Raw genomic sequence first — 72089 nt, 5'->3', positions numbered from 1 at the left:
AAAGTCCAGATGAAAACTCAATGTACGGATAGCTGCAACCTCAACCTGTAAGCTCTAGCATCCACCTGTGCCTGCACCTAAAATCGTAGACTTGTATGGGATAAGTACACACTTGTACTAAGTATGGGTATATGCAAGCACATACCAAGGACATGCATGAGTAAGAACAACTCTATCCTAACAACAAGATTATGGAAAGTCAAGTCAGTAGATTTGCCAAATTGGAATTAGAAAAGTTAGTGAGCTTCCAAAATTTGGATTAGGAAAGCTATGCCATGGGAGTAACATGCATCATCATACTTATCATGTTGCACACCACATATAACATCTTACACATAGCACATAACATATTGCATATAGCAGATAACATCTTTCATATCATATATTCATATTCCATGAGACCTTGGAATCATGGACTTGACATTAAGACTTCCCAAAATGAGGGCTCAACATATGAGACCTCAACTAGGGAGCCTTTTTTTAGCAAAAACAGAGTCTGCTTGATTTACTCATACGTACTTCATTTCATTTCTTTAATAGGCTAGTGTAAACACCATCTATACCTAGGATGTAGTTTAAGACTTTCATCGGGTTCGCTGTGCAATGATCAAGAATGACCTAGTGTCATTACTTAAGTCTAGCTCACCTCTTGATCATCCTATCCTAACACCTTTGGTATCATTGATTTCATTATGTGCATCATTTAAGGCTGGACTCATTCATTCATTGGGAACTTTAACTTTAACCGACGTAGATCATGTGAACATCATGAAATCCATGGTCTCCCCCACACCGAAAAGAGGTGGAATCACTGGCCAAAGTAACCCAAAACATGCTAGCGTACATGGGAATTGAATCCCTCCAGATCCATATATTGGTAGTATAGGATCAAAGACTAGGAGATATAAGGAGACCCATACCGAGCATGCCGGATAGTCTCATCTCATGAGAATTAAGTGAACCTCTGCCCTTCCCGAAATAAGGCATTACCGCTCATAGCTAGTGTATCGGTGCTCAGTATAAAGTTCCATTACATTCAACTCATACGTCATGGAAGTTGGCTTCTATTATGAGGACATCATAGCTCAACGGATAATTTCTCATCTCATCATTAGTATTAAGTGTGTTAATCTCAATACTTGACTGGTCTGTTTGTTAACTTTACAATCTCATAGGTGAGTATGTTTTGGTAACATTTACTTATGCTCATTTGAGATTTCTCTCATCTTTTACATTAGCCTCATATCATGTTTTCACCACATTCATTAACATTAGAACATTTTCTCTTCATAATTATTCACCCTTTTTAGTGAATGTTCATTTCATCATATGCCAATGCACTTGGTCATTCAGGGTGTTTGCACACTCTTACTTAACCCTTCTAGGGTTTCATCTTTTCATTGTTCATTTCATCATTTCCTTGTTCATTTCATTATTTCATTGTTCATTTCATCATGTGCCAATGCACTTGGCCATTTAGTGTGTTTTACACTCTTAACCCATATAGGGTTACATATTTTCATTACTCATTTCATCATCTCATTACATACATCTTAGGTTCACTTATTTTTAAACGTATGCTAGACTTATGGGTCTATACATACAAGCCAAGAGGCTTTGTTCATAGTTCGTTTAAGTGATTCATATCTTTCTAAGATTATGTGGTACGATACTTATGCATCTTGAACAACACTTACATTTTTCATTTATTTTATTTTGGTCAAAACGGCTTGGGGACCCAAGATCAAGCCCCCAACACCTTCATTTTCTTTTAGTTTCTTTTATGTACATTTTATCTTTCTTGGCCGAGGGGTTGTGGGATAGAACCCCCACAACCCCTTTTTATTTGAATTTCTTTTTCCATGGCTTCTTCGAGTTGACCATGAGGTTGTGGGATCGAACTCCCACAGCCTCACTTTATTATTCATTTAACTCTCCTTTTCCTCCTAGGGGTCGTGGGTTCGATTCACACGCGTCACACTTATTTTTCTTTTCATTTTTCCTTAAGCTTGACCAAGAGGTTGTGGGTTCGAATCCCCCCTCCTCTCATTTCTTATTTTCATACATCATTTTCCAGCCCAAAACCATGGTTCGAATACCCTTCACCACATTCCTTTTTACTTCTTTATTTTCATAGTTTTTAACATGGTGAGGTCGGGGGTTCAATCCTCCATGACCTCACTTGTTTTAATTTAATTTTCAATACATTTTGAACCCTCTTAACTTGATAGAAACTCATAATTTGAAATTGGAAATTTTGTAGTTTTTCTTCAGCATCTTTTAATTAGGTTACACATTAGTTCTTAGGGAATTTCATAGTTCATTTAGAACGTTTTAGGTGCATTTTCATGGATTCAATTAGCCAAGAGTTTCTCACTCTATTCAGCCACATTACACTTCATATGAACATCACAATTTACATAAGTTTGTGCACGTAAGATCACAACCATAACATTTCAATTTTTGAGCCTTAAACCGAGAACACCTAGTCACGATCACATTTTTGCACATACGTGCACATAGTTTCGGAACACATAGGTTCTCATTTATACGATTTCAAACACACATACATGAACATATTCATCACGAAAACGCAACACATGCCTAATATCTAATAGTAAACATACCCAACCTACGATTCATTGGGATCTAGTGACAGAGACATGCAACGGGGAACAACCCCAGTTTTCGGAATAAATTCATCTTAACCTTAGGGTTCTCTTGGGAAAGGGACCAAGAGAGAAGAGAACCCATATCTTTTTGATGTTCAAACCTTGACTTTCTGCCCAAAAAATTCACCAAACACACGTCCAACACCGAAAGTTCAATACTCCACTCGACGGAGAACCTTCTCTTTTCCTACGTGATTGATTAACGTTTGTTTTTCTTATATTTTCGTGTGAGTTCTTCAAGTGTGAAGAACCTTGGTAAATTTTCTGTACTTGAATGTTATTTGGAGAGAAACATGAATGGGAGAAGAGAGATTGAACGTGATAGTGAGATAGACGTGAGAGGAGAGAGTTACCTTAGGCTTAGTAGTATAGTTCAGGACTTAGTCAAATAAGGTTTAGTTAATTAAAAAAAATAAAAATATGATTTACCTTTTATTTTAAATCGTCTAATAAATAATAAATATTAATTAATTACATTAATTTACCAACTTAAATAAAAAGAGTTTAAATCATTGCTTCCACCTAGGTTCGAACCCAGGTGGAGCAAGACTTCATTCTAAGAGCCAATTATCGGCCCTCTCTCCCCAAAATGCCCCTCCACCTTATTAATTAAATAATTAATTATATATTTAGGGTAATTATACAACCCTTATCCTTGAAAAAGACCATTATACCCCAAGACCCTCCAAACTTAAGATTTCCCTATTAAGTTCGGTAAAGACTCATCCGAGTAATTCTTCATATTCGGGAGCCCTACATGTTTGGACCCAACCTTTCCTAGCTAAAATAGATCCCCAAGTTAGTTGTCTTGTCTATCGTAAGGGTTCAAAAGTCTGGTTCAACTCACATCAATCAGTGTGAACCCGGTCTAATCGTAGGCATTCTAGACACATTAGGCATTATTTATCATAGCTATTTTTCGGGGTGTTATAGTTCGTTTCTCATGACTTTATGCATTAATTCATACTTAGTACATGTGTTTATACTAATTACATAATTTTTTGTCTACCTCTAAAGGTGTGATAAATAGGTGAAAGGTATCTAGGAGCAAAGCTTGGGATCTAGTAATCGTTCAAGCAAAGTTGAAGTATGTCCTCACTTGAATCGAGGGCATAACTATATTTAGATTTCTTTTATTCAAGTATTGTAATAGACTAAGTAATTCTATATTTCATATTGTATGGGCCGAGTCCTAATTAATGTTGAGTCTAATATTGGCATATGTTGAGACTTAGTGTTTTTTATGATTTTAATATGAAAGATGTTTTAAGATATTTCATGTGAAAAGAATTAATTTTGTTATAATTTTAATACATTTTATGCAATGAACGATGTCAAGGTTCTTGTACAAGACCTCCGAGATGTCAAGTACGCCACGCCACAATCCGAGAGTGCCATATCTTCTAGGGTGTACTCTGGCGTGTGACAATGTTTGTACCAGAGCATAGGTTATGAAAGTGGTTTTACAAATTTAAAAGTCTCATAAATCCATGTTTAGTAGAGTCTTGTTCATCGGTGTGACTCACGACACTCTATGGGCAAGAGGATATAGGATGATAGAGTTTTCTTTCATTCTCTACTCTTGTGTTTTTCCATAGAGTAAAATGTTATGACTGTATTTTTTATGGATTTTCTTTATGTTTTAAGGAAAATGACTATAAGAAGGATGGCCTCTAGAAGGTATGAAGAGGGAAGGGTGAATGAGGAGATTCCTCCCCAAGTTGAGAATTTTTATTCACTCCTTCAAGGTACTCAGAACCCTATTTGAGGTGAAGGTAATGAGGTTCCGGTGGTTCCCCGAAAATGACTAATAGAGAGCTAAGAGGGCTCTACTTGCTTAGCCCAAGACGTGACTACTCTTGTGAATAGCGGTGTTGAACCTAGAAGGAATTCTATGAAGAGCACTATGACTTCTAGATTGAGAGATTTTGTGAGGATGAATACTCCTATCTTTCTTGTCTCTAATGTGGGAGAGGATTCCCAAGAGTTTCTACATGGTGAGTATACGGTGTTGAGTGCCATGGGGTGACTTCTAGAGAGAATGTGGAGTTAGCTTTGAACTAATTGAGGGAGGTTGCTCAAGTGTGGTAAACTCAATGGAAAGATAATAGGACGGTTGAGTCGGCTCCTATAGAGTTGGAGGAGTTTAAGGAGGCTTTTTTCGGAAACTAATTTCCCCATGATAAAAGGGAGGTGAAGGTTGAGGGGTTCATTAATCTCAAGCATGCAATATGAGTATTGAGGAGTATTCCTTGAAGTTCACTATTTTGCCTGGGTATTCTCCATCCTTGGTGTCTAACCCTAGGGATGAGATGATTAATTTTGTGACTGGTGTGGCTGACATTGTGGAAGAAGAGTGTCGTACGTCCATGCTCTATACTGACATGAACTTGTCTAGACTTATGGTGTACGCACAATCCATTGAGGATTCTAAGTTTAGTAGAATTTCTAGGAACTTAAAGTGGAGTGCACCAAGTGAGCAAAACAAACCTAGATTCAAGAAGAAGGCTGCAATTCAAGATGAACCTAGGGGTCGTAAGGTAAACTTGAGAAGGGTAGTGACTCTCAAGGTGGACAGCCTACGTGTGCTGCTTGTGGGAGAAGCACTATGGGCAATGCCTAATTGGTACCGAAAATTGCTTTGGTTGTGGTAAGGATGGAAATAAGGTAAGGGATTTTCCTACTATTGCGGCTAAAGAAAAGGAAGGTAACCAAGTTCCCTATGTGTTATGGGCGATGATGCTCAAAAGAGAAATCATTTCTATTCACTTCGGGCTAGGGAATCACAGCCAAAAATTGATGATAATGATGTTGGTAAGTTATAGATTCTTTTTTTTAGTTGACATGAGTTCCTTCTAAGTGGGGGAGTATAGTGATTAGTGGAGTTTTGATTGATTGTCCCATCTCTTCTATTCTACTCAAGCTTAAGAGTTAGAATGTCATAGTAGCATGTCACATGTTTCATTGTGTTTAGTAGTCTTGTTGGACTTGAATTTCTTGGATTCCTCGCATTGTGTATTTAATTAAGTTATGATAATGATGTAAATTGAGTTTATATGGTTTTATCTCTTATGTTATCATGCTTTCACCATAAATTGCTTAAATGTTACATTTTTGAAAAATTTGGACATGTTCACTGTAAGGGAATTTGTAGACACTTTGAAGAATTTTTCCTCGAATATGTCATACCAATTCTTGAGAGAGTGAATTTCCCAAGCTTTGCCTTCGAATATTCCAAAAAGTCTTCAACCTATACCTATAGAGTATAGAAAAGTATGGAGTTAGTACAAATAATGTACTAAGTATGGCATATGCAAAAACATGCAAAAAGGGACATTTTTGTAAATAACATTTCATGCCACTTATGTAAAATATTCATGATTTAAGAAGTAGAACAACATAAGAAACATACACTTAATAGAAAAATCTCAACATGTTAGAATTTATAGAACACATTACAATAAAAGCATAGTGCAAGTTATGTGAACCCTTTTTCCCTTGAAGTTTCCCTAACCCAAGTTATCCTAAGATTCCCTAAAGTAAGGCAAGAAGGGGCCTCTCATACACCCTCCTTCATGTCACACCAAAAGGATCCTTATGACCACAAACAACAGCCTTACTTCGTAAGAGAATCAACTCCACACTCCTAGCTAAACAAGTACCAAACACACATTCATACGAGTTTCATTCAAGTGCCCTCATCCAATAGTACTTTAAGGTCACACAAAGTGCAATGTGAGAGTAGCATCCCATAATACTACTCCCACTTAGTGCTCCTAATGGATTCCCTTGAATTTGAACACTTTACAATGACTTAATCAAATTTTCAGCAAACTAGACCAAACATTACGGTGAACTAACGAGACTACAAAGATAGTGAACTTCCAAAGTACTGCCAATAAGGATAAGCATCATTTCCGTTGGAGATTCCCTTCAAAGGTCATCCTAATATTCACTAAGGTAAGACATGAAGGAAGTACTCACATACCTCCTTCAATACACACCAAAGCGAACCTCAAGACTTCCTCCCTTTCGGCATACTCACCTGGAGATAAAAAGCACCCACTCACTAGCAATACAATAGAAGAACACCTAACAAAACACCAAAGTCTTTCCTTTCGGAATGCCTACTTAGTTAAATGAGTAGATAGCAATTCCCATACCAACACTTACCCTAAGTAGTACACTCTTTTAGAAGGTTTGGCACCAAGTCTTCCCTTTCGGAAGGTCCTACCTAATGCAATGGATAGATAGCGTCCCATACCACCACCTACCCTAAGTAGCACGTTCTTTTAGAAGACTTAGTTCAATCAATTTTTTTTTGGGAGTCAGCTTAACCGACATAGACCATGAGAGATAGACATGGAATCCCGATATTAACCCCTATCGAATGAGGGATCCTGACTTGCCTAGAGTAAGTCACTTTTTATCTTTTACATGGCTTTCCCAATAGCTACACCTATGCGGGTGCATAGTTAAGGGATAAGGAGATTGCTACTTAGTAACTCATTCTCTACTAACGAGGATTACTCATCTCAAGACATATATTGGAATACAACATCTGAACTCGCGAAGTGTAACCACCTCTCCCTCATATCCTCTCTGTGCTAGACATAACCCCCACGGATTCTAAAAATTTCAAACAATAGGTTAAGGATAACTAGTGAACACCACATCTCAACTCACGAAGGGCGCTCATCCTCCTACCTATCTTAGAAAGCTCTGACGATGTAGTGAGGTTACTACTAAACACTTCATCTCAACTCAAGAAGAGTGTTCACCTCAAGACTCCTCTACTTACTCAACTTAACTTCATACATATTTCATATAAGCATCATATCATTAACATTAGTTTCTATACATGCTTTAGACCTACATTCGTCAATTCACACACTTGACATGCTTCACAAAGTCATATACTTCACTTAGGCACAATCCAAGCCAAACATACAATTTAACTTCTCAAATCACAAGACAAGACTTATCTTCAATATAATTTCATTTCATATACTAGGCCTTCAAATACTCACTCACAAAACATACTAAGTAATATCAAGTTCATCAAATAAACACCGCCACCAAGAAGGTGGACCATACCACTCAAGAGCAATTTGTAATAATAACTATACAATATAGGCAAGTCACAATATAACCAAACCATCATCAACTATAACCAATTTCTCAATGTTTAATCATACTAAGGCCCTTTAGGCAGTATCTAAACCTAAATAACAAAATAAGAAAACCAAAGTTCATACCTTACCCAAACATGCTCATTTAATCCATTTCTTAAGCTAAAAGTTTGAAATATGCATAAACATGAGTTCATTAGGTTTTAAAATTACAATCAACAATTCATAAAATAATAAACACATTTAAATCATTAGAACATTTTTACAAGAAGACCCATGCGTAAAATCAAAGATAGAAGGAAATGGAGGTTGAAAACCCTTTTTGAAAACTTTTGGAAATGACTCCGTGGAAGAGGGTTAAAGGATGGATACAATACCTCAAAGAGAAGGAAACCCCCTAATTTTGATTAATATACACGTCCAAACCAGCCCTTCTTAACCTCCTTGACTCTTAGCTCCAATAGTGACTTTGAGAGAGTTTTCTTTAGAGAGGGAGTTTGAATATTTGAAGTGAGGTCTTGTCTAGGTCTATAAACCCTAAAATATCATCCTAGTGTCATAAAAGACTTTGGGTGAATTTATTAAACACCCCAAGACTTAACAGGCAGCATTGCAGCTTTTGGGACAGCCACCATCGACAGACCAACCAACGGTCCGTTTGTCACGGGACGGGTTATTGGTGAGGTCTCGTTGGTTGGGGATTCAACTCTCCAATGTGAAGGATCCCATGCCCAACTGACGGACCAGGACAACGGGCCGTCTCCTGATGGACTGGCCATCGATTGGCTCATCGACTGGTCACTACTTTTGGCAGTTTGGTCCAAGTCTTGGGCCCTTCATCTAGGGCCCCTCATGGGTCCTAGGTAGGGTCGTGTCCGGACTTTAAACCCCTAAACTAATAAATATAGACCTTAGGAACACCTCACATTAATTTCAAGCAAAATAAATACGTAAAACTCACTCAAACACAACAAGATGCAAGAACACTTTCTAAGGCATATCTTCCGAACGTCATGGACGTTCTTGGACATTTTACCTCCAAACTTATCACGATTCCTAAGAATACTAAAGTAACTCATTTTAAAACAAAATTAACTCAAGAAACACTCATAGGGCTCTAGTTCACCTTCGTTCTTTTTAGGGCGTTACATTTATGATGATTTTATGTTTTTGTTGGCTACTAGTATTGAGTCTCCTAATTCCAATACAAAAAAATTTTAGTATCATTCGGGGATGAATGTTACTAAGGGGGGATAATGCTACACTCTGAAGCTTCATGACTTAGTATATAGCTTCACATGATGAAGTAATACTTGAAACACTATTTTTAAGCCTAAAATAATGTATTGTTGAGTTCATAAACCTTCGCCAAGGAGGTATGAGTGTTCATGAATACTCTTTGAAATTCACAAAGTTGCGAAATATGCTCCTTCTTTGGTTTTCGATCATAGAGATGAAATGAGCTTTTTTGTGATGGGGGTGTCGGATGATTTGCAAGATGAGTGTCATTAGGCTAAGCTACACGACAACATGAACATTTATCATCTTATGGTGCATGCCAAGCTTGTAGAAGATACAAGGGATAGGAGGAAGAGTAATAATGCTAAAAGGGCAAGATCTTTTGATGGAGGTTATTCAAAGAATAGGCTTGAGATATAAGAAAAGCCTATATTTAAGAAGCGGGTTTCAAGTCAAGTCCCTTCCAAGTTCCCAAAGGCTAGTGGTTATAGGGTGTCTAACCTTAAGTTCAAGAAGGGAAAAGTTACTAATTCACCGACCAAGAATCCAACTTCTAGAAACTGTGGCAAGAAGCACTATGGTGATTGCCTTAAGGGGACGGATAATTGTTTTGGTTATGGCAAGAGTGGACACAAGGTTAGGGATTGCCCTAACGTGAGGAGTCAAGACAAGGTTAGTGGACAAGCTCAAGAAAGTAGTTCTAATGAGGCTCCAAAGAAGAATCGCTTCTATGCTCTCCGCTCTAGGAGTGAACAAGAGACTTTTCCCGACGTGGTGACTGGTATGTTGAAATTCCTCTCTATTGATGTATATGTCTTACTTGATACCGGTGCTACTTTATCCTTTGTTACTCCTCTAGTAGCCAAAAATTTTGATATCTTACCCAATATTTTGCATGAGCCTTTTATAGTGTCTACTCCGGTGGGTGAGTCTGTTGTTGCAAAAAGGGTGTCTAAAACTTGTCCTATAGTGTTGCCCAATTGAGTTTCTTATGTTGAACTAGTAGAACTCGATATGCTTTATTTTGATGTTATATTGGGTATGGATTGGTTGCATGCTTGTTTTGCTTCTATTGATTGTAGGACAGGGGTGGTGAAGTTTAACTTTCCAAATGAACCCGTTGTAGAGTGGAAGGTGGGAAACTCTATTCCTAGAGGTCATATCATATCTTGTCTAAAAGCATGCAAAATGCTCTCTAAAAGTTGTCTATACCATATTGTAAGAGTCTAAAATCTAGACTTCGAAATTCCTCCCATTGAGTCGGTCCTCATAATGAGTGAATGTCTGAAGGTATTTCCTAATGACCTTCCGATATTCCTCCCGAATGAAATATTGATTTTGGTATCAATTTGCTCCGACCGAATTGAAAGAGTTGAAGGCTCAACTCAAAGATTTACAAGACAAAGGCTTCATAAGACCTAGTATTTCTCTATGGGGTGCTCCGGTTTTGTTTGTGAAGAAGAAGGATGGGTACTTAAGAATGTTTATTGACTACCGCCAACTCAATAAAGTTACCATTAAGAATAAGTATCCTTTCCCTCGGATTGACGACTTGTTTGATCAACTCCAAGGGTGAGCTACTTTTCGAAAATTGACTTGAGATAGGGATATCACCAACTTAGGATAAGAGGAGAGGATGTACCAAAGACAGTTTTTTGAACTAGATATCGGCACTATGAGTTCTTGGTAATGTCTTTTAGTCTCACTAATGCTCCGGCAGTGTTTATGGACCAAATGAATAGAATTTTTTTAAATTACCTAGATTCATTTGTCATTGTCTTCATTGACGACATCTTGGTATATTCGAAGAATGAGGGTGATCATATAGGTCATTTGAGGGTGGTATTGCAAACCCTTAAAGAACATCAATTGTTTTCTGAAAATAGCAAGTGTTAGTTTTGGTTGAGGTCGGTGACATTTCTTGGTCACATCATCTCTAGTGAAGGAGTTGAGGTTGATCCAAGGAAAACGGAGGCGGTGAAAAATTGGCCTAGACCTTTGACTCCAACCAATATTATGAGTTTCTTAGGCTTAGCGAGTTATTATCGGAAGTTCGTGGATGTTTTTGCATCCATTGCATCTCCCTTGACTACTTGTTAAAGGATAGGCTTACTTCCGCTTCGATTTTTACCTAACCGGTGGGTACAAAGGGGTTTTATGTATTGTGATGCATCCCGTGTGGGTTTAGGATGTGTGCTTATGCAACATATGAAGGTGATATTCTATGCTTCTAGGCAACTTAAGGTACTTGAGAAACTATTCCACTCATGACCTTGAGTTAGCGGCCGTGGTGTTTGCCTTGAAAATATGGAGGCATTACTTGTATGGCGTTCATGTTGACGTTTTTACCGACCATAAGAGTCTCCAGTATGTGTTCACCCAAAAGGAGTTGAATCTCCGGCAAACAAGGTGGTTAGAATTGTTAAAAGATTATGACATGAGTGTCCTCTATCACCCCGGCAAGGCTAATATGGTTGTAGATGCCCTAAGTCGTATGACTATGGGTAGTGTATCCCACATTGATGAAGTCAAGAAAGACCAAGTGAGAGATGTTCATAGGTTGGCTAGGTTGGTGGTGATATTAGAAGATTCTTTGGATGGTGGTTTTATGGTCCATGATAACTCCGAGTCATCATTGGTAGTTGAGGTGAAGTACAAGCAACACCATGACAATTCATTTATGGAGATTAAGTAAACGGTCCTTGGCAAGCTTAATGAGGCATTTTCCCTGGGGGGGTATGGTATTTTAAGGTACCAAGAAAGATTATGTTCTCCCAAGGTAGATGGGTTGAGGGACCGGATCCTAGAAGAAGCCCATGGGTTCCGCTACTCAATTCATCTGGGTTCGACAAAAATGTACCATGACCTTAGGGAAATTTATTGTTGGTAAGGTATGAAGAAGGACATAGCGGAGTTCGCCGCTAAGTGTCCAAATTGCCAAAAAGTAAAGGTCGAACATCAAAAGTCAGGTGGCTTACTACAAGAAGATATCAATACGGACTTTGTACTGGGTTTACCTTAGACTCAAAGGTCATATGATCCTATATGGGTGGTTGTAGATAGGTTGACTAAGTCCGCTCGCTTTATTCCCATCAAGTCTACTTATTCGGCGGAAGATTATGCTAGGATCTTCATCTATGATATTTTGTGTCGCCATGGTATTTCGTTATCCATCATATCGGATCGGCGTGCACAATTCACATCTAGGTTCTGGAAGTCATTCCAAAAAGGGTTGGGTACCAAGGTGAAGTTGAATATCGCTTTTCATCCCCAAACGGATGTTCAAGAGGAACGTACTATTCAAACCCTTGAAAATATGCTTAGGGCTTGAATTATTGATTTTAAAGGAAATTGGGATAAGCATTTGCCTTTGGTGGATTTTTCTTACAACAATAGTATTCATTCATCCATTTCAATGGCTCCTTACGAAGCCTTGTATGGTAGGAGGTGTAGGTCTCCTATAGGGTGGTTTGAAGTGGGTGAGTCTTCGATTCTTAGTCCCGATTTGATATATAAGACCTTAGAGAAGGTTCATATCATAAGGAACCGGTTGCAAACGACCTATAGTCGGCAAAAGTCTTATATCGATCATAGGAGAAGGGATTTGGAGTTTGAAGAAGGTGATAAGGTGTATTTGAAACAGAAGCCATTGACGGACCGTCGTGCTCTCAGCAGACCGTCATCCTTGTCTGTCGATGGTAATAGTGAGACAGAGAAGAAAGCAGCTGAAAAAGAAGCTAAGTGTGGAATGATGGGGGGCCGCGATGGTCCATCATGTCCTTGACGGTACGTCGGTCCGGTCGTTGACTCACACGCGTTTTTTGGGCAGATTTTTCTTAAATAGATTTCCCTCTTTTGTTATGACTCTATCATTATAAACACCAGTAAAAACCTTGTTTTTGAGGTTAGACTCTTGGGTATTTTTAAGATTTTATTATTCTAGTTGTGAACTTGTGATTTCGGGAAATTATTCCATTTTCCAAAAATCTATTGCAAGCTTATTGAATAATTCAAGTAATTTTCTGGGTTTTCTTCAATCTCATCAAAGTAGGTGCGTGAATTCTTATCAAACTAATATGAATTGTGTGATTATTAACATGGGTAACTAAATCCATAGCTAGGGTTGTGGGAACCATGGGTAAATAACAAGGTAAAAAATAGTGAAAATAATAATCCTAGAATAGTGCCTTGCATGTATTGATAATTCTTTCGTTTAGAAGTCTTTTTAACAAGTGCACGCATTAGAACTCGCCTTGTTTCTACTTGCCGGACCAAGGAGGTATATAATAAGAAAAGAATTATCAACATAGATTTAGTATATACTATCTAATAGGCTAGTGTCGATTGGTACGAAGTAACAACTAAGCCATACATTGATTATGATGCCTAATATGAGGTAAAGGTAAGGTTTAGTAAAGCATGCACATGTAGCCGGACCAAGGTGCGGAGTGAAATTCCCTAGTTGCCAGACCAAGGAATTAGGAATACATAACTTACCACTTTGCATGCAAGATACTAGCAAAGGATTGTTATAGCTAGAATTACCGCGTTATGAACCTGTGGGGAACACTCAAGCCCTAGTTACTCTCATTACTTGATAAAAATCAAATCTTTAAACCTATCACTTGTTCGCTTAAAAATAGCTAATTACATTTATTACTTGAAAAACCCTGTTGGTTACTTGTTTTCGGAAAGGACTTGACTAAATAGAAGTAATTATAGGTTAAAGTTAAGTCTAACTCATTTTACTAGTGGGATCGACCCAAACTTCATAGTTGGTTTCTTTACTTGATGCGACCGCTTATAGTTCTTTTCGAGAAGTAAATTTGAGCGTATCAATTTTGGCGCCGCTGCCGGGGAAAGTGGCTTTTAGATTAACTTTAAGCTTATTACCAAAGTTTAGTCAACATTTTCCTAATTTTACTTTTTCTCTTTATTTTTATCTCTTGCAGATCTACCTTCCGTGTGTGCCAAGTACGCGGAGTAGAGGAGAACCCATACTCTCACCCGAACCCGACCTAGAGCGTACACTATGCAGAATGAACTGAAATTTGGGTATTCTCGATGATGATCACATCCCGGAAATTCCACCATCGATTGATGCTCATGATTAATTATTACCTGAAAATCACGGGGAAGGTGAAATACGGAGGCAACCTCCCGCTCCACGCCCTCAAGAATATTATAGGGGATATGATAATATAACTGACTCTTACTGGCCACTTGTCTTGCCTCCCTTACCACACGGCCATACTTTCGAGTAACAAGTAGTCTGATGCAAATGCTCACCGCTAGAGGTTTGTTTTCAGGGCTACATTCTGAGGATCCACATGCTCACATCGCCAAGGTGAGGTCGATGTGTAAAATTTGTGTAGGGGCCTAATTTGAATATGGATGTAATTGGGTTGAGAGTGTTTCCTCTTTTGCTGACGGGAGAGGCCTCTATATGGTTCACCGAGCTCTCCTATAACTAAATTTACACTTGGAATCGATTGATGGATGTGTTCTTAGCACGTTACTACCCGGTGTCTAATAAGCTAAACCAAAAAGATAAGGTGAAAAACTTTGTGGCACTACCGGAAGAATCAGTCAGTAGTTCTTCGGACAGGTTCACTTCATTCTTGAGAAGTGTCCGCAATCACCGCATCGATAATGATTCACTAAAAGAGTACTTCTATCGGGGACAAGATGATAATAATAAAGCAGTACTGGATACAATAGGTGGTGGTTCTTATGGGGAGTTTCCTTATGCTGAGATTGCTGAGAAGTTGGAGAACATCTCCCATAATAATAAAGCTTGGAGCACTAGGAAGTCAGATATTGGAGAAACACTTTTGAAGTGCAATCCGCACACAACCCAGCCACGGATGAGATTCGTGAAGAAATGACTTAAATGAGAACTGGGCTTGGGTTTGTGGTGAAACACGTCACTGGGGTGCAGAAAAGGTAAATGCGGTGAACTACTTGTCTAAAACACCATCAGCGACTGATGAGTATTACTATAAGGAGGAATCTTAGGCGGTAAATGAGCAGACGGGGGTTTCCGACCAAACGCCCAAGGCTCCAATTAGAAGAATTGGCACCAAGGCCAAGGAAATCAAGGTCAAAACTATGGTAATTACAACCGAGAGGGTAATTATGTCCGAGATAAGAATTATAACCGTGACAACAACTTCAACCGGGGTAACTATGGTAACAAAAATGATAGGAGTGGGTCTTATGTTCCACCTCAAAATTGTGATGTTGCTCCTAGGGATGGTGGAAGTAGTATGGTGCGAGTTGAGGATATGTTGCAGAAAATGAGGAGGAGGTTTGATGCTAGTGATGAGCACACTAAAGAGTTGAGGAGTGACTTAGCAAGTATTGGGCAAAAAGTTAATGCACATGCAATCTCGATAAAGCATCTTGAGTTGCAAATGGCCGAATTGTCTTTGACTGTGAACCCACACCAACTGGGCATTATTCCAAGCAATACCGTCCATAATCCAAAAAATGATGGACATTGTATGGCATTCACAATTCGAGGTGGTAAGCAAACCATTGACCCACCGATGTCGTCTGGTGTATAAAATCTAATAAGAGGCAATGATGAGGTAGTGGAGGTTAGTGGTGAGTTAGAAGACAAAACAGGGAAGAAGCTGAGGTACCCTAAAAGGTGACCCCCATGCCTAGACCACCACCTCCATTCCCACAGTAATAAGTGAAAAAGACCGAGGATGGTAAATACCGGCGTTTTGCCACTATGCTCAAACAGCTTTCCATCAATGTCCCTTTGATAGAAGCTCTTTAACAAATGCCCGGTTACGTCAAGTTCATGAAAGATATGGTCACTAAGAAAAGATCGTTCAGTTTTGAGGATGATGATAGAATGCAGCATTATAGTGTTATTGCTACAAGGTATCTAGGGCAAAAGAAATAAGATACGGGTGCCTTCACTATTCCATGTACAATCGAGTTATTACACTTTGCGAAAGCATTATGTGATCTTGGGGCTAGCATAAATATCATGCCTCTCTATATTTACAAGAAGTTGGGTTTGGTGACCCAAATCCCACTACGATGCGGCTACTGATGGTCGATCGAACAGTGAAGAGGCCTATTGGGATACTCCACGAAGTGTTAGTAAAGGTGGAGTCATTCATATTTTCGGCCGATTTTATGATTTTTGGATTGTAAGGTTGATTTTGAGGTACCTATTATTCTTAGGAGGCCATTCCTTGATACGGGTAGAACCTTGGTCGATATGGAGATAGGGCAAATGAAATTTTGATTGAACAATGAAGAAGTGACTTTCAACATTTGTAGGTCCATGAGGCAGAGTGGTGAGATCCAATCAGTATCTGCCATATCTTACGGGGTTGAAAAGTCATCTGAGGTACAAATAGAAGAGCGTCTGGGCGTAGAAGCACTAGCGGAAGTGATCATGAATTTTGATAGTGATTGCATTGAAGAGTATTGGTCATTGGTCGCGATACTTGATCGAGGTGATGTTCGGTTTAAACCAAAGAATTTGGAGTTAGATATGAAGCATCGCGAGTCTCCACCAGCGAAACCATCTATAGAGGAGGATCCAAAAGTAGAACTTAAGGATCTACAACCTCATCTGAGGTATGTATTCTTGGGAAATGGTAAATCCTTTGAGCGGTGTTTGAGTCATTTGTCCGAGGTTCTTAAGCTGTGTGAAGATTGCAACCTTGTGCTAAATTGGGGAAAATGTCACTTTATGGTGAAAGAAGGTATTGTATTGGGTCATCGCATTTCAGAGAAGGGTATAGAGGTTGATCGAGCCAAAGTTGAGGTGATAGAGAGACTTCCTCCACCTATCTCTGTAAAAGGTCTGAGAAGTTTTCTTGTGCATGCAGGCTTTTACCGAAGGTTCATCAAGGATTTTTCAAAGATTGCACATCCTTTGTGCAAGTTGCTTGAGAAAGAGTGTAAGTTTCATCTTGATGAATCTTGTCTTCTGACATTTCGTGAGTTGAAGGAAAAGTTGATGTCTGCACCTATCATCATTTCTCCAGATTGGAGCAAGCCTTTTGAGGTGATGTGTGATGCGAGTGGTGTTGCTCTTGGTGTGGTATTGGGACGAAGAAAGGACAAAATCCTTCATCCCATTTACTATGCTAGTAAAGCCCTTAATGAAACCCAAAAGAACTACATCGTGACTGACAAGAGCTTCTTGCAATTGTCTTTGCTTTCGAGAAATTTCTCTCCTATTTGCTTGGCACGAGGGTTATAGTGCATACTGATCATTCTTCTTTGAGATATTTGATGACAAAGAAGGATGTGAAACCGAGGTTAATTCGTTGGGTATTACTATTGCAAGAATTTGACTTTGAGGTGAAAGATAGAAAAGGGACAGAAAATCAAGTTGCTGATCACTTGTCCCAATTAGAAGATGAAGCAATGAGGGAGTTAGGTATGAAGGCTGAAATTGATGATACTTTCCCTGATGAGCATGTATTGACTGCCTCCCAAGACTTGATTACATGGTTCGCAAATTTTGCGAATTATTTGGCTAGTAATATCGTCCCATCGGACTTGTCCTTTCATCAAAGGAAAAAGTTTATGCATGATGTGAAAAAGTTTTTTTGGGATGAGCCATACATAAATAGGAGTTATGCCGATGGTCTTATTTGGCGTTGTGTTCCATAAGTGAGATGTTGAGTGTTTTGGAGGCATGCCATTCTTCGCCTGAGGTGGGCGTCATACTGGTATCCGGACTGCTCACAAGATCTTGCAATGTGGATACTATTGTCCAACCATCCACCAAGATGCTCATAAGTTCTCCAAGGCATGTGATAGATGCCAAAGAGATGGTGGAATTTCAAGAAAGCAAGAGCCCTCTTTAAATCCCATTCTTGTGATTGAATTGTTTGATGTGTGGGGCATTGACTATATGGGCCCTTTTGTGAGTTCTCATGGGATGAAGTACATTCTTGTGGCAGACTATTATGTGTCAAAATGGGTAGAAGCTATCGCACTTGCGAATAATAAAGGGAAGAGTGTCACTGCGTTCTTGAAAAAGAACATATTTTCTAGATTTGGCACCCCAAGGGCTATTATCAGTGATGGGGGATCACACTTTTGTAAAAAGTTGTTTAAGAGATTATTGGAAAAAATATGGGGTTCTCCATAATGTGGCCACTCCTTACCATCCTCAAACTAGTAGGCAAGTTGAGGTGTCAAACAGGGAAATTAAACAGATTCTGGAAAAAACAGTGAATGCTAGTAGAACGGATTGGTCAAGGAGGCTTGATGATGCTCTTTAGGCCTACCGGACAGCATACAAGACTCCCATAGGTACGTCCTGTACCAACTTGTATATGGAAGGCTTGTCACTTACTGGTTGAATTAGAGCATAAGGCCATGTGGGCAATAAAGAAGTTGAAAACGGATTGGAATGAGACTGCGGAACAGAGGTTAAACGGGTTGAATGAGCTTGATGAATTACGCTTGAAGGCATATGAAAGTTCAGCCCTCTACAAAGAAAAGATGAAGAGTACCATGACCAAAAGATTGAGAAGCGCGATTTTTTGGTTGGAGATTTGGTGCTTTTGTTCAATTCTAGGTTGCGCTTGTGTACGGTCAAACTCAAGTCCAAATGGACTGGTCCCTATTTGATCACCCAATTATTCCCTATTTGATCACCCAAAGCCATCGATAGACCGTCGTGCTCTCAATGGATTGTCATCCTTGTCCGTCGATCGTAACGGTGAGTTGGAGAAGAAAGCAACTAAAAAAGAAGCTAACTGTGGAACAACGGGGGGCCTCGGCGGTCCGGCGGTCCAGTCGTCGACTCAGACGCGTTTTTTGGGCAAATTTTCCATAGATAGATTTTCCTTTTTTGTTAGGACTCTATTATTATAAGTACTTGTAGAAACCTCGTTTTTGAGATTAGACTCTTGGGTATTTTTCAGATTTTATTTTCTAGTTGTGAACTTGTGATTTTGGGAAATTATTCCATTTTTCGAAAATCGTTTATTGCAAGCTTATTGATTAATTCAAGTAATTTTGTGGGTTTTCTTCAATCTCATCAAAGTAAGTGCATGAATTCTTATCAAAGTAATATGAATTGTGTGATTATTAACATGAGTAACTAAATCCATAGCTAAGGTTGTGGGAACCATGTGTAAATAACAAGGTAAAAACTAGATAAAATAATAATCCTAAAATAGTTTCTTGCATGTACTGATAATTCTTTCGTTTAGAAGTCTTTTTAACGAGTGCACGCGTTAGAACTCGCCTTGTTGCTACTTGACGGACAAAGGAGGTAGATAATAAGAAAAGAATTATCAACGTAGATTTAGTATATACTATCTAATAGGCTAGTGTCGATTGGTGCGCAGTAACAACTAATTAATACATCGATTATGATGCATAATATGAGGTAAAGGTAAGGTTTAGTAAAGCATACACACGTAGCCGGATCAAGGTGCGGAGTGAAATTCCCTAGTTGCCGGACCAAGGAATTACGGATACATAACTTACCACTTTGCATGCAAGATACTAGGTTAGGATTGTTATAGCTAGAACTACCGCGTTATAAACCTGTGGGGAACACTTAATCCCTAGTTACTCTCATTACTTGATAAAAATCAAATATTTAAACCTATCACTTGTATATTTAGAAATAGCTACTTACATTTATTGTCTAAAACCCCCCTGTCTGTTACTTGTTTTTGTAAAGGACTTGACTAAATAGAAGTAATAATAGGTTAAAGTTAAGTCTAAATCATTTTCCTCGTGGGATCGACCCCAACCTCATAGTTGGGTTGTTTACTTAATACGACTGCTTATACTTCTTTTCGAGATGTAAATTTGAGCGTATCAGTGTCAAGGATAACCTCTCTTATGAGGAAGTTCCAGTTCAAATTCTTGATAGGCAAGTCAATAAGTTAAGGAATAAAGATGTGGTTTCCGTAAAGGTGTTCTGGAAGAGTCACCTGGTTGAGGGTGCAACATGGGAGGCCGAAGCCGACATGAAGTTCCGTTACCCTCATCCTTTTTTATAATTAAGGTTAGTCATTATTTTTAATAATATAAATATGACTAGGAATTGAATTTTCATGATTTTTGGTGAAGTCTTGCAAAAATGTGCATTTTGGGTTGCATTATAGTGAAGTAGTACCTTTGAAACTTGAAATTTTGCCTTTTTGGTTTGTTTGTGTTATGTTGTGCATTTTGACATGGTCAGTACTAGTGAAAAGTTATGTGAAGTATTGATAAGTTGAATTTTGTGCTAATTGACTCATGTAATGTATGTTGAGCTCACGTGTGTTGTGAGAAGGAAATACCTCATGATAAAGTGTTTTGAGCCTTATGTGTGATAATTGAAGTTTTGAAATTGCCTTGTTGAAATGATATGATTTATGGTTATTTGATATTGTTGATTGGTTGGGATTCTAGTCTTGAGTCTATTCCATCCTTCAAAAGAGTTTTAATGTCATTCAAGGACGAATATTCCTAAGGGAGGGATAATGTAATACTTTGAAAATCCAAGACGAGTCTTAGAGCATAACATAGGTTCCAAGGGGTCTAAGTACTGTTTTAAGACCTATTTAAATGAATATAGGTTAATTAAAATAACTAAGGGGTTTAGGGGTTATTTAGGGATTAAAGGAAGATTGATTAACTAATTTAACCCCCCATATAAAGACCCCAACCCTCATTAATCTAAACACAACTCACCAAAATGAACTCTCTTCCTTCTCTCTTTTTTCTCTCTCTATTTGAAGTCTCCATTGAGGACAAGCTAGGGAGAGGTTTTGGGTCTGGAAAGGGACTATTTATCCATCAAATCTTCATCAAACTTTGAGTTATGGGATCTAATTCACCTTTGAGACTCTTTCCTCAAAGGGCTCTTTCATAATGGATTTCAAAAGTTGGGTTTTCAAGTAGGTTTCATTCAATTACGAATTTAATGTTATGAACTAAGCTGTTTATGGTTTACTTAGGATATAATGGATATATTAACATGTATTTTAACTTGATTATGATCAATTGTGATAGTTTCGTTCAATTTGAAGAATATGATCCTTAACCCTTAACCCTAGGTTTGATCTTGATGTGAATTGGATTGTGATTGATTCAACTGACTTGATTGTTAGTTCAATCACTATTTGATGATGTTGTTAAACCAATTATGAACAAATTAAGGTGAATTGTAGTCTTCCATACTAGTTCTTGAGAAGTGATCTAGGCTATGACAATTGACCTAATTATATTGTCTTAAGCTTTGAGTTAGTATTGAATTATTGAGTAGTGGTTCTTATAGCCTTATTATCATGTTGGTTATTGAATTATGTTGATGTGATGACCTAGTCGGATTGAGTTACGGGTTGATGGTAAGAACCTTATGATGAACTATGAAGGAGACTTGGTAAGTCTTGTAATTCATATTCCGTACTTCAACTTGTGGTTATATTGTGATTAAGTCATGATGATTGTGTTGGAGTATGCTTTACTTAGGATTGATTGGGTGTTACGATGTTGAATTGAAATGTCTTGATTATGGTTGTGAGGTTTGTTAAGATGTAAAGTTATAAGGATGGTGATGTATACCAATGTGCCTTATTACGAAGTGATATGTCATGTGTTAACCTCACCTATTTGAATTGTGATGAAAGGATTTATGCTCATGCAATTTTTATTGATCTATTGATGATTATGAATATAAAAGGGGTAGACCCTATGACCTAAACTAAGTTATGATCGATAATTAAAGGCTTAAAGACATTTCAAAAAGGGACTCTAGCTTAGCACCGAGTGAATTAGATTGAGGAGTATCCCTTCCCACATAGGGAAGGTTAAAGAACTCAATTACTCTTGAGATTGGAGACTATAATGCATGGATCATAAAGAGGGTCCCAACTACATCTCCTAGTTCTTGAACTATGTTGCCCCCATAGGAATACTAGCTAGTGGATCCACGTAGTTGCTATGTTTTATGTTTTGGTACTACCTTGACAAGTAGTCCGCCTTCTTCAGTGTAAGGTTTTATGACAATGGATTTCACACTAGCTTATGTGGTCTATGTCAATTAGGGCAAGATGTTCTCAAAAGTTAAAAGGAATTAAAGAATTAAACTCTAACTAGGATAGCCTAAGAGGTCTAGCTTAGCCTAGGTAGGGTTATGGGACTCTATCTAAGCATTGCACTAGTTAGTCTTGAGGGGAGTCTTAGGAGAATGTTCTTATGTATGTTTATGTCTATGATGATTTATAATATGTATAGGAAGGACTTGCACATTATTGATACTATATGTTGACTAATTCAATTATGAGTACGTGTTGGTTTATATTGTTAAAGTAAGATGAAATGTATAACTAAATGTCATGTTATGTGAAGTAGGGTGATATTCATGATTCTTGTTGAGTTACTTGATTGAGTGAGGTTATGGGGCTTTGCTTGGTCATTGCACTCGTTAACTTAATAGGGGTTCATGGGTAGTTGTCTTGCTTTGCTATAATGAAATGTATTCTTATTCATGTTTATTGTTTAATATGACTTAGATGTAGAGTTACTTGAACATGTATCTACTTATATAGTGGGAATGTTTGGTTGGACTAGACTTGATCTTGTGGTATTGTGATGATCATGTCTATGAATTAATAAATGTGAATTATTGTTTGGTGTGGTTTTGTTGAATATGCATATAAGATTTAAGGAAAAATGCATACTTATAGAAATGTCCTTTTCTCAGCATGTTTTATAAATATATGTGCATATGGTCTCAGACTTAGTACATGTGGAGTACTAACCCTATTTTCTTCCTATTTCCCAAACATTTTAGGTTCCGCTCGTTGAAGGCTCATTCAAGACGACTTGAAGAAGGCTTGGATATTCTCTATCATCCAAGTGTGTAGGTCCTCACTTTCTGAGGGCGATGCAAATGTCTTGCTTATGAAGTTGCTTTGTTTTTCTAAGATTTTTATGTTCATTTCACTTTTATTTGTGTACGATTTCTATAAGCTTATATGTGGCTTCTTTACATTGATGTAGGGATATGCCCAATTTGTTATGATCGTTTAGATGGTATGAGATGAGACAATCCTTGAGACTATCTTTCTATCTTATATATATGTATGTGCAATAAAGTAAAAGTCTATGTAACCTTCTTATACGAAGGGTCTATTTATACTCGACACATATATATTATGTGTTTGTATAGGTCTATGTAAACCTCCAAGTAGATGTAATGAAAATTTTAAATTTTTCCGCATTTTCAACCTATGAATGTAATGACATGAGACTAAGGGGCTAGTCTTAGTCCTCAAAAAGGACGACGACGCCGGTGACGTCTAGGGGGCAAACCGGGCTGTGACATTTGCTATATTTATAAGCGGCTTCAGGCATTTCATATAAACAATTTCATCTAGTAGACACTGATTTTGAAATTTTTCTAGGTGAAAGACAATGATTTTGAAATTCTTTATTTAAATATAAAATGACATGCACTTTCAACTTTCATGCAACCATCATTATGCATTTATATACCATCTCTAACAATTAAATTATATATGTGTACAACACACCTAATATGAAAATCGGCAAAGAGAAGGTTTGAGCATTTCAACAACGGTTGTATTGTTTGAAGCATTATATAAGGTGACACTACTTATTTTATCACAAATTCCATATTTTTTTAAAATATCTATAATTTTTTGAGCTATATAACTACTGGTTATGCATTCCACAATATTTAAAAACCCGTAAATTCTTTTTTTCATAATTCAATTTTCATCAATCCAATGTGCATTAATAGTTAAATAATCATTATCGTTTACACTACGGCTCATATCAGAATTAGTATCTATTTTACAATTATTATATAATAAAATAAACAACGAAAATTTTGAAATGTTGCGTTTGATAATCAAAGATAGCCTTTTTAATTGTATTTCTAGCAAAACCTTTAAAATGTGGATTATACACAAATTGAATATAATGAATAAAATCTGGATTTTCAGCAAATCTAAATGGCAAACCCATAACATAAATCATTTTAGCTAATTTTTCAAGATCTTTTTCTCTATTATATGACTGTTGTATATTAGAGCCAAAAAATATTAGAAGCATTTAATTGTGTTTGGGAAATATTAGAGCCACCTACTCCTACATTTCATGAAGGGGGGGGGGGTACAATTCTTTTTAGCTTCGGCTACCGCTTTAGCATGAAAAATTTATTTTTACAACATGACATTAAATGATTACTTAAATGTCCCGTCCCACCTAGTTTTTCTACAGTTTTATGATTCAATTTATGTATACATTTATTACAAATAACTTTATTTTATCTTCATTTTGAGTCATAAATTGCCACAAACTGATTTTTTGCATGTTCTATCTTAGGTCTAGGATGTACGGGAAACGGGAGCTGAACAACAAAAGTGAGCGGGACTAGGAGCGGACTATGAGAGGGATTGGGAGTACTAGTAGTTTTAGGTTACTCAGTTTCATCATCATCATCATCAAAAGTATGCGTATCAATATAATCATTATCATTATCATGTTAGTCATCTTCAGGAAATTCCTCATCAAAATTATTAAACCTTCTTTGTAAATGTTCATGATAAGGATCTAACCCACAATTACTATCAATATTAAAAACAGTATCATTAACATGCGTATAATCATCCATATTCGTTCCAAATACACTAGTTTTTTTATTTTTAAATTTTGAAAAAGTACCAATTTTTTTATTGGTGGTGGATTTCAAGTTTAACAAACTATTAACCGACTCAACTATGTTTTATTAAAAAAATATTTTTCTAACAATTTTTTTACCAGAATTTATATTCAAATATGAAAGTGAGTAAATTATATATAATACGAAAATGTAATGCAAGAAAATAATTACTCACAAAATAAATAGATAATTATTGCAAATAAATAAATAACTAAATGAAAAAAAGTGAGATGAAAGTTGGAACGAAAGTACCAAACATCTATTTAAAAAGTAGACGTGTAAGACCGACAACCAAAAATTTAAAGTTGAATTTTGAAGCTCCAAATTCAATTTTCAAAGGCCAAATTCGTAATTTCAATGATAATAAGAGATTAGAGAGTTGTGAGAATAGAAGATAATTTTTTTTGTGTGAAAAGAATGAAAGTTTTGGGGTATTTATAGGTAAAAAACAGATGAAAATGTAGTTTTTCAAAGATTGGGGTATTAAAAAAAAGTTAGGGGGTAGGAGGATGTAAAGGGGAGTAATGAGGGTGAAAAAGTCGTTGAGGGATCCACAACCCGTTGCCCAATGACTATTTCATTTTTTTTAAAAACTAAAATAAATTAAACTGGATCGAGATGAAACGGGCCGAAACCGATATTTACCGGTCAGGGGCCAATTGATAAATTTCGACTTCTGTCCCTTTACCTCTCTCGGACCCTTTACTAACCGATACTTATAGGGATAAGTCGAAATCGGATCGGACCGGGATGAAACAGTATCGAAACCGGCACCTCCTGGTTCCGTTTCCAGCAATACCATCACCTATGTTATCTCTTCTTCTGTGTTGAATTTTGCATCATAGATGAAAGGTCTTGTCATATAAGAATAACCATCCTTAGCCCCTAACAATAAGTAGGTTTTAACATCCTTAGAATATGTTTGCTTCTTAGCAATCCTATTTGACATTCTCTTTTAATATTGCACTGTTTTGGGATTTGAATTCTCGATTATTCTATTCAGACCACCCATAGAAGAATTTCCCCATAACAACGTATTGAAAGTTTTCTGTAATATTCATTTTAACCAGCTTCTCTTCAGTCACATCACTCTAAGGATTGCTTCTTTGTACCAATTTTTTTTTTATAGAATTGATTTAACAAAACTCTGAAACTTTTCTACATCATTTTTAAATTTTAGAATATTAGAAATTTGCTCTCTTTTTGTGCCAAATTTCCTTACCTATAAAATTGATGTCCAAATTAGTTGGGACGATTTGATGACTTAGTGTATCAGAATATTTAAGATTGTGAGGGGAAGTATTGGAATGTAATGCCTGACCAGCGCTAGAAGAAGGCTGATCGGCAGCCATATATATTGGTTATTCCAATTATAATTTGTTTAGAATTGCCTTTAAATCCTTGGCGACGGCCTAGAGTTTTCTTTCTTTAAGAGGTGTATCAAGTTAAACAATCATATATTATTATAAGTGGGAACCTTCTAACCTCAAAGTTGAATTACCATTTTACCTCTAAAATAAATTAATATTAATATCTATTTAATTAATTAATTATTAAGTAAAAGTTATATTTAAATTCATGCATCAAATAAGATCTTAATGCATCATATGTTCATGTACTAATTAAATGTAGATAATGAAGAGTCTAATAACCTTTCAACTTTAATCTGTAAGATAAGTGGGGTAATGAAGAGTCTATCAAACACACTCACACCACATTATATATATTCCTTATTTTATTTAAGTTTGTAATCATCTTGCATACTACAGTAGGTTAGTCTACATCCCTTGTAAAATTTTCATTACCAGTTTGTAATTATAAGAATTCTTACTATTTTATTTATTTGTATTCTATATAATTTCATGCATATTCATCTTCTTTTTGTTGAGAAGTATGTAAATTATGATAGTTACAAGATGAATATTCTCCAATATGAAGTTGAAAGTAAATATTTATTTTTCACATTTCCATCGTTTTGAGTTTTTAAATATAACTTTGTAGTTGATTATTGTATTTTTGTATTCATCCTTTCTTCTATTTTTAGGATATCTATAGTAAAGCTAATCACATTTTGTATATATCATTAATTATTTTGAGGGTAAACATGTTAAATCCCATAGAATAATAATTATGTCTTTTTCATTGTTTGATAATCATTTATCTTTTTAAACCAACATATTTGTACTTTTTCCTTTTTATATGTATCTCAAATAAGTGCAAAAGTAAAAAAAAATAAAATAATGTATAGTAAAAAAATGACTAAATGATACATTGAATAATATTATTTTAAAATTTATTTTATATATATGTATATATGTATATGTATATATATATATATACACACACACACACACATTTTAATATATAGATCAAGAAATATAGTTTATCTTTATTCTTAACATATTCATGCCTTTTTTTTTGTTTGTCTTATTTATTATTATTATATGATTATAGTTTTTTATACATATGATATGTTTCGTCTAAAGTAAGTCATGTTTTGTCTAGAATAAGTCTACTTTTAATAAAATGTAATTCAATTAGTATGAAAATATTTTTGTCTATATATTTTAATGTGATGTCTTTTTTTTTATGGATGCCATGTCTTTATTTACTTTTTTTTTTCGTTTGAAATTGTAATTTTTTCTATAAATTTGATGGTATATCGCCCAAACATTTTGTAATATTTTTCTTTATACGTATCTTTTTTATAGACAATTTCTTTTTTAATTATTAGAACTTATGTTTACTAATTAAAATATATTAATTCCTTTGATAAAATAAATGTTTGTTTTTCATGAAGTATTTAATATATCAAACCTGTAACATCTAATACATGATTTTCATGTTATATTTTGTACAGTGTTATATTCTTATGTTAAACTTACATATGAAAGGACTTAGATTTGAACTAAGCTATATAAATTAAAATTTTCTAATATCAATTAGGGAACAAAGTGCGATGCATGCTCCGAGAACTAGTGAAAAAATAAATGTGAACAGTATTTATTTGAGTTTTTTTGATATCCTTATTTTTGTTTAAAATAAAATAAAATAAAATAAAAATAAACTGGGGGTGTTATCCATTAAAATGTTCCATTCCATGGCGTCTTGTCCCCCAATTTCAAATTGAATTCAAATAGCATCGAGTAAACTTGATGAGGTCGTTTACATTGATGAACGTGGCAAAGCCATTTCTACTTGCTTGTAATGAACCAAGTAGATGTTTTCCGAATTTTCGAACAATTGGTGCTACTACTTTGAATAATAATAAGAAGAGGGTTTTGCCGTTAAGATGTAAAAGCTTGTGCTTGCCTTCAAATGGGGATTGGTTGGAAGTTCCTAAAGAAGTTGAGAATGAGGAAGAGTTTATAGTGGTAAATTTCTACCGCTTTGTTTTTATTGAAGACCCAGATGAGGAGGTCAGCAAACACCTTTCCTTTTTGGAGGTAATTGTTTATACTTGAATTCTTATAATTTGAAGGTTTTTAACTACTACACACTTTAGCATGTATATCAGCAAGATGCCTATATATATGCTCTTTCAGTCAGATATTGCCCTTTGATTGCAGGGAAGAGATATCCATGGTCGCATTTATTTGAACAAACAGGGAATTAATGCACAGGTAGGACTATTTGTTTTTTTCTTTTTGATATCCCATTGTTGGTACCCTTTTCTTTTGTGCTTTGAGCATTTCCATTGTTGAATCATAAAATTGAGTTTCATGGTTCTACTTGATATTACTATTCAGTTGAGAGTTCAAAATATTGGTTGTTTAATGTTTGGTGGGAGGGAACATGTGGAGTAGTATTTTAAATTTCTTTCTTCTAGTTATAATTTAGGCTTAGACAGAAAAGCAAAACCTAGACATTCTAGATAGAGAGATTTATATGAAACAATATAATACATACCTGTGGGCTGTGGTAAAGAAATATTACAAAGCTACCATAGTACCATGTAATCCACCCAAGAGATGGTGCTTTTTTCCCTTAAATGAGCACTGAAATGACGGGTGAATGATTAGATTAGCATGCTTATGGTCCTCAATGTATATCTTTTCCTAAGATAACATATTCCAGTGGCCCTAATCTAAAATTTCTTTAGATTACCAGCTCAGTTTTGCTACATGCCATAGTAAATAATCCCTGCCAGCTATGAGATAAAACAAAGTTATTCTGTCTTCTGATATTTCCTGTTGGTGCAGTACAGTGGACCAAACAAAGATGCCCTTGCTTATGTTAAGTGGGTAAGGGAGGACTGCAGATTTTCTGATGTTCTTGTCCAGATCTCACCATCATCTAATGCGCATGCGTTTCCAAGATTAAAGCTGCGTTATAAGCCCTCTCTTGTACAGGCAAGTCATGTTCATCATGCATTATGTTGCGTGCTTGTCTGGCTCACCAGCTATTTCATGGATAGTTACTCAAAGGGATAATTTTTTTCTTCAGGACATGTGAATTTATCTAGTTTTATTTTTCATTTTATTACTCCCAACCAATAATCAAAATTATCATATTATGTATAGTAAGGACATGCTTATTACTTACAATTTGAACTTTGCGCTTTGATATAGCAGCCTCTTAGGCCCAGGATTATGCCTTCTTGCAGGCAGACATGAAACTCATTGGCTTGTGGATGTTTTTTCACGACAATTACAAGACTAATGCAAATATGAGTATTTGGTCAAAACCACTCCCTGTTTATCACTGCTTCTTTGTTACTTCTCCCTAAAATTTACGCTAGGTATTTTTCAATTGCTTAAATACTAGAGAAACAACAACAACAACAACACACCCAGTGTAGTCCCACACAGTGGGGTCTGGGGAGGGTAGTATGTAAGCATACCTTACCTCTACCTGAGAGGTGATGCAGAGAGACTCTTTCCAATAGACCCTCGGCTCAAGACAAAAACATTCTAGGAAAAGACATCATGAAAGTACAATAGACGATTAATAGTAAGTAGTAACGAAACAACAGGTAGCAAGATAACTGTACTATGACAAAATAAATAGTCTAGGAAAAGACATCATGAAAGTACAATAGACAATAGAAAGTAGCAAAACAACAGATAGCAACATAACCATACTACGGCAAAATACTACTATAAACAAACTGCCTGAAATAATAGATAGTCACAGAAATTGAAGAACAAGAAACTAGAGCAGGGAATGGCTTTGACTTTAATTATCAATGAAGATCCAATTAGTCACGTGGAATGTGAGGGGATTAAATAACATGAATAAAAAGGGTCCGTAGAAGAGTTCTCTATTTGATTGGGGTCAAATGTTGTATGTTTGAAGGAATTGTTAAGATGTCCCACATCGGTAGAGGGATGAGAATTTGGTCTCCTTATATGGACTTGGAAAAACCTCCCCTCAAGAGCTAGCTTTTGGGATTGAGTTACACCTAGGTGACATATCTTTATATGGTATGAGTGCCAGGCCCCTCCCAGTTTGTTGTTCACGATGGTGGGTTCCCATTTAGAAGTGTTCACGCTCTAGTTGAGGTCTGAGCGTGTGGGGGAGTGTTAAGATGTCCCACATTGGTAGAAGGATGGGAATTTGATCTCCTTATATGGACAAACCTCCCCCCAAGAGCTAATTTTTGGGGTTTAGTTAGGCCCAGGTACCATATCTTTACAGAAACAAGATGAGAAAGCTATGCCTGTCTAGAGGCCAGTTGAACCAGAGAGGGGATCTTGGTGATATGGGATAGGAGGGTATGGAACGGGGAGGCTCTTCAAATTGGGATACATACTCTGACTTGCAGATTTGAAGGTCAGTTGCAGGACTGTGATTGCCACATTACAGTAGTATATGCTCCAAACTGGACAATGAAAGAAGAGAGGTATTGAGAGGAAATAAGTGCTATAAGGGGTCCAATGGAGGGCCCATGGGCAATCTGTTGGGACTTCAATATAATTAGATTTCCGAGAAGAAAAAAATATTGCAAGAGAAGTTCCGCAGTTATGGTGGAATTCTCAGACTTTATAAAGAACATGAATCTTATTGATCTTCAGCTAGAGGGAGGTGCTTATACTTGGTACCAAGGGGATACATATATTACTGCCTTAAGAACTGCCAGAATCTTGATTTCTGAAGAGTGGGATAATTGCTTTAGCAACATCAACCAATCTCTCCTTCAAGGAATGACGTCTGATCATTTATTTGTTGTATTGCATTGTGTTCATATTTCAAGTTTGACAATCGTATAGATTAATGTACATTTGCTTGATGTAGGTGGACGTCATTTTATTTCTTAGGTAAACCTGGTTACATAGCTGTAAAATAATAGCTTGGAAAGGTAAACTACGGTGTGGAATAAAAGCGGCCAAGGCTACTTGAAGGTAAAAAATTCTAACTTGCTAATCCAGCTAGAGTGTTGGACAGAGTACTGGAAGACAAAACTTTAACTGAGGGGAAATTGTGGGGAGGGCATCCGTACTGATGAAGTATGAAGAACTGCTGAAACATGAAGATGTGGCATGGTTGCAGATATCCAAGTCTATCTGGCTGAAGAAAGTAGATGGAAATACTAAGTTCTTTCATAAAACTGCGAATTGCTATAAAAGTTGCATACATTTATTATTTTTTGATCCAGGATGAATTGATCTCAGAGCCTCTGAGAATTAATGATGAGATGATGGATTTTTACAAAAAAAATCTATACTTAGACTTTAGAATGGAGACCAACAACCAATTTTAGAACTCTTCAACAGTTTCTATGGAAGGAAAGGATCTTTTGCAAAACAAATTTCAAGAACAAGAAGTTTTGGGGTGTTTGAAAATGTGTGCTATGGATAAGGCTCAAGGTCTGATGATTTTACAATGAAATTCTTTATCAGATGTTGGGAGGTGCTCAAGCAGGACATTATTGGGTGTTTGACAACTTCCACTCTTATTAACCTCACAGGCATAGGCCATAGCATGGACAATGCCCAGAAAGATTACTGAAACTCTCTTTAGTTGGGAAGTAGCTGGAGCTGGATAAGATGGAGGATGGTCCCTGCATTTATTTGGTGGGCAATATAGAGAGAAAGGAATTCTAGCTGTTTTGTAAACAGCAGCAATAGAATACATCAGATCAAACTCAACTGTACTATATTTTTCTGTTTTTGGTGCAGCCAAATCTACCCAGAAGATAAGTTAATCATTTTCAAAAATATAAAATATAAAATCTAAGATAAATATCTAATGTTGATACATTTGGTTCTTCGGAGGAAGGTAAATTTTTGCTTACTTTTGGTCACTCTTATGTAAGGTTTCAGTCTACTCATGTACTTTTTTGTGCTTATATATACAAATGTTACCTTACCCAAAAAATAAATAAGTTTACACTAGGAAGCATATAGCCTCAAAAGTCTCCTAGTTTGATGTTCCTTTGAGGGCTTCATTAGTTATAGACAGTTCAAACCTTGTGAAATGTGCAACATTAGTTGGATTTTAGTTTGGTTTTCTGGATTTAAATGAGTCCTAAGGTCTTCGTGAGTGGAATGATGTGCTTGGAAATTTTAGAAACATCTTTTGGTTAATAAAATTCATATGATTTTATACCCTTAGGTCAGCTGAAGGAAATTATAATTTTTTTAGAACAAAGAGCAAAATGAAGTGATGAACTTAGTAGTCTATCTGCTAAAGCTTTCCCAAAATGTTGTTTTCTCAAGTGATCATTACAAACTTGAAGTAGCTCAGCCGAACAAGCCACTTTAAGGCTGATCATGTAGGAGGTTAGCTCCGCAGAGTATTTCAATTTAAGATTGACTGTAGAGGAGGTAGATATTGGACACAGTATATATTCAGATCGGTCTCCTAGAGGTTTGCACGGGCAATTAGTAATTCAACTGTTCTTAAAACCTGTGCATTTGTATCTTTCAAATTATTTACACATCTTTCTTAATTTTTGGTGAATCTTAGATGTTAAATGAAACCTGGAGGTCAGCAAAGGTACGTAGTGAAAGGAAAATAATTGGGGTTGATGGTTTCATATGGGCATATCTTAGCATTTTTTAAGTAGTGGTTTGATGAGTTTTGAGGGACTTTTCACTATATCTTGGGAGTTGACGAAAGTTTATCCACTTATAGAGAACCAGCATATATACCTAATGAATATCTTTTTCTCTCACTTTTAAAGCATAAAATGATATTTTAACATTTGGTTAACAGTTGGAAGGAGGGATTTCTCACCTTCCTTTGCTTGATCCATCAATGAGAGCATCTCCTTTGGCACCATCTGAATGGAGGAAGAGATTGGAAGCTGTAAATAACACTAATAATTCATCACATGGAAATTTCAATTCCAGTTTTATACTTCTTGACGTGAGAAACGGTAAGTATCCTTCTTTCAGTTTCCTGTTACATTTCTGGTCTTGTTTTTGGGGTTGGCCTGATTAAGTAATCTGCCCAACTCTTGATGCTGCTCGTTCAAAGTTTCACCCTGCTCAAAGAAAATAAATCTGTTTTTCAAGTAAAATTACAAATACTTCCACCCTCCCCCATGGGATTATTTATCCCACTGGTGAGGGATATTCTTTTGGGGAGAACGGACCGTGTGAGATAAGAGAAGCTGAGAGATGTTTGAAGGACATGGGATGCAAAGCACACTTATAATAGGTGTGACACTCAATCAACTTCTTACATTTAACCTATGAGGACCTAATTATACAACATTTAACTCTAACATCCTAGTGTACTAATATTACATCAGATGCAATGTGGGAAAACCACCCTATGACCCTAAGTTCTCTATTTGAAAAGGCGAAATGATCTAATGTACTTATATGCGTTTGTATTGTAGATTCTTTTCCTTAACGCTTTATCAACTAAACCCTTAAACTTAATCTATAGATGATTTTTGAACCCCTCCTATCATTTGTGTAGCCCACTCTCCCTCAAATAAATGACATGTCAAATCCATGTCACATAATTTAATACCACGCCATAATTATCTTTATGCACTAATTTAAAAATTATTAATCAAAATATCAAATAAAAGGAAAATAATTCTTTAAAATAAAATTCTTGTTTCTCTCACCTTCCTCCAACTTCCATCCACCTCTCCCAACCAACAATCACCATCACCTCCACCCTCTTAGTTTCTTGTTCTTCCATTTAAACTTGTCTTCGTACGAAGAAAAGAGGGTTATCGAAAATGGATGTCTTGAAAAGAAAATCTTGAATCCTAAATTAGATCTAAATTAGTCTTCCTTTGTTTCCTTTTCTTATCTTCTTTTGTAAGCCTTTTGTATTTGAAAACTTTATTCTTTAATAGTGGTATTTGATGAAACTAAAATCGAAACAAAAAAAAAAAGAAAAAGAAATGGGTCTACTAATAGAGTGGGATTGTTGAGGCAAAGATGGGGGTAGGGTGCAACTAAAGTCTGAAAGCGGAGGTTGGGGTGGATATGGGATTTGGGATGGCTGAAAAAGTGTTTTGGGGGGGGGGGTAGGGCAAATATGTGGGTGCTAGTAGGCTGAAAAGGGTGATTAGGGTGGGGCGTGGGCTGAAAAGGAAGGTTGGGGCGTGAATGATGGTGGGGGATGACCGAAAAAGGTGAGGTGTAGGGAAGAAGATGACTTTTTTTAAAAATTTATTATTTTATATTTTTTAAATTTAAATATGGTATTCGCTTGCCTTTACATGCATGTGGTTACACTATCTCGCCAGCTCATCCATATTAATGCCACATAAGCATGATCAATGGTTAGATGAGTTTAATGTGTTTTAATGAGTTAAAGGGTTTAGTTGATAAAGGGTTAAGTAGACGGGTTCATAATACAAACTCATACAAGTATAAGGGTCCATCAGATCATTTTGTCATTTGAAACATAGATAACTTAATAGTTGCTAATAACTTGTAGGGAAGTCACTAGACTCTTATTATAAAAGTTGCTGTCAAAATAATGGTATGCGTAGTGGTTGGAAAGAGGCTGTTTTTGTTAACATGGTCACCGGAAGTTATGTTATGTTTCCATAACAGTCACCAAGAAGAGAGAAGAGGTGTGATGTGCTCCAAATAGTCACTTGAAACAGATGTCCTGCCCTAGAGTTGTCATCCGAAATAGCTGCAGCGTCACCATAAGAGTTCTTGGAAATAGGCGTGTGCTACTATAATCATCATCTAAAAGAGGAAATAATTAGAAGAAACTTCACCTCATAAAAAAGAAAGAGGGAAGAACAAAAATTATAGAAAGTGAAAATTGCGAACCAATTGCATACATAAACCAAGTCCACTATTAAGAAATAGTAATAAGCTTTCAAAATTGTTCATTCTTTAACATGGTACTAGAGCCAGGCCAATCTCAATTTATTGTATGGACCTCCCGTCTTTTATTGTGCATACTCTAGATGTCCAGTCCTGGACTTGCAGGGATTGGAGTCCCACATCTGTGGGATAAGTTGCAGTTGGACTCTTTATATGGTCTTGGACAATCCTTTTCTCATGGGCTAGCTTTCGGGATTGAGTTAGGCCCAATGTCCATTTATTTAACAAAAACGATAGTCTTTAAATCATAAAATGAAATTTAATTTTGATATTGTGGAAAAAGCAAAATAAACAAGCAAGTGCTTCTAATCCCAACGGTGACAAAAAAACTAGGTGACTCATCCCATCTATCCTAATTCCTAGCCTTGGTGGACAGAGTTACCTGGTATCTGTTGGCGGCTGTTGCTGGTGGGAGATGGAAAGTATACCATGGAACGGGTCGAGGTGTGCGAAAGCTGGTTCGGACACCATGATCATTAAAAAAAGAAGAAAGAATAAATACACAAGTCTCAGAGTAACACTGTCTGAATTGAAATAGAACAATAGTAAACGAGATGGAAGGAGTACACGGTGCTGCAAACTAACCGATCATCTCACTATGAAATCTCCAAGTCTTCCTCCAAGTCTGGTTCTACTGTTATCCACACTCTCTGCTAGCACAGGGATCAACACCTGCATAAAATGTGCAATAAATGTAGTATGAGTACAGTAAACCAGGTGACCAATAAGTGACATGAACCAACTTCAATAAGGTTTGCTTTAAAATACCTATTATAACGTGTGCAGTCAATAGATAGATAACTCAACAGAAGTAAACAAAATATGACAAACAAATTTGTACAAATGAGGCATAATGATATATGCATCAAATCCAACATAAGAGGTATGCAACATATACAACATATAAAGATATACAATGATAGGAGTCATTAATTAGGCTAAGGTATAATAACTAACATCGGCGCTCCGAATACAAAAAACTTGCGTGTATACTATTCTGGATGACCTAGTGATACGTTATTCATGATGAACTAATCCATGCCCACATGCTGCATGGAAAACTCACATGCTAACCGTACCTCGTACGGACAACTCACGTGTCATATCCAAATCGAGATAATTCTATATATAGCGTATCCAATTACAAAGCATACAAACAAAATATGACTATCAACTAACATGTAACATAATGTGCATATAACTCATAACAGGAAAGTTAGCATGTAAACAATGCCTATACCATCATCACTAGCATTGAGTGTGATCTGATAGTCATGCAATAAATAAGGCATGGAAAGTGGGCATGAAATGACATAATATCCCCACAAATAGCCAAGTGACCGTATAAGTGCTTGTTACCTTGCGTATATGTCACCCCATATACATAATATATCAGTCAAGTTAATTTGGGAATAATTCTCTCGTTGAAGTAAAATCCTTAACTTACCTCATTCCAAAGTTCCCTAGTCTTTAGGAATAACTTTCCCTTCTTAAAGCCTCTGAATACTCCTAATCTATTCAAAAGATTACTCTATTGGGTTAAATGAGTTCAACGATGTCCATATTTTAATATTAAACAAATTTGAAGTCAAAGTCAATAAGAAAGTCAAACTCTAGCATTAGGGTCAAATTCGAACATGATCATAATTTCACTTCACCCATAATCCCATGAGTTCAAAACTATTTTCAAATTTTAAATCTGATATCAAATCGACCTTCAAATAAATATTTATCCTCAAAGAACTAGACTGTCACTGAAAAGCCTTAATTTCACACCTGTAGTCTCATCATTTAGGCTTAAAATCAAGTGGATAATCCTGCTAAATCAATTAATACCGTGATAAAGTCACTTGTCCAATGTTTTTTGATTAAACCATCACTTAGATGCATGTTCTGTTGAAATCCCAATTCCTAAAAATGGTGAAACAACTCAAAAATCCCAATTGTATTCAATATATACTTGAAAGTCTAATGTTTTGGACGACGAAAAGCGACAAAGGTCTGTTTGCGGCGTGGTGCTCACCTTTTTGGAGTGAGGCGTCAATTATTAACAAAAACTTAAAATATTAATCGCATTGGCGGAATGACCTGAGAGACCCTGTAGTTGGCTCCGTTTGTCTCCTGGACCCTTCTACTCGACTTGGTCAACTGAACGCTTAAAGTGATTAAAATGCGTTATTTTAAACCCCTCTAGCTTTTGACCAAACTTATGTGACATCTTATTTGCTGAATAGGATGAAATGTGTCGCTACACATTTAAAAGCAAGTGAAGACAAAGTTTAATTAAAAAAATATTGAAATTTTAAAAAATTATATAATGAAAAGAAATAAGAAAAGATCCTCTTCTTGGCTTCTTCCCCATTTCTTTACTATCACTCTTCTTCTTCTTCCTCATAAGTTACCATTGCCGCCATCATTGTTGCCCCTCTACCCTCCTCTCTCCCCATTTCATTTATCTTTCTCCATCCCTTTTCTATGATACTTGTTTTTTGTTTTCCTCTTTTAACACAAGATTCAGTGAAAAAAAGGATAAGAAACAAATAAGAGAAAACAAGATTGAAATAACAAATAGATGAAAACGTTTAGAAGAGAGAAAAAAGTAAAAACTCTAGAACGATTAAAATTCTCTTCACTTCCAATTTTGATGGATCTTTCTGCCAAACAACTCGTCGGCGTTGATTTCTTTGCAATGACTCCCTCAACGCTGGCCGGAGAGACATTTTTTCCATTAAATCAATTTCAAAAGGCTGATTCTGAAGATAAATATGAGATTTTTTTTAAAAAATAATTAATGTAATGATAAAAATAACATGGCAAATTTTGTCTACGTGCCAATTTTTATCAGATGTGGATAATAATGTGTCATCCACATCAGCGTGATTGAGAGATACTCATACTCAGAGGGGTTTAATATAATGTGTTTTAATAACTTTAGGTGTTCGATTGACTAAGTGGTGAGTAGAAGGGTCTAGGTGACAAATTGAGCCAAGTACGAGGGTCTCACAGGTTATTCCGCCAATTGCATATATAAATAACAGAAATCCTAATCTCAATAGCAACAACATATTAACTCCAAGATCCATTTCATTATATAGCTCCATATCTAAGGACGGAGCTACAACCCAATAAGGGTGGTCAGCCATCCAAACACCCTTTGCTGGAAAATTACACGAAAGGCAAAATGTTCTTTGTTATTTGAACGTATAGATAAATAAACTCACTTGTACATAAGGAGCGGTGTTGGTTTAGCAGTAAGCTTGCTCATGTTAGCGTTTGACCTCCAGAGTTCGGTTCCAGTTTGTAGCACATAATTCAATTTTTTTAAAAAAAGAAACAAACAAAAATTTCTATTTCTAGCCTTGAATTAATAGTACTAAGAAATTACATCTTTCTGTTTCTAGCTTTGAATTAATAGTACTAAGAAATTACATTTAAAGATATACTTAAAGGTCAATTTTTTTATATTCTTTCGATTATTCTAATTTATTTTTTAATATAGTTAAGAATCTCAATAAAATAAAAGGTAAATATGGAAAAAAAGCCTAAACAATGCTCTTGAACTACAAAAAATTCACGAAAGAAGTCCCAAAAATTTATTTGTTATGGACCAAAGGGAGTGTAACAACTAAAATTCTTTTTCTGAATTTTTCTGAAGTAGTTTTGATTTATACTATTGATTGTTTTATAATTTAAATTTAATTTTCGTATAATTAAGTTAAATGATATCTTTTTTAATTTTGAATTTGGAAGCACGCGTTATTTGGGTTGAGGTCCAATTCATCTTGTAGAAATCCGCACAACACTCCCTATCTTCCCTTGAATGATTTAGTCGCACACTTGAAAGATATCGCTTAAAGTCACGGGAATGGTTGGATAATTTGGTTTATATGGATCCTTATTGTGTGAAAGTACATAAAAAAATCACCTGGCTCAATTTTTTTCCCACTCTTTTAAAGTTTGAACACCCTTGACAAAATTCCTGGCTCCGCCACTACCCATATCTCTTTCCTCATATTCTTCATCAATTAGGGTTTGAGTCTGATTAGAGCTTGTAGTATGTTCTTCTTTGCCCTAGTCAAGTGATCTTGAACTTGAAGAACTTCTCCTTAGACCATAGATATTTTTGTCATCTCCAACTGTTGTAGCAACAGTATCCAATCAAGATCACCTCCCTCATATACTAGTTCATTTTCTTGATCTCGGGGTATCCAACTAATCGTTCATTTGCCTCATTAATATTGTCCAATGCGATTGCATCAATGGTATCACCAGCGTCATAACGTCGTTTCAATGTTCTATTGTACTTAATGTGCACTAGATCATTGTGACAATTCTATTATACTTAATGTACACTAGATCATTGTGACAAAATACGCAAGCCTATTCATCTTCTTGGAATGCATCTAAACACAATGTTTAGAGATATTATTGTTTTTTTAAAAAGACGGTTTAATGAAACTTTTCTTTTTTTGTATTAAAATGACTTTTGATACCACTATTGGTTTTTTCAAAAGATGGGCCGGTGAAACAAAATATTGAAATTTGATTTCAATAGTTTTTAGCAAAATAAGTTTTTAGCTTAAGTCTTTGAGATAAATTTAAAATTTGAATTTTTGTTAGGTTGTTTTAGTTGAAGATATTTTGGGAATTTTTTTAAATTTTAAATTATACAAATTATGATGCATTGTACATTGGCTATTTAAAGCCCCTCAATGCTTGATAAAACTATTGAAAGCCATTTCAATCCAAAGAGAGACATTGTCAGCCATTTTTGCTGCATCGTCTTTTAAAAAAGCTAACAGTGGTATCAAGGCTTTATTGGTCTTACTAGATTTGTGTGTTCTTCTATAGGACCATTTTAATCCATTTTTAACTCGTCAAGGATACTTTTAATTGGCAAGAGCTTTTTTTTCAACCCATTTTAACCTGTCATGGCTATTTTAAACCCGTGCTTTTATCAAAGCACATGCTATTTCAACCAATCGTCTCTCTCTACTTGAATGCTCCAAAAATTTTGAAATTATATTTTATAATTTATGTCATGTACTGTTGTGATGGTAGAAAAATATTTACAACAACACTTCACAATTCCTACTATTTGTCCAAATAAAAGCATTGTCAAATGAACTACATAAGACAATTTCATGGGAGGTGTCTTTTAAGCACAACACCGAAAGAAGGAAAAGAAATAAAAAGAGAGAACAATATTATCCAAAATATGTGCAAGTTAAAAAATAATCAATAGCGAAAGCAAGGGGCTTGCCTTCTGGGTCGAGCTCGTCGCACCAGGCTTGCCTAGTGCGAGTTACCTCTCCTATGTGGTCTGCGAGCTATTGCATTGGAGTAGGGTTTTACCCTGTGCGGCACCCAAAGGGTAGCGGCTGTGGGTTTTCCTTGTCATAAAAAATAGTCAAGAAAAAATTTGGCATTAACCGCTAGAGCAAAATTTGAGGTGAAGCAGATTTTAAAATTGTAGTAACTAAAGCAAAGGAGGGGTGTCGAAATTTGCTTTTAGTTACTGCATTAGTTTTTTGCAAAACAAGTTGTTTAGTGTAAGATAAATTGAAATTTGAATTTTAGTTAGGTTGTTTTAGTTGTTGAGATGTTTTAGGTTTTTTTAATTTTAAATTATGCATATTATCTATTATATATTGGTTATTTAAAGCCCCTCAATGCTTAAGAAAATGAGTGAAATCAATCAAAAGCCATTTCAATCCAAGTAGAGACATATTCAATCATTTTTTGCAGCCCCATCTTTTAAGAAAATCAACAGATAATCAATAGATGCTACTAATAATATAATATATAAATTAGGATATAACATATCTTCTTCTCACATGTTCAACCACGCTCCAGTTTTGCTCACATCTGGATGAGCTACAAGTTAGACTTAATGCTTTCATGGCAAACATCAAAAGATGTGACCATACCGCGATTGGAAAGTTGTTAGTGAAATGTTACACTCTATCATTTAATTGATGTTACCCCTCTAAGATCAATCTTAGGGAAACAAGAGGCATCGTAAAACTTGTTGAACAAGTTATCAATTATGGGAAAGGGATACTTATTCTTAATTGCGACTTTATTAAACTAGCGGCAGTCAATACTCATTCTCAGAGAACCATCTTTCTTATGCACAACAAGGATTAGAGCACCCTATGAGGAAACACTAGGTCTAATGAATTCCTTATCTAAAAGGTCTTTTAACTTGGTTGGAGCCATTCTATATGGAAGAATAGAGATATGTTGTGTATTAGGAAGTGTGTCTATCCCAAAGTCTATCTACCTATCTGGAGGGACTCCAAGAAGATTGTTGGGAAAGACTTTTGAAAATCACACACTACATGAATTGACTAAGAGGCGGGGTCTCAAGGTTGGAATCCTTAACCCTAACTAGATAGTGGAAAAAATCCTTAGAGATCATCTTTTTAGCCTTAAGATATGAAATTAAATGGCCCTCTGGCATGGTAGAACTACCCTTCCACTCTAAGATCGGCTTATCAGGAAACTGAAACTTTACAACATTAGTTCTACAGTCAACTAAGGCATAACAAGAATACAACATGCCATGCCTAGAATGATATCAAAGTTTACCATATCTAACTCTATTAGATTCGTTGTTGTATCCTTATGAAGGACTAAGTCACTAAGACAATGCAATCTCTATAAATTTGTCTAGCCAAAACTGACTCTCCGACGGGAGCATAAAAGGGTTCTAGGATTTGTTCGGGACTGAATCCAAACTTTATGACAATATAAGGGGTTACAAAGGACAAGGTAGCATTGGGAGTCTAACAAAGCATAAACGTCAAGAGAGAACTTTTAACATACTAGTCACGACATTCGGGGAGTTCTCTAGGTCCTGACGAGAAGACAAGGTATCGAATCGATTATGACTACCATTTGCACCATAATTTGTGTCGTCAGTATTTCGGCTTGCTGGTGGTGATGATCTAGTGGACTGAATTCTGTTACCCTCATTGTCCTGCCTCCTAGATGGACAATCCTTGAGCACATGTCCTGACTACATCTGTTGCACCCACACCTACCATAAAAAGACACTCACCAAAATGGTTTTTACCACACTTGTTGCAAACAGAGTAAGGTCAGTACCCCTTGGCAATAATGGCCTGAGATTGAGAGCCGAACACTCTTCCCCTCTAATCATTTCTAGGTCTGGGTGCTGATGCACTAGCTGAAATGGAGCTGGTCCATGCTCGATTCCGTTTTCTTGTCTTCTACTGACTTGACTAATGGCTTGATGTTATGGTCTTATTACAAATTTTTTTTCTATCCTTCAATTTATCCTTCTTCATCTGCTACACATGGATCATTAGCTTGGTTATGTACATATCCCAATCAACATAGCTGCCTTACCGACCTTGTTCGAGAGATGGGAGATTCCAAATCTATACAAGCTGATCATGTTCCTTATATCAGACTCCATCTCCAGAGCAGAGTGAGACAACTAAATGAACTTAAGGTTGTACTCCTGCGTGCTCATAAAATCCTACTTTAGGTTGAGGAACTCTAGGGTCTTAGCCTCCATCAACTCTCGAGGAAAGAAACGTCCCAAGAAGGCATTCTCAAAGACAACCCAACCTAGATATGGTGTATTTTCATTGTTTGTAGGCGTTTGGACATGCGATTTCATATCAGTCATGATATGAAATCAACGTTTGGACCTGCAATCTCACTTTTATTTCATCTCATGAGATGAAATTTGAAATTCTCCAAAAATCATGATTTGAGATTTTTCAAATAAAATAATGAATAGACAAGTTTATATTTTGTTAAAATAACCATTTATTTCATATGTAAATAAAATTTATTATGCATATCATTACTTTTTAAATGATTTATATCACATATAACGATTATTATCACCAACATAAGATTTATTATTACTTCAAATTAATTTCAACTTTACCATTTATATTCACCAATTATTATTATTTTTTATCAAATTTATTTACCAACCAATTATGGTTAAAAGTGACGATATTGGTTCGTCTTTTCGGTCGTATGATCGAGAAATGCAAGTCAATGTGAGAAGTTGTTTGTATCATGTGGGGAGCATTATATTAAAGACTAGTACATTACAACTTATGTTTAATTTTATTTTTTATTCAATTAAAGTTGATCCATAAATGTTGTGTTTTTTTATGAATAGTTTTATGATAGTGTATCGTGCGATTTTATAAAATTTTTGCTTATTTGGTACGTTGTAGAATGAATTGGGACAATTTTGATAGTCTTTTACAACTGATAAGGTTCTTATGTTTACGAGAAAACATACGACAAAAAAAGTCCAAATTGCATTTTGAAACAAAACTTCAACTTCCTCTCATGATTTCATATTGAATGTCCAAACATGCCCTTAGTCTCCTTCCACTGATCAAACCATATTCTTGCAACATCCATAAGTTGGTAAGAAGCCAGCTCAGCACTCTCCTAATCAACAAAACAAGACTTGTTCCATTCGTTAATCTTAAGTCTCTTAGCAAAAATAAGTGCAGACCGCCAAAATTACTGAAATTGTCCACCAATTTCTGTCCAATTCCTCATCTCACGTGCTCCAACCATGTATTTTCAAATCAGAATAAGGGGCCTTTCTAGACCAATGGCCATAATCTAGGATTTGTCGACAGAGATCCAGATGATACAAGGAGTTTAAATTGTTTGATTGCACCAAATAGATTGTTCCACTCAGAAGAACACAATAATCTGTCAATCCCATAGTTGGAACCATTTCTTGACCAAGTATAATTTTCCAGCTTGCATATAGACAAGACAACCGTTTAAGGTGAAACATCTTATTATACTCTGTAAGCAGTGTTTTGGGAAGCGAGAAGCGGAAAAAAGCGACGAGGGCTTGCTTCACAGAAGCGATAAGCGTGAAGCGAAGCGCGCACTTTTTTTTAAAAAAGCGACATTTAGTATAAAAAAAATATTAATTAACTAAATAGTGGTAATATAGTCTTAGATTGAAAGAAATTACATAGGCAAAAATACTCACAAGTCATAACATATAAAGCAAAAAATCAAAAACATAATTAAATCACAAAGATTAAACTCCTATTCTTCAACAAGATCCTCAAACTCTTCAAGTGCCATAACCAAGGGTTCTACTTGGTCATCATCTTCTTCATCATCAGAAGGCTCATCAACAAGGTTTCGACTTGAACTAGAACCTCCAACTTCTCTTTCCTTGCCCCTTAATGTACTCCCCCTAAAACTATAAATATTCTCCTCAACACCACTTGCCATAGAAACATCACCATAGGTGAGACTTTCTCCTTCATGCACTTCTTCATCTTGGTGATCTTGTGGTGCTCCAGTTAACCATTCATTTGCCTCATCAATACTATCCAACAAAATTGGATCAATAGTATTACGAGCCTTATAAAGACGCGCCAATGTTCTATTATATTTGATGAACACTAGATCATTGAGGCGTGTCAATTCCAGCCTATTTCTCTTTTTACTATGAATCTGCACATAGTAGAAAGTAATTAATAGGAGGACTTGGGATGATTAGATATCAATTAAATTAGTAATAATGTATTAATGTAACGTAGTTTCTCACATGTTCATACACGCTCCAATTTCTCTCACAACCGGATGCGCTACAAGTTAAACTTTGTACTCTTATAGCAAATTGTTGCAAGTTTGGGACATTATGACCATATTGCATCCACCATTCAACTGTAGAAGAGTTATTTTAAAAGATGTGTAATAACTGAAAAGTTGAAGTTGTAAACAGTTAAAAGATGAAATTCTCACCTGGTGACCTCAAGGTTCTAGCTCTAATGGCTGATTAAATTCCAAGTAGGCCATCCGCTTTCATGTACACACCAAGCTCCTCCCCTATTTTGTCTTGCAAAGTTTTATCTGGGATCATCCTCTCAACATATTTATGATATCCCTGCCACACTTCTTCAGTTAAAGTCTTCATGTCATTATTTTTATAGTAGAGCCCTGGGTTCAAAATGTGTCCCGCTGCATGCAAAGGCTGATGAAGTTGATCTGTCCACCTTGCATCAATGATTTCAAAAACACTTTGATATTTCCTTGTATCATAATTGAATGCCTTTTCAATACTTTCTTTGGCTCTATCCATGACTTCATAAATGTAACCCATTGGTGGTTTTTTCTCCCCATCTACCATACGAAGTACATGAGTTAAAGGACCACCAACTCTGAGTGCTTGAACAACGTCATTCCAAAAAAATGGACTAATGATATGTCTCGCAATTTCTTTACCAAGAGTTTCCTTTGAATAAATACTCTCATTCCATTCAGTTGACATAAACAAATTTCTTAAATTTTTCTTTTGCTTATAAAAACTATACAAAGTCAAAAAAGCTGTTGCGAATCTCGTCTTGGCGGGTTTTACCAAATTTCTTTGCTTTGTATATCTTCTCATCATATTCAACAACAATGCCCTTTGATTGATATAAGCATGTATCTTATCAGCCTTGCCAAAAACTGTCAAAAAAATGACAGTTAAAATGTAAAGAAATCTAACATGAAGTTTAAAAAAGCAGATTAAATATCAAGACTCAAGTTCACCTGTAGAATATGGGGCTTGTTTGAAAATATCACCAAACATCAAGTTGATACAGTGAGCAGCACAAGTAGTCCAGAAAATATGTGGGAACACTCCCTTCAACATGTTACCTGCTTTTTTGTTCTCACTTGCATTATCAGTCACAACCTGTACCACATTTTCCTGCCCTACTTTCATGATAGTCTTCTCAAACAAATTAAACATCTTATTAGAGTCGGTAGAAGAATTACTAGCATCATAAGATTCAAGAAATACACTCCCTCTTGGAGAGTTCACCAAAACATTAATGACCATTTTTCCATTCCTTGCTGTCCATTTATCCATCATAATGGAACAACCATACGTTTTCCATTGAACCTTATGTTCTTCTACTATCTTGTTTGTCCTCTCCACCTCCTTTTTTAGAAAAGGAACTCTTACCTCATGATAGGTGGGAGGCTTCATTCCAGGGCCATATTGGCCGACTGCCTCAATGAATTCACCAAAACTATCTGTGTAGTTAACACAATTGAAAGGAAGTCCTGCATCATAAGCAGATACAACACGATCCCTCAAAATCTTTCTAGAAGATTCTAAGTCAAAAGGTTCACCTTTTCTCTTTTCGTTTGATTTATGCGAGAAATAGAGATTCAAAGGACCCTTGACGGTGCTATTGATGGAAGACCCACTCCCACTACATGAAGGCATCCTTTGTTGCTTTGAGGGAGGCCCCATTGGCATTGGCATATTCACTTCAAATTCATCATCATCCATTTCATCATTATCAACAAGATTAACCATGGATGCTTCATGGTTTAATTGAGTTTTAAATTCATTTTTCTTCAACATATATTCTTTGATCTCTTCCCTTACTTTATTCGGGACTTTCGGACATACTTTTACATCTCTATAGCCACCCATGAGATGCCTTTTGTGAACAAAGATTCCGCCATTGTCTGTCACATCACAAAAGATACATTTGACTTTTGTGTTACTACTCATAGGAGTTCCATATGCCCAAGCCGGATCCCTCTTTTGTGACATCTTGAATGAGAAAATACAAGTTCACTAAATACTACAAACAAAAAGGAAGTTTCAAAAAATAATAAAAAAAGGCTGCTAGCATACACACTGATCACAAAATAAAAAAAAAAGCAAAAGAATTGAAAAAAAAAACAGAGGAGGCAGCAGTCAGTAAGAAGAAAAGAGCAGGCAGCAGAGATGAAGAAAAGAAGAGAAGAAGAAGAAAAAAGAGATGAACAAAACAAACATTAGCTAAAAAAGAGATGAACAAAAAGTTACCTGCAGTCGGTCGAGGTTGAAGAGAGAGGCAGCCAGCAGCCTCCGTCGAGATTTTGAGGAGAGAAAGAAGGGAGGCAGCCAGCAGCCTCAGTCGAGATCTTCACGAGAGAAAGAAGGGCGACAGCCAGCAGCCTCAGTCGAGATCTTCAGGAGAGAGAAGGGAAAGAAGAGTCGCGAGGAGAGAAGGGAAAGAAGAGTTGTGAGGAGAGAGAAGGTTATATTTCAGATTTTTTTTTTTAAAAAAACCCTAATTGTCGCTTTTTTTTTATAAAAAGCGCTTTTTTGCGCTTTTGCCTTAGGGTCGCTTCTCGCTTCTTCCTCTGAAGCGAGAGCTTTTTTAAAATCGCCTCGCCTCAAGTTAAAAAAGCGCACAAGGGTCACCTCGCTTTGAAGCGCGCTTTAAGCGCGCTTTTCTGCGCTTTTCACAACACTGTCTGTAAATGTCAACTTTTGCGTTGCTATCTCTTTTCTCATAATTGAATATTTCAATTGCCTTTTCTGCTAATATAGTGTAGTTTGATTTTCTGGAAGGTTATGAATGGGATGTTGGCCATTTTCAAGGCGCCCAGCGGCCGGATGTTGATTGTTTTCGGGCCACTTCATTTGGGCAATCTGAGTCAGAGGTTTAGTAGTTTATAGCTCAATTTTCTATCTTCTCGTCCAGGCTAATCTAGTTGATGTCATTTTTGTATTTTTACATTATTTGAAGTGTTTTCTTTCTTTCTAACCCATTACTTGACCAATCTATAAGTATTTTGTTGGGTTATTAGCAAAGAAATCGAAAAATATTAGAAAGAATAACGAGAGAAAAGCATTGCAATGAGGTCAATGAGAATTGTTTTTATTTTACCTTGTTGAACTCTACATTTATAAGAACAAAAGCAGTCAAAAGATAATGGTAAACTAGCCCAGAGTATTCCTGGAGAATATATATTAACAAACTAATACTAATTAATCATATATTATTATAAGAGGGAACAAAAAAAGTTAAAAGTTGAATTACAATTTACCCTTACTATAAATTAAAATGTTATAAAAGCATTTAATTATTTAGTTTAAATGTTAAATTGTATCTTTTTAATAAAAATGTAGATGACTTTTGCATTTCTTTAAATTAAATCTTAATTAAAATATAAGCAAATAATTAAATGTTTGGAATGTGAAAAGATATATTTTAATTGTACATGTATATCCTAGAATTATTAGTGGCATATGAAAAGAGTGACCTCCCATTTATCCGATTAATGCAACTGATTTTATATATTTGATTTATTATTACTAAGATATTAAAAGTGTGTTATTATATATGAATGAATTAGTAATAAATTATTGAGATGACTTGTAATTGCCTCATTTATTACTAATTACAATGATTTGTGTTTTTTATCTTTTTAATTATTCATTCAAACTAGACTAGATTCCAAGTTCAAAGCAATAATTATTTGTGGTAATGTTAATTCTCTTATTAAGTCTAACTATGACTTGTATTTTTCATCTTTCCATCTATCTATATTTTAAAGACTATTATTTAGAACTGAAAAATATTGAATTTAAACAAACATTTTTACTACTATTTAAGAACTAGATGATAACCATTGAAAAATGAAAGAAATTGTCATTCAACCGATTATCAAAAAACTATTCCATCTATGATGGGCAAAAAAGACATGAAAAAATAGAATACATGAGGTGGGGAGAAGAACTTTCTTTTTAGACATGCCTAAGTCCTCATATCTCTTTCGATATATATTCTCCAACACGAAGATAATTGTTGTTTGTAATTTCTTTTGCGTTTCTAATAAACTCATTGTGGTGTTGTAATCTTTTAGCTATTATTATGAGCTTTTGATATAGATGTATGTATGAAGTTCAGTGTTTAAATTATATATCTGTTAGTTTTATATTTTAAATGTAATTGTTTTTAATTTTGTATAATTTTGATAGTACTGTCTTTTAATTTTAGAACTTAAATAATATAAATATTTCACTCTATCGTTTCTCATTAAAATAATATAGGCAATCTTATCAATAAGTGTGCATGTTTTAATATTTATTTATGGCTATAAAAGGTTATCACTGATATATAGATCATAAAAAAGACTTATACAAAGTTAAAGGAGACTATATTATATTAATTAATTTCACATACTTTTTGCTTGATGCCAAATGCGCAATTCCTTTTTATTTATTTTTGTTGATACATGAAATATAATTGATAAAATTAACGTGCAACGCACGTTGTCAGAAACTAGTAGGAAAAAACTAGCTAACCAGATTTATTGAAAAAACTAAAGCAGTAAAATTAAGGTACTACCACTCAAAAGCATAATTTTTACTGTATCCCAAGTCTTTCTCTGAAACATGTGGGATAAATTTACAACCATATATTTGTTTGATTTATATGTCTTAGTTTTGCAAGTCAATCATAGTATTATATCCTTTCTACTTTATATATATTTGCTTCCCATTGAAATGCTATTTGTTGGAGCTGATTTCAGTGGCCACATCCAATATTCTTTATGGGTTATAACAATGTGCATAGAAGTTTTGGTTTTGGGGATTTAATTGAAGGATTTGCACTTTTGGACCTAGTGTATATCTTTGCATGTATTACATCTTTCTACTTTAGTGGCTTTGGTTGGCGATTGTAGAGTAGGGTCATGTTGTTGATTGGGCATGGAGGTGACGGTTTAGAAAAAAATATGTACATTGTTGTTCCAGCTAAAATATAGATCTACCACTTCTTCGAAGAAGCCTTTTTAGTACTAGCTGAATATAAAGTAAGCAATAAGTGGGTTCAGAGAGCGTCTAGATTGAGATTAGGGTTGTGCAACATAAGGTCATTGTCAGGGAAATCCATAAAGCGAGTAAAGATCCTTAGGTTGAGGAAGATTAGTATAACTTGTGTCTAGGAAACTAAGGGGGTTGGGACTAAGGCTCAGGATGTGGATGGGTTGAAGTTGTGGTACTCGGGAGAGGTTAGGAATAGTAGTGAATTAGGCATTTCAGTTGATTGGTAATTTAGGGAGCAAGTGGTGGAGGTCAGGAGGGTTAATGATATGATTATGTCGGCTTAGTTAGTCATGGGAACTTAAGTGGAACATTATTAGCATTTACACGCCTCAAGAGGGCTTGGATGAGGAAGTCAAAAGCGTTTTTAGGAGGATTTGGATGAGGTTTTGTGAAGAATCCTTCCCATTGAAATGCTATTTGTTGGAGCTGATTTCAGTGGCCACATCCGATATTCTTTAGGGGTTAACAATGTGCATAGAAGTTTTGGTTTTGGGGATTTAATTGAAGGAGTTGCACTTTTGGATTTCGCTATAGCTTTTGAGTTGGTGGTAGCAAATTCAAGTTTTCCCAAGGAGAACCACTTGGTTACCTTTCGTAGCATAGTGGCTAAGACTCAAATTGATTACTTATTCATTAGGAAGAATGATGGAGGCCTTTGCAAGGGCTACAATGTTATTTCGGGCAAATATCTTATAACTCAACATAAGCTCTTAACTATGGATTTGGAGATTAATTTGAAGGATGTGAGGGAAAAATTAGTGTCATTGGGAGCTCGGACAAGCAGTGGGATGCAACCTGTATGTGGGATATGATTTCTTGGTTGATCAAGCAAGTGGTTTGAAAGGTGTTGGGGCTTTCAAAGGGTAACTCTGCTAGATACCAAGGAGATTGGTGGTGGAATGAGGAAGTCCCAACGAAAGGTAGAGGCAAAAAAGGTAGTTGATGTGAAATTGGGGAGAGCAAGGACAAGGAGGATAAAAGAACAAAGAGAGAAGTGTACAAAGTGATGAGAAAGGAGGTAAGGTTGGCGATTACAACGCCAAATTTGCATCCTTTTGTATGCTTGTACGTGGAACTAGGGGACGAAAGTGGAGTTTAGAAGTTGTTGGATGGCACTCCTTGTGATAGAGGCAGATGATGGTGGATTGATGTGACATTTTGGTATAGCTAATACCTTGGGTATTATTGAAGAGCCATATATAGGCCCAAAATACAATCCAACCCCTCTAGATTTGTAGCCAATGTGTAAAGTGCAAAGGTGCAAAGTCTAAGCTCCTTCCCCAAGGTTTATACCCTCTCCCCCACCCATCATGGACCTTGAGTTGGTATTTCCATGAAATTTGTATAGGTTTATCAAGGACTGATTGAGGGAAGAATATCATTTTTGTTGTAGTTGTTAATCTCTTTAAAATGACTTATTTTGTTGCATGTAGCAAATGAGACATCTAATGTTGCATCATTATTTGTTGAGAACATGGTCAAATTGCATGCTATTCCCAAGAGCATTGTAAGTGATAGGGATTCCAAATTCCTTACTCACATTTAGAAGGCTTTTTGGGGCTGTTTCGGGATGAGATTATTGTTTTCCGCATCTTGTCATCCCCAAACCAATAGTCAAACAAAGATGGTGAATAGAACCTTGGATCTATGCTTTTAGCCATGGTGAAAGGGAGGTTGACATCTTGTGAAAGAGCAATTGTGATAGCATCCACATAGGTATACCTCCATTAAAATTGACGGGCTTCAATGAAAAATCAAGAAAATGTTTATCATGGAAGAAGTGTCCAACTTCAAGCCAAAAAGGAAGAATGTTGGCCACATGAAGCCCAAAAGAGAGTCCAAAAAGGTGAACGTTTAAATCCAATATTTTCTAGTTTAAAAGCTTTCTATTTTAAAATTTCCTACTTTAAAAGTTCTCTATTTAAAGTTTCTTAGTTTTAAAGTTTCCTAGTCTAAAAGTTTCCTAGTTTAAAGTTTCCTAGATCAAAACTTTCCTTGTTTAAAGTTTTCTAGTTGTTATTTCATATAGATAGGACTTGACCCCCATTCTATTGGGGATATAATTTTTCCTATATATAGGGGTGAATTTTGTTATTTTCAAAAGACATGATTAATATTATTTGAGAGATTTCTCTTTTTTTACACCTATATGTATGGTGACAATAGACTTATCTTACAAATTTATAAGAACGATTCTTTAAGATGTAAGATTGATTTTTAACTTGATATCTTTGGTTCTTTCATAAAGTGAAGGAGGTAACTAGTCTTATACTAAATGTTGTTTCAAATTTCTTTGAAATAGAGGTCTAGAACACTTTATTGATCTAAGTTCTTCAATTGACTCATAGTATCATAATTAGTTTTAATTTGCTAATTTTGAATACTAAGATCAGTTAGCTTTCTTAGCACTATATTCTGTAATTTTAGGGATTAAATTCTCAAATTCCACTTATCTTTTAAAAATTTCGTCTTTAATCTCTGTATTTTTGCTTCCACATTATTTTCTTGTTTATTCAAGTAACCCGATTCGTATCAACTTGCCTTTTAGTTTAGTTTGCATACAATAGAGTTATTCATAGTTCTATTGGCATGACTCCATTCGAAATTGTCCATGACTTTAATCCACTAACCCCGTTAGATCTCACCACTTTGTCCCAAGATATTGTAAATCTAGATTGTGCAAAGTGAGCTGAGGCCATGAATAAAAATGCATAAGAAGGTGAGGCTCCAACAAACAAAGGAAGGGGGATTATTCAAGGCTTATAAGGACTCCACCATCTTATTAACCACCAATGTGGGACTTATTGACATTCTTTGACACCCCACCTCACGCCCAGTGTTTAGCAGCCGGTGCATGGACAATTTTGATTTTGGAGACCCCAACATTTGGTGAGAAGAACCCTGCTCTAGTACCATATTAAATTAGGTGTTAGGCCTAACTCATACACCAAAAGTTAACTCAAAGGGAGGAAGATTGTCTAAACCTTATAAGGAGCCCACCTATCACATTAATCACCAATATGGCACCTTTTGTCATTCTCTTATAGGATTGCTACTAAAGGTGTCAGTCCTCAAATAACGGGTGAGCCTTCATTTCTAGGTCCGCCTTGTGCTAAGTAAACTCCCCATGAAAACATGTAATAAAACTGTAAACAATAAAAATTTGATTATACTTAATATTACCAATTATAAGTGAATAGTTCATGAATTTTGATAACTCATATATACCAACTGATTCTTTATCCGAAAGCATCCTAAATTTTGAAAACTAATAATTTGAGACATGCATGATCTAAAATAACATGGTTTTGAGCCATAAAAATATCTATGTTTTGAGGGTTCATGAAAACACCATTTAGAGATACTAAATCATAGTTTGCAAAACACATACTTGAACAATTTATGAAGATGAATGTGAATTAAAGTAGAAATCATACTTATCATAAAACCCTAACTGCTATAGAAAATCATGAACTGAAAAACTACATTTTCTTTGGGACTCAATGGGTGGAAAGATACTCATTGATGAAATCCCACATACCTAGAATAGAAGCTCTAGCTCAAATTCTTGAATAGAAGCTTTGGAACCCTTGTTCTTGCTTGAGAGGAACATTGAGAGTACTGCTCTTTGGTTTTGGGTGGTATGCGTGAGAGGGGTGGTCGACTAATTAATTTTAATCCCACTTAGAATTGGCCAAAACGACTTAGTTTAGGGATTAAAAGAGTACTAAAAGACTGAAATTTTCCTGACTAAAAAATTGATTTCGGTAGGTTCGACGAGGTCATCTATGGTTCGTGATTCAATCTACGAACTGTAGATCCCTGTCCGTAGAACTTAGGCTGAAATACTGACTATCTGAAGTTTCATCTATTAGAGGCATCTACGACCCCTAGTCCCTTTTACGAGCCATAAAATCCCTTCTAAAAATCATGCTGATATCCATGTTTTAGGACTTTGATCTACAAACCAATCCATGACCTGTAAAAGCAATTATACCCATGGTTTGAGTCTGTAAATCTCAGTCCAGAATTCCTACTTCTGATTTGATCCACGAGCCCCATCTACTGTCTGTAGATGCTGCTCGTAACTCTATTAAAATTCAGCAGTCTTTTCTGATTTCCCGTGATTTGATCTGAATTTATGAAATTTTGAGGTGTTACAATATCTTCCCCTTGAGAACATTCGTCCCCTAATGGAGCCTAAATAAATTTAAAAGAGTAGGGAAGATCTGCAATCCCAAGACTGCAAACTAAACATTGAAAACTGATGGAGTGACTGACTGTGAACATAAACATGAAGACTGATCTGATCTCATGAACATGCAGGCATACTAAGATATGGGAATAGCTGAAAGATATGTATCTAATATGGAGGAGCTATTACCTCACGTTTGGACTGAACTGGAAGGAAAGAGGTAGGGGTACTTGGCCATCATATTTGCCTCTGCTTGCCAAGTTGCTCCTTAACTAACTGGTTCCTCCAAAGAACCTTTACTGAAGCGACTTCCTTGTTCCTCAATTTATGAACCTAACGATCAAGAGTATCACCTGGGACCTCTTTGTAAGAGAGATTATCCTTTACGTCAACACTTCTTAAAGACAATATTGTAGTCGGATCATCAATGCACTTTTTCAACAAGGACACATGAAACACTGGATGCACCTATGCTAACTCTACAAGTAGATCCAACTCATAGGCCACATTACCAAAACGCCTCATAATTTGATAAGGACCAACATAATAAGGACTGATTTTTCATTCTTACCAGACCTCATCACCCCTTTCATCAGTGATTTTTTTCAGATATACCTAATCATGAATAGCAAACTCGAGCTCTCTTCTCCTCACACCTGCATAAAGTTTCTGTCTGCACTGAGCCGTTCCCAGTCTTTTTCTAATAAGTTGAACCTTCTTCATAGCCTCATGAATTGATTTAGGCACTATCAAGGCCACTTCACCAACTTCAAACCACCCTATAACAGGGTCATATGAATACTGGAGTAGTAACTGTTGTTATAAGCAGACTCAATCAAAAGCAAGTGATCAACCTTATTACCGTTAAAGTTGATCACACAAGCTCTTACCATATCCTCTAATGTTTGAATAGTTTGTTCGGTGTTGTCATCTGTCTGCGGATGAAAAGTTGTGTTTACCTATTTAACATAGATCCTTGTCAGTAGAACTCAAGTTGAAATAGTGAGTCTCTAATGTTTCATCTATGGGGTGCATCTATGGCCCTAGTCCTTATTACGAGCCGTAAAACTCCTTAGTAAAAGTTAGTCTGAAATCCATGTTTTAGGAGTTTGATCTACGAACCAACCCATGATCCATAAAAGCAATTAAAACCCATGGTCTGTTACTTCATTTTCTGGACTGTTTTGGACTCGTTCTCTTGAGCCAAGTGTCTATCAAAAACAGTTTCTGTACCTGAGGTTGAGCTAAGGTCTTCGCACACTGTACCTTCCAAGGCCCTACTTTGTTGCATTTTATTGGGTATGTTGTATTTTTGAATAATGTATCTGGCTAAAATCGACATATTGGGATGACATGAAATTCAGTAGTTGCCAGGATCATATTCACTGTACCACTTTATATTCTCATTCATACTTGCACTGCTGCATGGTGCTATTTTACTTTGTTGTATGTCCATTGATATGCTTAAGCATAAACATAGAAACTGTCATTTCCTGCACAAGATAACATCCAGGAATATGTTTTTTTCTGTAAATATGACTTATTTCTTGTTATCCTGTTTTGCAGGTTATTGCCTCAGATCCTTTAGCAGCCGTTGATAAGGAGAGAACTGATATATTAATGTACTGCACTGGAGGTATCCGCTGTGATGTATATTCTGCTATACTACGGTAAGCTGTAGATTTTTTGTATGCGTTGTGTTCTCTCTTTCTCCTATGTGCTAGAACATAAATGTGAGATATTGGAACTTTGACGTGTCTCTTCAGTGACACCATTAGAATATCCAGTTTTCAGCTTTTCCTAGTTAAAGTACTTGGAATGTAAAATTTCTTGTCATCCTCCGTTCACAAAAAGCAGTTACCTTCCAATAGTTTCTTTGCTATGATGGAATTATCTTGAGGCTGAGTATGAAGGAGATGAGAGAATTCGAGGGATGCAAGTGCTGAATTTAGTACGTGAGTTTGAGTTGCAAAAGATGAAGGACAGTGAAACCATAAAGGAATACACTAACCGACTTGTCAGATTGTTGGGTTCCACTTTTAACGAATCAAGGATTTTTGAGAAAATCCTTGTAACGGTACCTGAAAGATTTGAGGCAACCATTACAACCTTAGAAAATACTAAGGACTTATCCAGTATTACACTAACAGAGCTCTTAAGTGCCTTTCAAGCACAAGACAACGACGTGTTATGAGATGATGGACGATATAAGAAAAAGAAGAGCAAGAAATACCAACCAACAGATGGAGAAGGTGCAGCACGCAACAACAAAAACAAAACAGGTAGCTTCAAAGGAAACTACCCTCCTTGTAAGCATTGCGGCAAGATCGGACATGCACCTTTCAAGTGTTGGAGAAGGCCTGAAGCTAAGTGCAGTAAGTGCAATCAGTTTGGGCATGAAACAATCATTTGTAAGAACAAAACTCAGCAGCAAGATGAAGATGCTTGAGTTGTAAATGAACAAGAGGAGGATCAACTATTTGTTGCATCATGTTTTGCAAGCAATGTTTCTAGCGAGTCGTGGTTGATTGATAGCGGATGCACAAATCATATGACTCATGATTGAGAACTCTTCAAAGAATTGAAGCCTACTCGAGTTGCAAATGTTCGAATAGGCCATGGTGGTCACATTCCAGTAAAATGAATGGGAACTATTGCAGTTGAGACACAAGCAGGTACAAAAACAATAACAGATGTTCTTTATGTACCAGAACTTGTTAAGTGTTGGTCAATTGTTAGAAAAAGGTTTCAAACTTTATTTTGAAGATAAATATTGCTTGATCAAGGATCCCTCGGGACAGGACCTGTTTAAAGTCAAAATGGAAGGAAAAAGTTTCTCATTAGATCCATTTGAGAAAGAGCAAATGTTGTATTCAACAAAAGAAAATGTCACTAAGTTATGGCATAAGAGACTCGGGCACTATCATTATCAAGGGCTTGTCAAGATGCAAAAGTTGAAGATGGTGGAGAGCTTACCTGATTTGGAAACAAATTCCGCTGAATGTCATGCCTGCCGATTTGGTAAGCAACACAGAAAGCCATTTCCAAAATCAACCTGGAGAGCCTCACAAAAGCTACAACTAGTTCACACTGATGTCGCAGAGCCTCAAAGAACTCCATCACTACAAGGTAGCATCTATTACGTTCTTTTCATTGACGATCTTACAAGAATGTGTTGGATTTTTTTCTTGAAATACAAGTCAGAAGTTGCTGGCGTATTCAGGAAATTCAAGAAATTGGTGGAAAAAATCAAAGTAATTGTAAGATTCAAGCTTTGAGGTCTGATAATGGGAATGAATACACTTCAACGAAATTTGATTCATTCTGTGAGGAAGCCGGCATTGTGCATCAGCTTACAACACCATACACATCAGAACAAAATGGTGTTAGTGAAAGAAGAAATAGATGGATAATGGAGATGGCCAGATGTATGTTGCATGAGAAGGAGTTACCCAAGATATTCTGGGCAGAGGCAACAAATACCACAGTTTTTATGCAGAATCGACCTCCAACGAAAGCTTTGAAGGATAAAACACCATTTGAAGCTTGGTATTGGTTTAAGCCTTCACTAAGTTTTCTTAAAGTGTTTGGTTGTGTCTGTTTTGTTCATGTTCCTCATGTTAGACGTGACAAACTTGACAAGAAGGCAATCGGCAATCATAGGCATCCATGTGGGTTACAGTGAAGTTTCTAAAGCCTACAAGGTCTATCATCCTCAGACAAAGAAGATGACAATTACAAGAGATGTTCATTTTAGTGAGAATGAATAGTGGGACTGGAAGAACTCTCATAAATCAGGAAGACGCTCTCTAAAAGCAAACATCAGCCCTCCTGAAGAGCAAAAAACAGAACACTGGCAGCAAGAACTAGAAGATGATCATCCAGTCAAAGGGAGGAGATTGTTGTCAGATATCTATCTGAGGTGTAATGTCGCCATCTATGAACCTGCTGGTCCCGTAGAAGCTTTGCAAGACCCAAAATGGAAGAAAGCAATGGAGGAGGAGATCTCCATGATTGAGAAAAATAAAACTTGGGTGCTGGTAAACAAACCTGAAGATAGAAAAGTCATTGGTGTGAGATGGGTCTTCAGAACAAAGTTAAATGCAGATAGTTCCATCAACAAATACAAGGCGAGGCTTGTAGTTAAAGGGTATGCACAAATTTATGGTATTGATTACTCTGACACTCCTGTTGCAAGATTAGACACAATCAGATTGCTACTCGCAATAGCAGCACAAATGGAATGGAAAGTGTTCCAACTTGATGTCAAATCAGCTTTCTTAAATGGCATACTGGAGGACGAAATATATGTTGAACAACCATCAGGATTTGTGAAACACGGTGATGAAGACTGTCTATCTGCTAAAAAAGGCTTTGTATGGCCTAAAACAAGCACCAAAAGCTTGGTATAGTAGGATAGATGATCATTTGTTAAGTTTGGGCTTCAAAAAAAGCTTGTCTGAATCAACTCTATATGTAAAACATAAAGACGCTGATATCCTTATTATGTCGCTTTATGTTGATGATCTTCTGTTAACAGGAAGTAATAATAGAAGGATGGTTGAGGAGTTTAAAGAAAAAATGATGCAAGTTTTTGAAATGACATATCTTGGTCTTATGACCTATTTTTTTTGGAATGGTGATCAAGCAAAGCAAAAGTGAAGTGTTCATTTGCCAGAAGAAATACGCAAAGGAAATTCTGAAGAAATTTCAAATGGAGGAATGCAAGTCAATGAAGATGGAGCCGACAAAGTTGATAAAGGTTATTATAGAAGCTTGATTGGATGCTTTATGTATCTCACTGCAACAAGGCCTGATATTTTATTTGTTGTAAGTCTCTTTCGTTTTATGCACTGTACAAGTGAAATGCATTTAAGAGCAGCAAAAAGAATATTAAGATATATCAAAGGTACTATTGAGTATGGTGTAAAGTTTGAGAAGTGTCCAAGCTTCAAGTTACTTGGATTCTCTGATAGTGATTGGGCTGGATCCGCAGATGATATGAGAAGTACCTCTGGCCATTGTTTCAGCCTAGGTTCAGGAATATTCTCATGGTCATCTAAAAACAGGAAATTTGTTGCACAATCAACTGCAGAAGCTGAATTCATAGCAGCAACAGGAGCAGTAAACCAAGTCTTGTCGCTTAGAAAGATCATGTATGATTTACATTTGGAACAGAAGGAAAGTACTACATTCTTGTCGACAACTAGGCAGCTATTGCAATCTCAAACAATCCGGTGTTTCACAAGAAGACCAAGCATTTCAACATCAAGTTCTATTTCCTGAGAGAAATGCAACAAAGGGGAGAAGTGACTCTAGTCTACTGCAAGTCTGAAAACCAGCTAGCAGATCAATTTACTAAGCCTTTACCGATCAGCAAATTCGAGCTTCTTAGACAGAAAATTAGAGTTTGCAGTATCTAAAGCAAGGAGGAGTGTTAGGAATCTGCTTTTGAACTGCAGTTAATTTAATTTCGCTGCCTATGTTTTAAGTAAGACTTAGTCAATTAGTTGTTAGTCATGCTTTCCTATTATTTAGGAGTTGTTTAGTGACTGCTAGATCATGTGTTATTTTTTCTTATTCTAGGCTTTTATATATCTAATCTGAAGCATTAATAAAAACGCTGTTCTTCTGCTTCAATTTTGTTCTCTTCCGTCTTTATGTTTTAGGTGCATACTTTGATTTCCCTGTGTTATTTAGCTTAAGTAGATTTTTAAAACCATCATCATCACTAGAGTTGGTCTCTTCATTTATGTGTTGCACCATCTGGTGTTAACGTTTACCTTTGCATTTTACGTGAAAATGTCGTGTAAGTTCGTAGCTGACAACTTATTTTTGTTTTTACTACAGTAAGCAAGGTTTTAAGCGATTATATACCTTGAAGGGGGGTGTCTCTCACTATCTTGAGAGTGAAGGTTCTGTAGGATGGGTTGGAAATCTATTTGTATTTGATGCCCGCCTTTCTCTGCTACCTTCTACCTACAAGCCTGCGGTGGAGATCGAAGCAAGCACAATGCTAGAATGCTCCCTGGATGACTCATTTGCGAAATGCCACATCTGTGGTTCACAAGTCTCTGAGCTGAGGCACCGCAATTGTGCAAACCTTGATTGCAACCTACTATTCCTGTAAGGCTAATCATCAATATACATATGGATGGATGCTACTTTAATCACTTATATTTTGCACTCTCAAGCCTGTGTAGTGGATATATGTTTTGTTCTCCTTCCTAAATTCAGTTAATGAGAGACATTTTGTGTTATAGCTTTACATTTCTTAAAATTGCATATCCCATATATTAATTGTAAAGATATAACACTTGGGCTTAACTCAACCCCAAAAGCTAGATCATGAGAGGAGTATTGCCCAAGTCCATATAAGCAAACCACCAGTCATTCCCCAACAAGTATGAGACTTTACCCACTCTTAGCACCCCCTTTCACGCCTACGCCCGATTGTAGCATGGTTGGAGATGGACCTAACTCTGATACAATGTAAAGATATGACGCCCGAGCCTAACTCAACCCCAAAAGTTAGCTCATGAGGGGAGGATTTCCAAGTCCATATAAGCAAACCACCAGTCCCCCAACCAATGTGAAACTTTTATCCACTCTAACATTAATATTATTAAGAACAATATTACAACAAAAAAGAAGAGCTAAGCTGCGACTCTCCTTACAACCCTTTGATGGATGGACATACCCATTCAATTTACAAAATTTATTTACATTCATCAATCTACCCATTTTGCAAAAACAATGGAGCTCCTCCTCCCTTACCAGAAGGTTCCAAAATCTATACAAAGTGAAGAGGAGCAAGATATTTCACAAAATATAATTTCCCAGTGGCCATGTGAATACATTCATCTGTTTGTGTCTATTGGAAGGTTTTTGAATTTTGTTCAACCGTAAGGGCCTATCTCTTCCTTCGGCAGATCCTTGGGGTGATGGAATACACACTCCTCAGTTCTAGGGCTCCCCTTAACTAAAATTTTCTTTCCTTCTCTGAAACAGTGCCGAGTCAATATTGTCATCTGACTTGTTATCTATCATGCTTCCTCAATTATCTGCTGCAAGTGCCATGATGAATTTAAGTTCCTTTCAGCATTTCAATGAATCACATTGCAGAATAACCTGATAAAATCCATTCTCCTTGCACGGCTTCAGCCTAGTTAATACTGTCATACTCAAAAACACAGGCAAAAGCCATCACCATATACCTTTGTGACACCACCAGTGACCATATGTGTGTGTACATTCGTTTGTGTTTGTTTCAGCCCAGTTGAGCTCAGGTATTTCTCACTTCACAACCACACATGTCACTTTGAGATATCACCATTTGTCTTTCACAGGTCACATATCAGGATTCAGGGGACACTCCAGTTAATCCCATTTCCACTTTACACTAATACCTAATTTAGATGATGAATCGGAAAGACTTAGCTATTGGTATGAACTTTCCTCCAAGTCAATAGGAGAGTGAGCTTGATGTCTCTCGACAAGGATTCTTTACTGTAAAACTTTCCTCTCTCCATCTCAAGTCATAGTGTAGGTAGCTGCTGTTCTTCTATATGCTCTTTGTTTTAGTTGTTTAAACACTAAAGCATACATTAAATGAAAGTGAGTACTTAAATTTGATCTAGTACTTGATTGGTTTTCTGCAGATGTTGTGCAGGCTGTATGAAACATTTAAGGGGATGCTGCTGTATTCAATGCACATCCGCTAGTCGACTTAGGCCGTTGCTGACAGGTCATCAAAGATACCAAAAATGGCATAAATATCGTGATTTTGAGTAGCATAGCCGGTGACGTCTTGATCTGTGATTGGTGTCCAAATTTTTGAAAGTGTCGTTCTGGCAATGAAAATGTTGATCTCCAGTACAGTAAATTGCTGGTGAGACTTAATGGCAAATCAAGGGAAAAAGTTACTCTATTCTTTACCTACTACAAATACAATGTTACCTGAAGCCTAAGGGATCAACTGAAGGTTCCATAAAGACTATTGTTCACTTGTACGGTTTGAGTTGTGTTTATGCTTTTAAGAGAAAACTACAGCTCCAATATCTTTGGGTTATCTAGTTATAAAACATGTACAGGTAGTATATAAATTTATACGAATATGCATAAAATATACATACCGAGTGTATACTTGAGCGATTATGTTAAACTAGAAGGCCAAATGGTATATATTGGCAACTATCCCTTTCTTTAATGAGGGATAAATGTCCATCAGACTGAAATTGGGTTGTTAAGCCTCTCTTTAAGTAGAAAAAATTTTAGGAACGTACAGTTTTGGAAGTTTGTCTGTCTTTTCACTGGTAATTAGATATTGGAAGTTTCATTTCGTTGGGAAGGTAGTGTCACATTGTTTGCAAATACAGATGAGTTTGCAGTGTTTTAGGGGAAAAGAAAAGTTGGATGTTGTGCATTTGTAAAATGCCTTTGTTATGAGTATGCGTGGAATAGATGTTGTAAATATAATACACATGAGTTAGGACTAATTAAATTGATTTTATTCCGTGACGTACAATTATAGAGATAATTTTCTATTTTAAACTGAAAATTATGCTATTAAATCATCAATAAAGTTCAAATAAAAAGAACTAACTCCTAAATTCAAGTCACATAGGACTTTAATAACATAATTTAAAAATTCTAAAAATAGCTAATTGTTTTGTTTTTGCAATAGTTAGACATGTTCTCAACACTCTTCCTTGGATCTTGAATTATAGATTGTTGTTTCACTTGAAATTGACAGTGTACAAATCTGCCAATTCATCTTTAGTCTTGCAAGACTTGAGGCATCTTTTGTTTGATTAAATGAGAAACTCTTACCTGTCATTTCAACTTGTAAGATCTCTTGCTTATTGGAATTAGAAGTATACAATATTTATTTCCCAATAATAATTTGAATCTTGTTTCTATTAGATGAGCAACACCAAACAAACCTTTATCAATATAAAATACACAATGAACATCTGAAAGTATTTTTGTACTTGAATTTGTTTTAATTGTAAAGACTATTTTCCTTTTTAATAGGAATGCAATCATCATTGTCAATATTGACTCTCTTTTTTTCATATAAATTAACTCTTTAAAAAGGTTTCTTTCCTATGTTATGTGGTTTGTACAACTTCTATCAATCATCAAAAATCAGATTTTAGGTTGAAAACAAAGTTGCCACATATAAGTGGTCTTCTTCTTTTTCAATGGTGACTTAGACAATTGTTTGATCTTTTTGAAATTTTCAGTTGCATACGCATTTTTATGACCAAGTTTGTATATCTTGCATTGTGGATCTAGTGTTTTTCAACATTTATATAGAGTGGGTAATTCTTCAAGAAGTTACCCTTGATTTGAGTTTTGTGATCGGATATTATTGCTCCTTCAACAATACCATTATGCCACATAAGCCTCCTTTCTTCTTGTGCCTACAAAAAATTTAACAATACATGCTTCATATTTTTTTTAACACTGCAACTAAAATTTTTTTCAACATCTTTTGTATCTTTAAATTTAGCGCCTAGTAACATTATTTTGTTGACAATACCAAACAATCTATTAGAGTATTCCTTGACTATTTCTATGTCTTTCATTTCTGCAATTCGAATTTTCTCATTAAATTAATACCTTCATTTTTTGTATTCTTTCATCTTCTCCAACATATGATTTTTTAGATAATTTAAATTTATTTTGGTGATAGAGAGTCATTATTTTTGTGAAAATAGTTGTTGAAATAACAACAAACAAAGTTGATTTTTCCTTCCACTTAATGGTATTATGTTCCATGTGACTCTTGATTTGGTCCACAATGGAATTATTTGACAGCAGATTACATCTTCCACGGCTTCCCAAAGATCAAGAGCCTCCAAGTAGGTTTCCATTCTCACAACTTATAATTGATTATTCTCACCATACAAAATAGCAGGAGTAATTCATGAAAAACTATTTTTGGAATTCATTTTTTTTACTCACAGATCCCTTAATAAGAAGGCTCTAGATAACAATTGTTTGTTTTTCTAATAAGAAAATTAAGAAAACAACAAAGAAACATTTGAGAGAAAAAATATTGCAATATTATCAAGGAGAATTATTTTATTATACAATTCGGAGACATATTTATTGATATAATTCCTAACTAAATATAAAAAAATATGTTACTAACTTATAAGTAAAAAATAAATAAAAAGAACTAACTACTAAATTCAAATCATATAGGACTCTAATAACATAATTTTAAAACCCTTAAAGTAGCTAGCTTTTTTATTTCTGTAATATTAAACTACATCAACGTTCTTTTTCTCTAAGGTCTATTGTAGCGACCCTCATAATGAAATAGGTATAACTAGAGCTTCACATGTGTTTCATGAGTTAATAATGTAATAAAAAGATGAATTTTAGCATTTGAGGTCAGTTTGGTAAGCTTAAAAATCAAACGTCAAGGGACGACCAAGATGTTCAGAAACTAGCTTTGTGTGGGTGCTAGTGTGTCCTTGTTTGTTGTGCATGTTTTTAGGTGTTTTTTGGAGTCTCAAACCAGTTGGGGATGACCCTAGAACTTAGAGGGACATACCAAGGGGCAAAAAGTTCGAGTACGACTCCCCGGGGACCACCTTAAGGGTCCCCAAGGAGAACCCAAACGTTGGCCAAGGAAGCTGCCGGGCAGCCATGATTTGGGGTCAAGGGCGCGTCACGCCTGCAGCACTTAAAGGGAAAAATTTTCCCTGAGACGTGGGTCCAACACAAACCATTTTGTCCCAAAATAAATTCCAGAACCAAGATGTGGAGGTGTCCCCGCGATGAACAACGATGTTCCAGATTTGGTCGCGTCGTTTTAACTTAAATTACACTTTGGCAAAGGGTCCAATTAGTGTAGGGGTCTTTTCGAACTTTGGGTCTTATTTGTGGATGGCTTTTAGGTCACTTTAAACCCCAATTCACCCGTCAAATCAAAACCCTCACCTTCAAAACAAAAGCTCTCCAAAACCCTTTATCCAAAATCTCCATTTTCATGAAGTTTTGAAGCTCCAAGGAAGAAGGTCAAATTCTTCAAGTTTCTTCACCAAATCTCGTGGGTTTTATCCTATTGAAGAATGTTAATTCATCCTTGATTCTTCTGTCATTCAGGAGCCATTCCAAAAACTTTTCAAAAAGGTTTCAAATTCCAAATTCTTCTATTTTTGATTCTAACCATGGGTCTTTGCAAGAAAATGTTTTAATGAATGAAATATGATGTTTTCAATGTTAGTTGATGATTTTAAGGTCAAACCCCCAATGAACCCATGCTCATACATATTGTCCACTTTTGACTTATGCAGTGGGTTTATTGTATATGATTAGATAATGTTGAAGTTGTGTTTCTTATGTTGTATTTTGGGTTACCTACTACCTTATTATGCTTTACTATGATGATTTGGTGAAATATTTAGAAAATGTGGTCAAGGCTTAGATGGAGGGTAAGTTGATCTATCTTGCTTGGTTGTTATTGAATTAATCTTGAGTGGTATGGTCCACCTTTCGTGGCGGTGTTCACTTGAAGTATATGAATATGTATATATGTGTGTATTGTGATTATGATCTTGAAGGCATAGAATGTGAAGTAAAGTGATGATTATGATGTAAATGCATGTTGTGTCTTGTGGAGTTGTTAATGTGTGTCTTGAAGATATGTGAAGTACATGTATATGTGAAGCATGATAATGTGTGAATAATGATGGATGTGTGTACGAACATGTTAAGTCAATGTTATGAATATGGTGATTATGTGAAAAGGTGTTCTGAATGTACTCGCATACACACACACACACACACTTAGAATGTATGAATGAAGTTAATGAATGAAAATGGGGAATTGTAGGGTAGACACTCTTCGTGAGTAGAGATAAAGTGTCTATACCATTCCTTACTATTCCTAAAGAACTCTAGTAATGAAAAGGTAGATTTTGGGGTGAACACTCTTCGTGAGTTGAGATGAAGTCTTTAGTATCAACCTCACTATTTTATGAACCTCACTACTTCCAAGAGCTTTCCAAGATAGATTAGAGGTAGGATACGGTTCGTAAGTTGAGATGTGGTATTCAAAAGTAACATCTAGGGATAAGTACTCTTCGATAGGTGAGATGTGGTACTGAATAGTTATCCCTTAACCAATAATCAATGAATGTTAAGACCCCGTGGGGGAGTTATGCTTCGCATCGAGAGGATTTAAAGAAGTATGGATACTCTTCGTGAGTAGAGATGTTGTATCCAATGTACCTCTTGAGATGAGTGCTCTTTGTGAGTAGAGATGAGTTACTTAGAAGCGATCTCTTTATCCCTTAACTACGCGCCCGCGTAGGTGTAGCTATTGGAGAATCCATGTAAAGGCTAAGAGTATGAACCTACCTTAGCTACCTTAGTCAAGTGGGGATCCTTTATCCGGTAGGGTTTAATACCGGGATTTCATGTCTAGCTCTCATGGTCTATGTCGGTTAAAGCTAGCTGTAAGACCCCCAAAATGAGTTAGGGTGTCCAGAGCCTCACATGTTCCTATAAGATTGTTAGTATGTTAATTAAGTGTTTTAAAGCATGTATGATTGATTTCATGTCATTTGAAAGTCAAACGTTCAAAAACGTCCAAGACGTTTGAGAGTTAGCCCGTGAGACGTGCATGTGTCTCTTGACATGTTTTACGTGTTTGTTTTGGGTGAAACTGATATGGAAGGTTCCTACATGTTAATGTGTGTATTTACGTTGGAAACATCTGGGTACGACTCCCCAAGGGCCTGCAAAAGGACCTCAAGGAGGACCTAAAGACTGCCTAGACACTACCTTAGCAGTGTCTACCTACGCCTGCAAACGACGGTCAGTAGGCTGACCTAGGCCTCGTCAATGGGGAGGCGTCGTCCAAGACTTAGCTTGATGAAGGATTAAGACAATGGACAAGCCTCATAACCAAACGACGTCCAGCAGTACGGTCCGTTGTTGCACCTACAGGGCGTCGATACACACCGTTGATGCAGCCTGCAACAAGCTTCCACGCGTGCTGTCTCATTAAGGGGTGAATGTGAAATTCACCCCACGTCCTAACCTGAAACTAGGTGGTTTATTTATCTATTTTTGTGTATTCTAAGTTAGTTAAAAACATGAAAACCCCATTCCCAATTTTACAATTCAAAATTAGACTTCCCTCTCCTAAAATATCCTCTTTAGAAACCTCCATTGGAGAGGAAACTCAAGAAAAACTTGGAGCTTGGATTCCCATGGATAATTCACGAAGATTTCTTGGTTCTGTCCTAAAATAAGGTATGGTGATCCTTCATCTTTAGATATACATTCATCTAGAAAGATCCTTCAAAGCTTTTCAAAGAGAAATTGTGATCAAATTGTCTATCTTCCAATCTAGCCATGGGTTCCTTATCAAAACGATTTCAAAAGAATAAATTTAATGAATTGATAATTATCTACTGTTTTGAATGTGACTTTCAATCCAATTCCATGATGAACCCATGACCCCTCCCAATCTCAATTTAGCCTACAATGTAGTATCTTGTGATCTTGATGCCAGAATGGTTGTTATGAGATTCAATTGTGATAAATTGACTTAGATACTACCTATAATGTGATTTGATGATGAATTAGGTATAATTGATCCAATAAGAATATATGATTTATGAATTGGTAAGGATTTAATCGAGGTTCTTCTAGCCTTTATAGATTGATAATGTAAGATACATGATGTGATCTAAATTCTAGGGTATATGAAGCATGATTTTGTTTAGGTTATGATATCTTTAGATACTGCCTCATATTGATATTATTGATGAATTGTTTTTATTGATCAGTGATGATCAATCATGGGATATTGTTAAGTGATCCACACGTCTTTACTCTCTATCGAATTGCTGCTGTTGTGTACATGTTAGTATCATGATCTTGTTGTGGTTTATGGATGATTTCGCCCATGTTAATATACATTTAGCTACTGAACTATATTTGTAATATTTGTGGATTGTGAGTATTGATTCAATGATGATCAAAGGTTGATGAATTGGTAAGGTCTACTCTATTCCTCTACTTTTTATGTAATGGCTAGTTGAATTGTCCTTGTATGACATTGTGTGGTATGTTCCACTTATGATGGCAGTTTTTGCTTCATGTAAATTGATATATGTGATGTGATAATGGCCTTAAAGGCAATTGTATTATGAATAAGTGGTGGTGATGATCACCCAATGTGAAGTCTCATGCGTAGTTTCCTTTGTAGTTTATGTCCTAGGTTGTATTACCAATATTACGAGTATGTGGGTGTTTATGTTAGCTATGGTCTATATGCTTCCAATGATGAAGTATAAATGATGAATGACCCCTTACCTACAAACCCCTACATGAATGTGTAATTAGCTATGGTTAGGATTCTTGAATGCAAGCATTGAAGTTATATTGTCTCCTATGCTAGTATGTGTTGTGTGGTCTATGCTTGAAGGTGAATTTTGGTACTAATAGGTGGCTGCCTCAAATTGTTGATATCCATTAGGTGATCATGTTGACCAATGTACACACTCTCACACTTCATGCATGCTTACAAAAAGTATAGGTTCATGGTGTCTAATGAAAGGGTATTCTCATATGCACTTGTGTCTACTAATATGCATGTAATGTATATGTCCATGAAGTATGAGTACGTATCCTTAAATAGGATTACTTGATAGGTGTACTAGTATGGGAAAGGGTATGGGACCTTGTCTATACATTGCACATGTGTGCCTTGATAGGATAATTCCTAGGTTTGGTTTTCTATGTACATGAATATGAATGCATTATTATGTTAATGTATGAACATGTGTGGTCTTAATGTGTTATGTGAAAGGATTTCTTACATATATGTATACACACACATATGTATGATGATCTAGTCAATAGAAGGACACTTGGAAGGTGTTCCCAAGAGTACCCTAAACTAGATGGTGCTTTACACATGCTATGTCCATGTGAAAGGACTTCTCACATGGTTTAGGTTGATAAACTCTCATCTATGACCTATGATCTAAGCATATGAGGGGATAACTCTCATAAGCCTATATTTTATAAAGTAAAGATAATAATGACTTTTCAATAAAGGGAAATTAACTAAGCATTGAGTGAACTTAGATGAGGGGTGCCCCTTACAAATGTGGGAAGGCTTGTTCACCATAGTCCTCAGGAGGTGGATAACTACAATGCCTCAATACGAATAAGAGAGTTTCCATAAGTGGATAACTACTATGACCCATTTGGCATAAAGAGGGTTTCCACATATACCTCCAAGTTCCATAAACTATGTTTTCCACATAGGATCTAGCAAGTGATATCACATAATATGCTAGCATGTGTTAATGTTCTACCTTGGATAGGTAGAGCACCTCCCATTGGTATAAGTCTCTACAACACCAAATTCCATGTAGTACCCATGGTATTAGTGTTTGTTAAGTCTATAGTTTCCCTAAAGTAAAATGGACAATGGAAGTAAAGTAGGACCCTAACTAGGATGCCTAAGGGAAGTTACTAGGTGTAGGTGAGTGTATGGAAATTCACCTATGCATTGCACAAGTAGCTCTTAAAGGGAGTTCTAATAAGGTGTTCTAATTTATATGACTATGTTTATGTTCCTTATGCATGACATTGAAGTGTAGTCTACTTGTTGTGATCATGTGCATGGTATGAATCATAATGAGTCTATACGAAGTGTTCTTACTGTAACACTTCAAAAATCCAAGACGTGTTCTAGAGCCTAACATAAGTTTGATAAGGTTTAGACACTGTTTTAAGATCCACTTAAATGAATATAAGTCATTTAGGAAGTCTAGGAACCAAAACGTCCAAGAACGTCCATGACATTCGGAAAGTAGTTCAAAGAGGTACTAGCATGCCTTAGCCTATTTGACTAGGTTTTAGGAGTCGGAAAATGATGAAAATTGGTGGAAGGGTGTATAACATGTGTTTAAGGTGATTCATAGTCTAAAGGTTCGGGTAAAACTCTGCAAGGACTAACCAAGGGCCCTTGAGGAGGACCCTTGCGTTTGGAGTCAAACACTGCCTGGGCAGTGTGCACCCACGAAAGGGCACAGACGGAACATGTGTGGATCGACGGGGCGTCGATGCCAACTGTAGACCAAAAATTATACAATTTGTTGGATTCCCTCACCTTCACAGTCTCTGACCAAATCGACGAGTGTGCAGCATGCAAGAGGGACCAGTCATCGACTCACAGACGGACTGTTGGTCGAGGTCTCGTCCGTGAGGTTCTAATTTTCCTGCATGTTTTAACCTTGTCATAAATAATTATTTAAGGGGTTTGGTGGTTATTTAGGTATTAAGGGAAGTCTTATTAACTTAATTGACCCCTCATTTAAATACCCCAACCCCATTAATCTAATGACAACTCTCAAAACAAAACTCTCTTCCTTCTCTCTTCTTTCTCTCTCTATTGGAAGACAGCATTGAAGACCAATCAAGGGGAGGATTTTGGGGGATGTAAAGGGAAGATTTCACCATAAATTCTTCACCAAACATTGAGGTATGGGATCTAATTCACCTTTGAGACTTCTTTCCTCAAAGGGTTCCTCAAAGTACTTTCAAAAGTTGAGTTTTGATGTGGGTCTTTCTAAATCTCAAAAATTATGTTATGAATTGAATTGTTTATGATTTATTTTGGATATTATGAGTATATTAACATGTATTCTAACTTAATTATGATATATCTTGATGGTTTGGTCTAGTTTGTAGAAGATGACCCTTAACCTTAAACCTAGGTTTGATCTTGATACGAATTAGGTTGTATTTGATTCTATTAACTTGGTTATTAGTATCGGAGCATAAGGTTGAATTATTTTCAAGTCAATGTCTATCTCAACCACGTCTATGTAAGTTAATATTCATAATTAGGAAGCGCGTCATACTTATGGATACGAACCTATGTGATGCCGAGGAAACTCTCACTTTCTTGGAAATCCAATATCATGCCATTAGAGTAGTCTTATAGTGTGATTTTGCATCTAATCCTATTGTTGTGATTATAGGAAATGAACACTTGAAGGAATGCAACACAAATGCTTGAATAAGAGATTGCCAATGCGGGAGCTCCTCCCCACAGTTGTCAAGTTCCTCCTCTTGAGGAAGGTGAGAATGGTGACCTCGCCCCGGTGATTCCTCCTCCTTTGATGGATGAGAATATAAGGTCCACTCTTCTTCAGATGACCCAAGCCATTGCTACCCAAGCACAAGCCGCCACTGCTCAAGCCCAAACATGACAACCTAAGCTAATCGGGAGGTTGTTCCCTGAGCTCATCAACAAGTTGCTACCATGGTCTCCCATTTAATGGATTTCACTCGGATGAATCATCCTACTTTCTATGGGTCCAAGGTTGAAGAAGACCCCGGGAGTTAATCGATGATGTCTACAAGATACTCTTGGCTATGGGGTTGTCTACTAGTGAGAAGGCCGAATTAGCCACTTATCAACTCAAGTATGTTGATCAAGCATGGTATGTCCAATGGAGGGATAATATGCCATTAACATGCGGTCCAGTGACTTGAGAGATCTTCAGAAAGGCTTTTCTTGATTGGTTATTTCCTAGGGATTTGATGGAAGCTAAACTGATGGAGTTCATCAACCTTCACCAAGGAGGTATGAGTGTTCATAAATACTCCTTAAAATTCATTAATTTGTCAAAATATGCTCCTTCTTTGGTTTCTGATCCTAGAGATGAAATGAGCCACTTTATGACGGGGTGTCGGATGATTTGCAAGAGGAGTGTCATTCCTCTTTGCTACATGACAAAATGAAAATTTCCTATCTTATTGTTCATGCCAAACATGTGGAAGAGGCAAGGGCTAAGAGGAAGAGTAGATATGCTAAGAGGGCAATATCTTATGATGGAGGTTCTTGAAAGAATAGGCTTGAGATACAAGACAAGCCTAGATTTGAGAAACGAGTTTCTAATCAAGTTCCTTCAATGTTCCCTAAGGCTAGTGGTGATAGGGTGTCTAACCCTAAGACTAAGAAGGGAAAAGGTACTAGTTCAACCGAGAAGTCAACTTGTGGAAAGTGTGGCAAGAAGCACTATGGTGATTGTCTTAAAGGGACGGACGATTGTTTTGGTTGTGGTAAAAGTGGGCCCAAGGTTAGGTATTGCCCTAATGTGAGGGGTCAAGACAGGGATAGTTATCAAGCACAAGCAAGTGGTTCAAATGAGGCTCCAAAGAAGAACCTCTTCTATGCTCTCCGCTCTAGGTATGAG

At 36.2% G+C, this 72089-nt stretch overlaps 1 protein-coding gene across 1 annotated transcript; it reads left to right on the top strand.

Annotated features, from left to right (window-relative positions):
- Nucleotides 1-27799: 27799 nt before the first annotated feature.
- On the top strand, nt 27800-62176 carry LOC107007287 (rhodanese-like domain-containing protein 8, chloroplastic). Its single transcript, XM_015205843.2, has 8 exons — nt 27800-28180; nt 28304-28357; nt 28937-29086; nt 32895-33057; nt 47379-47470; nt 55402-55505; nt 59686-59961; nt 61497-62176. The coding sequence occupies exons 1-8, from the start codon at nt 27890-27892 to the stop codon at nt 61627-61629; spliced, it is 1263 nt and encodes a 420-aa protein (XP_015061329.1). The 5' UTR covers nt 27800-27889; the 3' UTR covers nt 61630-62176.
- Nucleotides 62177-72089: the final 9913 nt, after the last annotated feature.

Source organism: Solanum pennellii, chromosome 12, assembly GCF_001406875.1.
Source record: "Solanum pennellii chromosome 12, SPENNV200".
NCBI classification, from domain to species: domain Eukaryota; kingdom Viridiplantae; phylum Streptophyta; class Magnoliopsida; order Solanales; family Solanaceae; genus Solanum; species Solanum pennellii.
This window is presented reverse-complemented; position numbering and strand designations above follow the sequence as displayed.

Bases quoted from the DNA above. Each gene is read 5' to 3' on its own strand.
- LOC107007287 (XM_015205843.2), top strand. From the start codon at position 27,890: ATGAGGTCGTTTACATTGATGAACGTGGCAAAGCCATTTCTACTTGCT. The intron at 33,058-47,378 runs GTAAGTATCCTT...ATTTTCTGGAAG, and splicing joins ACTTCTTGACGTGAGAAACG to GTTATGAATGGGATGTTGGC. The intron at 47,471-55,401 runs GTTTAGTAGTTT...CCTGTTTTGCAG, and splicing joins TTGGGCAATCTGAGTCAGAG to GTTATTGCCTCAGATCCTTT.